At 39.9% G+C, this 53,760-nt stretch overlaps 1 protein-coding gene across 1 annotated transcript; it reads left to right on the top strand.

The window, feature by feature from the left end:
- The first annotated feature begins 7,636 nt into the window (after positions 1–7,636).
- MMP20 (matrix metallopeptidase 20) lies at positions 7,637–52,907 on the top strand. Its single transcript, XM_037151874.2, has 11 exons — positions 7,637–7,762; positions 8,937–9,062; positions 13,904–14,151; positions 18,595–18,743; positions 20,511–20,636; positions 21,451–21,612; positions 23,330–23,471; positions 34,577–34,713; positions 35,415–35,571; positions 51,330–51,433; positions 52,471–52,907. The coding sequence occupies exons 1-11, from the start codon at positions 7,637–7,639 to the stop codon at positions 52,569–52,571; spliced, it is 1,578 nt and encodes a 525-aa protein (XP_037007769.2). The 3' UTR covers positions 52,572–52,907.
- Positions 52,908–53,760: the final 853 nt, after the last annotated feature.

Genomic DNA, 53,760 nt, shown 5'->3' with positions numbered 1-53,760 from the left:
TGTAAGCTAACCCCTGCTGGGGGCTGCCCACCCCCAAGTTACCATCCCCATTTGGCCCTTCTTAATGCCTTTTTGAGAAGGAAGAAAGGAGGGGAGGGAGAAAGAGAGAGGAGGGAGGAAAGAAAAAACTCTACAGGAGAAAATGGAGATTCAAAAGAAACTTCTGGGCAAACTATCAACTTCCAGAAATTGCTGATTCATACACTGAAATAAGTCTGTAATTTAGTGAATTGACTCACTAAGCCCATTAAGCAAGTGGAATGTGATCTAATGAGACTTTTGACATCCTGCCCTTACACAGGCAGCTGTAAACACATTTACCGTCCAACCTCAAAAGCTCACATTGGTGATCACTGCATTACAGGCCTGAGATTTTACAAGAATAAACAAAATGCTAACTATATCGGCATTGTGCTTATCTTTTCACAGTTCGTCATCTAAGATAAACATAGCTGTTAGCCCTCTGGCCCGCACCTCCCACACCCCACCCCTTGGTGACCCTCTGGCCTCCATCCTCACTCTCCTCCAGTCTATGCAGCACACCTCTTTCAGGCAGTCTTTGCATAAATGCAAACCCAATCATGTCGTTCCTGGGAAAGAAACCTTGCAGTGGTTTCCCATCTCAAACTGTTAATGTCTAGATGCCTTAGCCTGACACACAAGGCTCCCATGACGTTGCCTAGTCCACTCCTCTCTGGGCCCTTTAAATAAACTCAGCAAGCCTCAGTAGCCCTTCCTGCATCTGTGGCTGCTCCAGACTTGTCCTGTACCATTCTGCTCACTTTCTGCCTTCTTATTTTTGCCAACTGCAGTCCAGCTCTGTGCCCCAGAATCTCATTTCAGTCCTGCCCATTGGATCTGCAACTTGGGTTAGAACTTTCTTATCTCCTGGCTTTCACCGTTGGCCATGGCTCACCCAGCGATGACTCCTGGCCGCTGCCTTCCTGTTCCGGTCGTCAGAACTGTGGGTGAGCAGTACCCTCCAACAGACAGGTCTATGCCCACCTTTTCTCTCCCATCTCCTAGAGCTGCCTCCAAGTCACCTTGTGCCTGAAAATACTTGCAATTTCCTAATAATAGATACTCTCTGACATTTTCCCATCCCATAATCTACTCAGCTTGGAATTCCTCCCTTCCCATTTCCCTTCACCATTCCCCCTTGTCGCCTCCCCCATCTTGCTGGTGAACTCGAACTCTCCCTTAGCAATCAACACTCTGCCGAAGCCCCGCCCCCTGGAAAGCCCACCCTTCTCACTGTCATTATCAGCAGCCCAGGCAGAAACAGGCTCTTCCTCCTCTGCCTTCATTTGGACCTTTAAGTACCTTTATTATCCACTCATTACACTGTGAGATATTTTTAGTTAACATTCAAGTGTCTCACTGGAGACTCTAAGACCCTAGGAGGCAGAAATGGGTTTTTATTTACCTTTCGTACCTAGAACATTAAGCCCAGTGGCAGCTTGTAGAATAAATGTAAATGATTTAGACTGAGTACACAGATGAACATGGGCCAACAAACGCACTCATAACGCAGGCCGCTGAGTCCATCCTGCAGATCTCCTGTTTTCTCAGACACAAACTAAACCGAAGGATACATTGATACAGTCTTTCAAAGTTTCACTTACTGTTTTTAAAAACATATGTTAGCATTAAAGAAAAATTTACAAGAAGTTTAGATATAAGGTCTTACCACCTTAACACTATTGTTTTCGGTTCTCTAAGTCTCCTTCCCAATTTTTTGCCTGTATGTACATACTTTACTTTCGCAGACACAAAACCTAATTTGTCTAACTTTGTATTTTGATTTTTTAAATTAAAACTGTTCTCTTAATGTTTGATGCATTGCTATTTTGTTTCTCATGACTAAATTATGTAACATGGAGTTGCTGTAACATATAACCACTTCCTGATTTTTAGACATTTAGGTTGTTTCCAAGCTTTTTGCTGTTTTAACTAAGCATAAAATAAACATTTTTGCTTTTATTCTTTTAAGTGATTTTTTAAAAATCATTCTTTAAAAAGTTTTAGGAAGTGAATGGGGCTCAAAAAGTAAGAACCCTTTTATGTTTCTTGGGATGTATTGTATAATTACTTTCCAGAATGTTTCTACCAATTTGCAATGTCAAGACACATTTTTTTTTTGTCACAAAATATCAGGTCCATTTTTATCAAAGATCTTACTCCAAGTTCTCATTCTTATTTCAGTAGTAAATTTTGAGCCCCTAGAGTGTAAAAACAGTGTCTCATATCTTTGTATTTCCAGTGTCTAAAAAATAATTGATGCTCAGTAAATACTTAATGAATATATGAATGTATATAGGTATATTCATATAGATGGGTGTGTTATATAGAGATGGGTAAATTTGAAAGAATCATCCAACCTAACTTCTCCACACACACCCTGACCCCAGGCAGAAGGCAGAACCCCACATAACTCAATCCCTTCTAAATGAAACGCATGGGCCTCTGTTCTAAGATCAGGCTTTCAGAGGTCGGTTTACAAACGTCTTTAATAGCTCATTTTAATGCTAACAGTTGCTAGATCAAGCAGTTATTTATTTTCTTCTCTCTAACAAAATTCATCTGGGATACAGGGTAAGTCTGTTCTCCTCTCTCCTCTCCTCTCCTCTCCTCTCCTCTCCTCTCCTCTCCTCTCCTCTCCTCTCTCTCCTTCTCTCTCTCTTTCTCCTCTCCTCTCCTCTCCTCTCCTCTCCTCCCTCCCTCCCCTCCCCTCCCCTCCCCTCCCCTCCCTCCCCCCTCCCCTCCCCTCCCCTCCCCTCTCCTCTCTCTTTTCCTGCTCTTGGTGAAGATAACAGGTAAGTCAGCTTCTAAATAAGAGCTTGCCAGACCCTCCCTGAGCTTCTAATTCTTGTTTTCTGCGTGAGATTCTGAGGGTAGTCTTTGCTTTAAAATATAATATTTCTTTCTTCCGTTTTTATCCCATCAGATTCTAGCATATGTTTACCTAGAAATTCAGAATATCAATTACTGTTATTCTCTAGTCTTAGAAATATCTAAACTTTCAAAAATAACACCCTTACAGAATAGAGTGTGGTATGGTTTACAAGTTACATAAATGAACACTTTCTAAAGGAGATTCGAAGTCAAGTGCACGTCCCGGAGGAATGAGAGAGAGAGAGAGAGAGAGAGAGAGAGAGAGAGAGAGAGAGACTGCGGTGGGCCCGATGTCAGCTGGCGGCTGACTGCTAGCAACCCACCTCACTGGAAGGCATTCTTCCAGGCTGTGAGTAAACTCCTTGTAAATCCAGAAATGTCATCATTTATGAAAGCTAAATTCACTGGAGATTGAAATATACAAAGCAGAATCACAACTGGATCGTTAGCGATAAGAAACATCATGATCAGTCAGGGAGCTGGGCAGCCTGGTTGGCGCCCCTTCATGGAAGACAAGACTCACAGGACTGCCCGAGAGCGGCTTGGCAGGTGAAGCCAGCCAGGTGGTCTCTGCCTGCCAGCCAACCAGAGCTCAGTGTCCCCGAGGCCACTGTTTGGCATAGGCACCAATGTGTCTATGTCTCCTATGACTGTCCAGAACACAGACTTTGAATTCTAACAGATCTGTGTTAAAATCTTGGAGCAACCACTTAATATCTATATGTATATCAATAAGTCTTTACTTCCCTAAGCTCAAGCTTCTTCACTTGGAAAAATGAGATGTTTTAAAGTTGTGTGAAAACTGTGCATGAGGTGCTTGGCTGAGTGGCTGGTGTCTAATAAGGGTTTAATAAGTTTGACACCTAAGGATAATGCTACACACCTTTGAATCATTATATGAGTTGATTTAACACTTATCCCTCTGATGGCAATCTTGTGCTCCTTATTCCTAGGTTTAATCACTCACTCATTTATGCATTTACATAGTCAACAACACTTTACCGAATACTTATTTTGTGCCAGACACTGTCTGTCCTATGTGCTAAGGATGCTGCTGTGAAGACAGAAGTCTTTATCCTTATGGAGCTTAGTGATGAAAGACAAACAACTAACACATAAATAATATATAGTATGTTCAATGTGTACAGTTACCAATGTAATGCTTTATTTTTTCCCGTAACTATTACTTTGATCAATGGTCAACTAATAAGCAATGATATCTTAGAAGAAAAGGCCATATATTTATTTTCATTATTCCATCACAATATTTTCTAGAAATAAATAATAAAAAAACAACTATGAAATCTCTTTCATTTGTTAACTGAACTGAGCATTAAGCAACCATTAGCCATTTTAATCCTCTCAACAGCCTTCTGAAATAGACTATCTCTTAAGATATCGTGAGATTATACCCTTGTGACCAAGCGGGAGATAGCTGAGGAGGTTCCACAGATTGTGGTGGACACTTTCTGGGTGTGTTTTTAGTTTGTTCATTGACTTCCCTGCAGCCAACTGTCTCCCAGAGAGGAAACTGGGGGTCTCTATGGAATGTATCCTGCCTCCTAGGATGGAGGCCAGGTTTGGAGGCCTTTCTGCTTTCTGCCTCTGGACATCCAGTGAGGGCACCTGACACAGACCCAACCAACAGACTTTCCCACTGAAGCCTGTGACAGCTGAGGGAGTGAAACAAACACAGCTAGAAACAACAACCTATTCGCAGTGGCCATGGACTGTCCGGCCACAATATTACCCAGTAGTAACATAACTGTGGCGAACTTGTAGCACACCCCATCATTCTTTCGACTTTGTTCCTGTAAACTCCTCATAGTCATTGACTTGCTTTGATATGATTTTTTTAGGTAGGAATGACTTGGATTTAAATTTCATACAAGAATAATAGAAAGAAAGCAGCCTTTGCTCCCCTGTGAAGAGAAAAGTATTAGGAAAAAGGAAACACGTAGTGAGAAATTAATGGCTTGAGTTTGTCACTGTTTTTGGAAAAGTTCCAGATGTCGGCTGGCACAGACCTTGAGCTAAAATTCATTCGTACTAATTTTAAGTGATTTGTGAACACAAATTGCTATTACTCTTTGGTTTTTGCATTTAACCACTGCGGTGGCATAGTTGGAATATTGGAGTTGATTACATTCACGCATTAGAAGAGTGGACACTAGAACCTGGTGGGAATATCTATACCACACATTTACCAGTAGGCAGTTATTTACCTCAGTCTGCTTCTAAAAGTGGGATTTAGCACACTCTTCAGAATTCCAGAGGTGAGGATGTCTTCTCTCTGTTGGTCCCAGTGTTTCTTACTGTCATTCCTTTCACTCAAATGCTACTTTCCCTGTTTGTTTTGCACTGTGGTTATTATCTTGAGTTGAAACAGTGGTTTGGGGAGAAAACAGAGGAACAAGATGACCAAGTAGAGAAAAGTTTCAAGGATTCAGTCCTTCTTCTTCAATTTTGGCATCTGCTATAAAGGTGTATTTAGCACTGCAGAAGACAGGAAGGCATATAAATGCAAACTTTGAAAGACCATTGTAACTTTCTTTCCTTATACCAGAAAGTGACCATGAGGATGTGTTTGTTCATTTATTCAGTCACTTATAAAACAAACTTGATTGTGACTTTTCTATCAGTTTTCAAAGTAGCCTACAATTTAGTGAATAGAATCAGACTACTAGATCTGTGGTTTTCTTTCCTTTTTCTCCTGAGAATCCTGTGTGGTGTATCTCAGAGTACGTGACAGAGATGATGTTCACATGTGCTACAAACTCTTGTTGAGAACTGGGGTTTTTCACTAGACCCTATACATCAGCTGTAACTCCACCATTTTCCCTTTCACACAGGAAAATATATCAGAATGCAACAATTAGAGCAAGAGAGAGACAGAGAAAATCACTGTGGGAATAACCTTGAATTTAATATAAATGTGAAGGTCATTCACATACTTTCAGCAATTTATCATTTTGCCCACTGCTAGTCCCCTGGGGCTCTTGACCCTGTTAACCTTCTGCACCTGGCCCATCAGTCCTGCTCTGCTCATGCCTATCTTACTGCCTACTACACTTGCATGGCTTAACAAGTATTAGTAATAAACTATTTGCAACAGACATCACAAATGACTTTTAAATACCAGGTATGTCACCACTAAAAATAACACTGCTCTGCATGGTAAGGGCATCTGTGACTGGAATGTTGTTGGCACTTTGAATACAATTTTTCATTCTGTCCCAGACCCCACAATCTGATTTAGTCAACTAATCCAGTGGTTTTCCAACTTTAGCAAAGCAGCAGAACTGCCTGCAGGGCTTGTTAACACATAGACGGCTCAGCTCGGCCCAATTCCCAAAGTGTCTGATTCATTAAGTCTGGGTGGGGACCGAGAATTTGCATTTCCAACAAGTTCCCAGAAAATAGTGATGCTGCTGGGCCAGGAGCCACAGTTTGAGAACCACTGATGGAGTCATCCATTCATCTATTAAAAAAAAATTTTTATTAAAAGCCTACCAGGTACCTGCACCAAAGTAAAAAGATAAAGTGAATATTATTTTATGAGAGCTAATATCTAATGAGCACTCTGCTAAGGGCTTTCCTATGACCTGATTTACTACTTTATGACAATTCTACACAGTAGGCCTTTTTCCCCTTTTTTACAGAAGAGAATACCACATCTGTAAGAGAATAAGTAACCAGTTCAAAGCCATCTGAACAGGGTTCTGAACTAGAATTTGAACACAGGCCTATTCAATGTCAAGTTGTGCCAACAGACACCATGCTATACACTGTGCTACCCCTGTAACACTAAGAAGCTTTCACACAGCATGATTGTCAGTGTTTTGCAGATTAAAAGAAACAAACAAAAAAAAACCTCTCATGTTCAGAGAGGTTAAATCACTTGCCCAAAGTTACACAGCCCAGAACTATCTTAAACAAAATGTACCATCAGTTCGTCTGATGCCAAAGTGCTTTTCCCAATGTAACACTCTAGATCACGATCAGTCTTAATCATAGCCAGGGAAAAGAACATGATCCCCAGTTAACCAGAGTGAGCAGAAAACGAGTAGTTCTGTCTAATGTCCTGATTAACTAAGATGTATCTGTTGTGTTAACTTTCTTTCTAACAGTTAATCAGTTCACTTCCCACCCTAAGTCAACACAGTACAAAGTAATCCTTCCCCGATGATTCAGGATCATAACACCCCACAACCATCATTATGGACAGCATTTGTTACTGAGAAATATCGAAGTGGGTGCAAAAGACACAGATGACTGGGCTGAGTGAGTCGGGAGCCCAGAATTACTGAGGACAAATTAAATTACATTCTTATCATTTACCTTTTTGATAATCAAAATAGAAAAAGGCCCTCAAACTGAGACTAATCAAATGATTCAGTTTAGATAGGTTTTACTTTTTATTTTCAGATAGGTTTTAATTAGTCAAGTTTACCCCAATTTGTGTACGTAGCTGACCAAATTCATTGAAAGTGACTGTGTATCTCCTTTTATGATTTGGTAAAGTGCAAAGAATGAAGCTTTGACTGACTCCCGTGCACTGTCGTGTTACCCCATCATCAGGGAGAGAAATGAGCTGTATAATTACCTTCTGAGACATGAATCATCCTTGCTCTGAGGGTCCAGACCTGTGTGACTCTATAAAAGCAGCTCGAGGTCGAAGTGCAAATGTGGACTGTCTGTCATCCCGAGGCTGCTATAATTACCAAGCTACCTTGAGGAGATGAAGGTGCTCCCTGCATCTGGTCTCGCTCTCCTCCTCATCACGGCTTTGAACTTTTCCACTGCAGCCCCCTCCCTATTTGCAGCCACCCCCAGGACCTCGAAGAACAGCTACCGCCTCGCACAGGTTTGTGAATCTTTGCAGAATCCCCTCTTCCTTCCCCTGCCCCAGAACACTAAAAGGGGGTAACGAGGAAATAAGAAAAAAAGTCTGTTGAGTTAAAATCATCTTATAAGTCCATTGAAGTCTAATAGATACTATCTCCTGTGCAACCAAGACTGATGTCTGGTGCACATTCGGTGTACAGATTGCATGACTAAATCAATAAGTGAATAATGGGTTACCTAGGTACTTTGCTCTGTGGAACCTGAGGTGGCTTGCAAAAAAATATATGCAATACAAAGAGATCAAAGAAGTATTTGAGGAATAATGTAAGAGGAAAATGAAGGCAGAAAAATAGAAATTGAGGTGGAAGATTCACACATAGTGCTGAGCTTCCTAGCAGCACACTTGTACTCTGGGAAAACTTGGTCAAAATCTAAAGTGAACCAAGTTTTTCCTGGGTGCCTATCTGCTTCTCATTTCAGAGTCTGCTTTCCTCTCTAAAGCATATACCTCAAGTAGCTTATTTACTTATACTTTCTGTATTTCTTTTTAAGAAGTCCTTCCCAACTGACTGTTAGAAGGGATCTAATACCAATCATTTATATTAGAATTTTTGCAAAGGCTACATGTGACTCAAACTGATTTAGTGTACATATATTCGCTTCTAAGGGTTCTTTGCATTTAATAGGAAGATGGCGATCTTAAACCTAGAGAAACAAATCTCTAGTGGTGGAACTTCCAACATTAGTGAAAGCTGGGTGGGTGAGATGTTTTTGCAGCAGAGCCTCTCGTTCAGGAGTCTGTCAAAGGATAGCACGTCTGCGATTGCCAACCCGCCTCCCAGATGCTTTCCTACCTGCCAGGCTACACCTGTGTACTGCTTCCATGGTTGCACTGCAGAGCTGATTTTCACCTATATAAACGTCAGCTTGGGCCCACTGTTTATCCCACTGGTCTATTCTAATTGGTCGGTCCCCCTGCCACACCAGTCATTAAACATTTTGAGTAATATCAGCCCTGCACATAAACAGTACAGTGAGTACCAAAGTACCGGCCTGTTGAATTAAACTTCCTTCAACTTGAGCCCACTTTGAAATGAATTAAATTCAAAATAGCATATCTCAAACACCAGGGTCTGTTTCAAATTGTCTGGCACTGGTGCACCTAGCTTTGGGTCCCTCTTCCCCGACTGCAGTTTTCCCTCACCCAGCCTCGAGCCTCTCTGATTCGGAAACTTCAGAGACTTCGTGACCTCCGGGAGGAGGATCACGCTGTGGCCAGAACTGATAGGAGGTGGGTGAAAGGTGTGATTCTGGTGCAGGTTCAGACAAACTGTGGTCATCAGCAATACCAGCCACACCTATCCCCTTACGTATCACCTATTTCTGCTTTTGTACCAAAATGGAGTATGCAGAACCAAAAATATTAACTTTAAGCCCTGTACAGAAAAAATTAGCTGAACCCTGAGCTGTCTACACAGGAATAAGGCTAGAAAGTTTTGGGAAAAGCTCTCCTTGCTAGGAGCTTTTGGAAAGAATTAGGCGGCCTTGGAATGTTGGGGATCTTTAGTGATCCCTTACTTCCTTTCCTCCAAAATAAGTCAGCTCTTGTCAATTTTCCTTATGACATACCCTCAGAAAGACCTTTATCTAAGGACCTAGAAAACTTGTCAATACCTTGCCACCTGGCAAACAGCACCTGCTCTGCCTTCAACGGCCCCAGTCATCAGCTCTGGATAAAAGCAGGTGCCACTCTTCAGGAGACTAGAATGATCTGGGCAAACCTCTAATGTGGATCCCGGTGACTAAAACAAAATTAATGTCCCACCTTAGAGTTTATTGAAGCATATAACAACTTTGGTAGTCTTGAAACACAACAAATAAAACAACATGAAAACAAGCACTTTAAGTTCATTTATTCAGCAATTATTTATTGACTGCTTATTTTGTGCTATGTGCCAGGGTTGGTTCTAAGTTTGGGATAAAAGTCAGTGAGCAAAACAAGTAATGTCCCTGTGCTTACAGTGCTTACTTGGGGATGACAGAGCAGGTGGGGAGGTGCTGGAAGGAGGTAAACAAGTAGCCAATCAACAAATGTCCAAGATTATTTCAGAAAGTAATAGGCGATGCTGAAAAAAAAAAACCAATCAGGTTGATAGAGAGTGGCTGGGGCAGGGTGGAACATTTTCACTGGGGGTGGTTCAGGAAGGCTTCTCTGAGGAAGTGATATTTGCGATGAACCTCAAATAGATGAACTACACAAAACAACCAGTCACGTGAAGCTCTGGAGACAGAGCAGTCAAGGCAGAGGAAGCAGCAAATGAAGCCGCTCAGAGGGAGTGGAGGCGGGGCGGAGGGAGTGACGGAGCAAGGGGCTAGTGTGGCAGGAGCTGAGAGACCACAGGAAGAGGGTGCAGGGCGAGTCCCAGAGACGGGCGAGTCCCAGAGACGGGCGAGTCCCAGAGACAGGCGAGGCCAGCGCGTCACCTGGGGCCTGGGAGCTCCTGTCAGGATAAGCAGCAACCACACTGTTCGTTTCTAGATCACTCACTACGAGAGAACCAATGGTTTCTCATGCCTGGAAATCTAAGACAAGCAACATTTCCAACCACCATACGCTTCTTCTCAAACCCACAAACACAATAATCTATCATTGAAAAGATGAACAGGTTTTTAGTTGATCTGTTTAATGTCCACTTATACCCTTTAAATTCTGATTTGCTGATGAACATGAAGGCTTCAAAAAGGATGGATGATAAGATGCTTACTTAGTCTTAAATCAGGGTGTTATTCTACTTTTTGTTTTGTTTTTTAAAAATTAGTGATATCAATACAACACTTAAAGCAGGTTGTTAAATTGTACTTGAAAATAATGTAAACTGTCCTGGCTAAGTGTCTCAGTTGGAGTATCATCATGTGCACCAAAAGGCTGTGGGTTTGATCACCAGTCAGGGCACTTACCTAGGTTGCAGGTTCAATCCCCACTTAGGGCGCATACAGGAAGCAACAGATAGGTGTCGCTCTCACACTGATGTTTCTGTTCCTCCCTCAATCCCGCACATACCTCCCACCCGGCGCCTCTCTGAGGCTTCCTTTCTCTCTAAAATCAATAAACAAATCCTCAGGTGAGGATTAAAGTAATAATAATAATAATAGTAATATAAATGTTTATTATCACATTATTATGAACTCATAATTAAAGAAAACAAAAAATAAAAACCTTCCAAATACAAATTGTTAAATTCAGGGTTTTCTTTTTAAGATCTTATCTATTTATAGAGAGAGAGAGGAAGGGAGAAAAAGAGGGAAAGAAACATCAATCTGTCATCTCTCAATATGCACCCTGACCAGGGACCAAACCTGCAACACAGGCATGTGCCCTGACTGGGAATGGAACCAGCCACCTTTTGTTTTGCAGGATGACACCCAGCCAACTGAGCCACATTGGTCAGGGCAAATTCGGTTGTCTTCACTACCATTTCAATTTCTGTGCATGAAAACTTCTTAAGATTATTAAAATATTTGGTTCCTACCTTTCTCAGTGATTACCATGCCACAAGAAAATGTCTATTTTTATACTATTTTCATGAACATCATTTTCAAGAGTTACAAATATTCTAGAATGTAAGTGAGTTTTAACTTAATGATTTCTTTTGTTGGACACATAATTTATTTCCACACGAATAATGTTTCTCTGAGCATTTTTGTACAGCAGCCTAATCAAAAGGATTATCTTTTTCAGAATAGATTTCCAAAAGTGGAATTAATGAATAAAAGAGTGTACATTTCAAACTGTATACTCTTTGATACATTTAAAAGCATTTTCACAGTGAGGATCCCATTGGATGCCCACACTGCTGTGGTCAGTGGGACAGATAACAACCCTATTTTACAGATGAGAGAGCTGAAATCAAAAGAATTTAAAGGAATTTCCCCAAACTTTTTAGACCTTGGGATCTATCACACAGCACCAAAAGTTCTCACAATTCCCTTTCTGTGACTTAGCCAAAATAGAAAGAAACGTTAAAGAAACCATATCTTGAACCTGATCTTGTGTTGAAGCACTCCTGACTCCTGAGTTCTGATCCCTTAATTCTCAGGAAGGACACCAGCAAAGTGCAGTGAAGGAGGAGTGAGGGGAGATCTGGGCCACGGGCGTGCTTGGACGGACCCAACAGGACTCTACTATTTCTGTCTATCGAATGTTGAAAGAGAAGTTGAGGGAGGATCGCCTGGGCCCCTAAAACCCTGTGATTTTAACATTGGGGGAGGGAGAAGGGAGGGGGCAAGTGGGGCAACTCTGAGGAGTCCTGAAACCTTTGACCCAATGTCACAATCAGGTGTTGAGCCAATAGCAGGCAAGTGTTGGAATTAACACAAACACAACTTTAACAGCACGGTTATTTGCCTAATTGAACGTTTGACCCTGAAAAGTATGCCAAAACCTTGTCAGTTACTTTTGCAAGAAAGTTCCCAGAATGATTTAGGCTCTCAGAACATCTGATAATTCTTCAAAGGACAACAGTACATTACCATACAGACCTACCTCAAAACACAAGAAAAATTCCAAATAAGCAATGCAACTTTACACCTAAAGGAATTAGAAAAAGAACAAACAAAACCTAAAGTAAACAGAAGGAAGGAAACAATTAAGGTCAGAGCAGAAATAGAAATTAAAAAAAAACAACAAACAGAAAAGATCAATGAAACCGGAGTGGTTTCTTTGAAAATACAAACAAAATTAACAAACCCTTAGCCAAACTCAACAAGAAAAAAAGAAAAAGAGCCCAAATAAATAAAATCCTAAATAAAAGAGAAGTAAAAACTGACATGACAGAAATACAAGAAATCATTAAAGAATACTATCATTATATGCCAACATTTCGACAATCTATAAAAAAAGATAAATTTCTAGAAACATATAACCTGCCAACACTGAACCAGAAAGATACAGAATATATAAACAGACCAATTACTAGCAATGAAATTGAATCAGTAATCACACTCCAAACAAATAAGAACCAGATGGCTTCAAAGGTGAATTTTACCAAACATTTAAAGAAGAATGAATACCTATCCGTCTTAAACTATTTCAGAACATCAAAGAGGAAAGAACACTTCCAAACTCATTCTACAAAGAAAACAGCAGTACCCTAAGTCTAGTATTACTTCACACGAATAGATTAAAATATATCTAACAAATTTCCTATTCTTAGACATTGAAATTGCTGCCAATGTTTTATTATTCACATATATATAATGTAAATAAAAATATGCATAATTTATGTAGAATACAAATGTATATGTGATATATAAATACTATTTATAGACAATAAAAATATATAATATATTGTCATATAGTATGTATAATAAAAATGCATATATAAACCTTTATCTGTTCCGTATTTGTCTGCAGTGAGTTGGGTGAGAGCAATTCCTGGGTCAGCAGCAGGCTCTGACTCCACATTCATGGCTCCGCTTCACTCATTTCACCTAAACAGCCATGAAAAAGGGTGTCAAACGATATATGAAAGGTCTAAGCCTTCATGTGCAAACGAAAATTTTAGAAGGCACGTTTAATTTCACTTGTCTCGAGGGACAAAGAACCTGTCCCAGGAAACCTGCTCCCTGGAAACAAGTCCAACTACAGGAACGGAACATACCTGAACTGAAGAAAAGCCTCAGTAGGAAAACAGATTCTCTGTTAAGATAAGAAGCTGAATATAAAGCCTCTGAGAGTTAAAAACACTGATGCACAAGGATAATGGGATCCTAATAACTGCTTATCAGAGAAATGGGATAGTCTGTTTTGCAAATTGGGTGCAGATGTCAAAGACAAATAAATGATTCATGGGGAAAAAATGTTCATTTCCCTTCCACTATCTTTCTCCCTTACAGTCCAATTGTTGTAGGAAAATTATAAAACACAGGTGAGCAAAAAGTAAATAAACTAAATTTGTCACTGCCAAAAGACTACCGTCGTTAATAATTTGGCAGACTGTATATCTTTCTAAGCTGTATCTATGCAAATATAGCTAAATTTTTTCAGAAATGGAAGTACACTCTACACAGTATTTTTCCTTACATCCGGAAGACACTGCCGGAACGTGATTGCTTCCCAGGGACTGTGCCGTTGGGGTGTCAGCCTGCCTTTCCCTTTCAGGCCTATCTCGACAAGTATTACACAAGGAAAGGAGGGCACCAGGTTGGTGAGATAGTTGCACGAGGAAGCAACTCCCTAGTTAAGAAGATTAAGGAGCTGCAAGCGTTCTTTGGCCTCCCAGTCACGGGGAAGTTGGACCGCTCCACAATGGATGTGATCAAGAAGCCTCGCTGTGGAGTTCCCGACGTGGCCAACTACCGCCTCTTCCCGGGCCAGCCCAAGTGGAAAAAAAATACTTTGACATACAGGTAATGAGATCTGAGTCTTTCCAAATTCATAGAGAAACACCCTCTCTCTTTTCTTTTAAAAACCCTTTTGATTTGTATAAATATCATGACTCATCATAACTACAAGAAACAATAAGAACTTTTAGGTCCAATCTTTACACAATGACAATGGAGATTCACCAGCAAATGTGATCGCAGGATTATTGGAACAGCTGGCTATCTCAGGTATTGCAATTTTAACAATTAGAGACAAAACCTCTATTTTTAAAGAAAAAAAATTTAGTCTGGGGTTAAGAAACTGGCAGTATCAACCAACATTCTTAAAACAACCTGTTCTCTCAGAAGGGTATGATAAAACTCACTTATCAATAAATTGTTTTCCAGGATTTAAAAAGTCATTTATTGATGACTTATTAAGTATCTGCTACAGGCATTCAATTTTGGAGGTAATTTGTCCTTTATCTGTCCACTCTTAGCCCCAGGCTCCTCCCGTTGCTCCTCTTTACCACCCCCTCCACCTCCAGACTTCCTGGTCATCTTGCCTCCTGCCCATGAGCAAGGATCCTGTGTAGTCCGAGGGGACATGCCCAGTCATAACCTCACCCTCTCTGTGCTCTAGGTCATCACACAGGAATTCTTTCCCAGCAACCCGGTCCCCTTTCTGGGGCCAGCACAAGCTTCCTCGCAGGTCTGCCTGAGTTGGACCATCCCCGCTGCCCATCCTTCTGCCTGAGGGTGGGTTTGGAAGCAGGCAGAGAGCGCTTGGATCTGTAGGCCTCATGCATGCTAGACGGACATTGGAAACAGGAGAGCAGCTCCCATTTCTATTTGTTTGCCCCAGGCTTCGCAAACGTAGGAATTTTCTTTCCAAGTAGAAAAGCAAACCAAGCAGAGCCACAGGGTGTGGAATGTGGGCGGCAGGGCCTCAGACAGAGCGGTGGTGGAGAGCAGCCCCAAGGGCAGCTTGAATTTGAGGCAGAGCAGTTTGGAATTTAACCCCCGGGCAAGGAGAACAGACCAGGGTCAGGATCAGATTTCACAGTCTGGATGAGCGCATCAGGTCGAGATCTGGGCATGGAGAAAGAATGGGCTGTTCCATAGTCCCAGCAAGTGGTGTGCTGGAGCTGGCTACTGATAGCTCACAAGAACCAATCCCTAAATTTTCTGCGATTTTGCAGCCAGTTAGTTGATAAGTTTCCAAGAATTTTGTGAGCTGGTTAGTAAACAAAGCCATTATTAAAAATGAAATGACATAAAAAATAAATTATATGAAAAACAATGGTAAGCAAAACATTGCTTTTTTAATTTTTAATAAATTTTATTTAGTTATTTTTCAAGTACATTTTTTTAATCTATTTCTCCCATCCCACCCCCCCCTGCCCCGTCTCGTCCCTCCCTCCCATTCCCACCACCCCCCCCCCCCCCCACCCCCCCCACCCCCCCCACCCCCGCCGTCCTCATCCCTGTGTCTTTCATACTTGTTCCTCAAAATCCCTCCCCCTTTTTCCCCTTAAATTCCCTTCCCTCTCCCCTCTGGTCGCTGCCCACTTGTTCTCTATTTCAGTGTCTTTGTTTTTATTCTGTTTGCTTGCAAAACATTGCTTTTTAATTATTCTGCTACATTTATCTGGGTCCCCAAAGTCATTTACTTATATTTTATTTGGTATCACGAAAATGATGTGCCCTTGCTCAATTCTTCCCAACTTTGTGTTCCGCGTGGCAAGTTGGCAGCTTGAAATGAACTATAATGAGAGTGTTTACAGTATGAAAATCTGCAAACCCTACAAATCAAGAATTTTCATCATACAGCCGATTGTTAAACTGTACTAGTACAACCGTTAGTCCCGGAGATCAATTAAGGCCCAAACTAGGCCACTTGTTAGCTGCTATGAGCTTATGAGTCCTGGAGGTGGCGCTCTGAACACGATTATAGGTCGGCTTCAGTTTAAGAAACACAAAAAGTATTTGTTCCCCCCTGGAAAAACAATGTATACAGACTTGAACACGCAGTGATTATGAGATGATTAAGGGTAAGACAGAAAAAAATTATATAAACCCATGGAATCTTTTTCATCACTTTATTAAAATAAGCTGTGTCATAGAATTTTAGTCCATGAATATGCGCAGCAAAAACAGGTCTAGATCAGGATAACGTGGGACGTGGAGAAGTGTAATACATTCTTGTGATAAGTTGGCAGCCCCCAAACCCCCTCTACACCCTCCCACTGCCCATCCAGTCTTGCTCTGCCCCGTCACGAGAGACTTAGTACTCTGTCTATATGGCTGCTGGATTCCAGAACAACTTGTTATAACAGAGGGTTTAAAGACAAAAATATCATAGTGCTTATGTGCATAGCCTTTGGACTCAGACAGAACTGGGCTCAAATACTGACAACTCATAAAGTGTAGATTATTATTATTATTAACTTCTAAGGTGTGAGAATTAGATGGGATATCACGTTAAAAAGTGCTTAGAACAGTGTCTAGCCCTTAGTCTGTGTTCACAGAATATTAATTATTATCACCATTGCCTTACTGATCTCTTGACCTTGGGTCAGGACTCCTCTGTGTCATCTTCTGGGGCCCTTCCTGTCCCTGCCTTCTCCAGCCCAGCACACAGTCTGCTCAAAGGTGTGGCTGCCTTGTCAATAAAGTGAGACAAATTCAAGGTACTGATTGCACAGAATTGTGATAAATCAGATTCTAGTTATGCCCTGGGCTTGGCATATTTTGAAAGCATTAAATGGTCCCCATAGGGGTCCTTCTGGTTTCCCCCCTTCAACCTGTAGTGTTGAGCCCCAACCCCTGGAGTTAAAGATCTAGTTTCTCCTCTCCCCAGTGCTGAGTTGCTGAGTTGAGCTTTTTACTATCTTCTCTGTGAGACCTGGTCCCTTTGGGGGAGAGGGGCACAGGGTTACCTCTATTGGTTTCTGGTTGCAGGTGTATCATCTGCATCAGATAACCTAGGATACTTGCAAAAATGCAGATTTCTGGATCACACCTGGACATTCAAAAATCTTTCTAGGTAGTTATCATGGGTCCTAAAATTTGAAAACCACTGAGGAGGCCCTAATAACTACTAGTTTTTGTCCATGAATGCATCTATTCATCAGGTATATTTGCTAAATACTCACTACATGCAAAGTACTGGACTAGGAGCTGGAGAAAGAGAAAGAAACTAGGCTCCGTCCTGCTCTCCAGGCTGGCTCTCGCAGACCTGGCTTCTCATTCTTTTTTTTTTTCTTTTTTTAAAATAATGTATGTTATCGATGATGCCATTACAGTTGTCCCCTTCCCCCCTTTATTCCCCTCCACCTTGCACACCCCCTCCCACCCACATCCCCCCACTTTAGTTCATGTCAGTGTGTCAGAGATTCTTTAGATTCTACATTTCCCACATTACTCTTGCCCTTCCCCTGTCTATTTTCTCCCCACTGTCTATGCTGCTTATTCTCTGTAACTTCTCCCCCCTTCTCCTCCTCCCACTCCCCTGTTGCTAACCCTCCATGTGATCTTCATTTCTATGGTTCTGCTCCTGATCTAGCTGTCCTCTTAGTTTGCTTTTGTTTTAGGTGTGGTTCTTAATAACTGTGAGTTTGCTGTCCTTTCACTGTTCATCTTTTTAATCTTCTTTTTCTTAGATAAGTCCCTTTAACATTTCATGTAATAAGGGCTCGGTGATGATGAACTCCTTGAACTAATCATTCTTTACCCACTATTCTATCCCTGCCCAGGTCCCAGGGAGAAGTGCCTGCCTCCAGCCCCTCTGTGCACGCCGCCCAGAACCCATCCCCCACCCCACCGCATCCCACCCTGGGTGCCAGAGCAGCAGGTGTTAGGGCACCACCTACTGTCTCTCTCTACAACCCTTTGTCCCCCCCCCCCCAAAAAAAAATCTTTATAGTTTTCTGCCTGCAGATGTCATTATCACACCAGGGTCTGACAAAAGACTCAAGCTTTTTTCAGTTCAGGTGAACACTTCCTCTTCTAAAATGCATTATTTTAAGACAACAAATATTCCCTCATGGCCCTGGGGAAGTCCTGATGGCCTTTGAGTAAGAGTTTGCTCAAACTCCAAACTCCACATTTTTATTTTTTTTAATTGAAAAATTTCAGTCCCTTATGTGGAAAAAAAATCTCTTCTCAATTAAAACCACATTAGGGAAAATGCACTTCTTGGTACTTGTAAAGTTCTACAGGTATTAATTATTCTTCGAAATTAGTTATAGTAACAATGAAAGACAGTTTCAGCACCAGATTATCTTAACTCTTTCTTCACCTTATTTTTCTTATTAACATGGTTCAGTAATTTAACAAATATGAAAGCAAAATAAGAATGTTTTGAAGGAAAAATTTAAATTGTAGATTTATGTTTAATATTTAAATTTTTAGTGAAAACTATAATTCTTGGCTTCTTCACTTACCGTTTACTAAAAGAAAAATGTGTTCCTTCTATTTTCACAGAATAGCCAAATACACGTCTTCCATGACTTCTGCGGATGTAGACAAGGCAGTAGAGATGGCCTTGCAGGCCTGGAGTAGCGCTGTTCCTCTGAACTTTGTGAGAATACATTCAGGAGAAGCAGACATTATGATATCTTTTGAAACAGGAGGTACTGTGGTGCTTCTTGGATTTTGTCTACTAATCCAGAGGAGAAATGTTCTAATATTATTCCTTCTACAATACTTAATCCAAGTGATCAGCACAACCCTTCTGCACAAAGTAGTGTGATGGGCAGAGGTCAAGATCATGGCAACATCATGATCGTCATCAAGACAGAAAGTAGAACTGGAGGCATTCTCAGCTTTTTTTGCCATCATTAGGCTGAGCTGTAGAACGGACTCAGTATCATCAGTTTTCACTGTGGTTTTGCCTCATTAGCAATAGATTCTGTCTGATTTAGCTTTCCCATTGGTTGGGGGGCCATATGATTTCATGCTAGTCCCATAATGATGTTCGTTGCTTCATAATCCCTTCCATGTTAGCCAAGAATCTTCCATCTTGAATCCTCACTGAAGGAAACAAATTTTACTGTGGCCCTGACAGCTTTGCCCTGCAGCAGTGGGCAGGAGTGTGGCGTTGCTGTCTTGCGCCCACTTGCAGCCTACTTTGAGAATCACCAGGCCTGTCTCCAATTGGCCCCCTTTCTCACTCCCCATTCACCCTGGTAAGGAGTAGAGGCATAGCTTTGCACGGAGATCAGTAGAGCTCTTTTCAGAGAAATCTTGTCTAGCTAGTAGACAAAGAAAAGGCTATGAAATTACCTTCTCTTCTTAGCTTCTAATAGGCCAGCTAAGCGAGTGCCACTGCCTCTTACCGCTTGGAAAGCATTTCCAAATGTCCCTCTGATTTCAAGTCTCGATCTTCATTTTAGTTCAATGTCACTGGGGAGAACCATGCTTAGAAGCTGAGAGAGAGAAGATCAAGCAAATCTGAATATAAACCCTGCAGAGATGGCCACCCCCAGTAAAGTGGCAGGACCGTGTGGCCCAGGGCAGCTTTGGGGGCCATGGAGTGAACACATTCCAAGCCTGTGCCCTGTCCCCTAAGTTGAAATACATGCTGACTAGGACTCTGCTGCATTTCACTAGGTGCCTCAGCACATGCAACCCGGCTAAAGTGCACTGCTTCTAAACCTGGGAAATGACACACCAGAACTTTGTTCTGTTGGTTTTTAACAAGTGTACTGTCACGGAAATCCTGAAAACCTATGACATGTAGCTTCAACACCATCCCTTAATTCATTCTTCCTCCTTTTCGATTAACTTTGTCATGAAGTGTTAATTAAATATAGATAATAAAACAAAAATATATGACGCTTTAAAAGTTAGGAATTTTTAAACACCTTTATTACTTTCATAAGTTTAACACATGCCAGTATATCACAATGGCAGAGAAATTTTTGACACTTCTTTAAATTGTATTGAATTACATTGTGCTGTACAAACAGAAAGCACACGTGTTCAGTTTGCGAGCACTGCCTTAGCTCTATCTCACGTTGGAAGCTGCTCTCCACCGGTGCATTTGCAGTCCTATTGGTGGAGAAGGTGGCTAGCGAATGGCTGGCTGTGCCGTCTCCTTTCGTAATCTATGGCATGGCGAAATTCACAGTGTGCCACACACTAATTGACATATACCACAATAAAAAACAATAACAGAACATTTTTTATGGTTAATGCTTACTATTTTTGAAATATAAAATAGCCTTTTAATTTTTCAGTTGACATTGAACTTCTTATTATCAAAAATGAATACTGAAGATCTATCTATATGAGAAGTATCAGTGCTATTCAGAAAGTTGTCCATTCCCTGTGATATTGTATACCCCTCCAACTGCTAGAAGGACTAAGTGCTGTTGGCATTTCTCCCACTTGTTTAGATCATGGGGATTCCTACCCATTCGATGGGCCCCGAGGGACTCTAGCCCATGCGTTTGCACCTGGAGAAGGCCTGGGAGGAGATACACATTTCGACAATGCTGAGAAGTGGACTATGGGAACGAATGGTATATATGCACAATTCACCATAACCTGGAAAATAGTGTACCTTCTTCTGGGCTCCATCATGAAACCCTGAGGTTCAACGTCCCGAGCCACCCTTTAACTAGGGGGGCTGGCTAGGAAAAACAAGTAAGCCAAAAATCCAAAAGGGAACACCGTAAGGGAAAGATCCCCCCCCTGCTGTGCTCTAGACTTGTCTGATCTCTGGTTCATGGCATATAGTCTGAAGAAGCAGCAATCTCCCCCCTCAATACACAGCTCTGTTGCTTCACCTCCAGAGAATGTACCATTTCTTACTGGTACTTGGAAATAGGCTGCATTCGGAAATAACTTGAGGGAATCAGTGCTCTCCTGAGAAGCATGGTGGGGATGGGTATAAAAGTTCCAGAACATCTTACATGCCACCTGGAAACCTTCAGTGTGAAACGTGTGTGGATAAAGAGGAGTAGGCTGTAATAGCAGGGAACTAGTGAAGCATTTGTGACCTAAATCTACATATTATTACCACGATTATCATTTTGCCACTATTAGCTCTAATTAGACCCTTTTTTATCAACCTAATGAGCATAACTGACAATGAACAAAATTGATTGATTTATGTTTCCCACTTCCTCCACCCCCAAGCCTCTCCTAGCCAATGGGGAAAGAACTAAAGTAAGCAAAACTAAGTGCGAGGCTAACCTACCAACCTTTGAATAATTCAGTTATGAAAAAAAATTGAGTGAACTGTGTTTTGGGTGTAAAGTCTCCTGTAAGACAGAAGATACTGAAAATAAAACCCTGCATTGATGCTGTCTTCTCTTCTCTCATATTGTCTAGGTTTCAATTTATTCACAGTTGCTGCGCACGAATTTGGCCATGCACTGGGCCTGGCCCACTCCACAGACCCCTCGGCACTGATGTACCCAACTTATAAGTACCAGCAACCCTACGGATTTCACCTCCCCAAGGATGACGTGAAGGGGATCCAGGCATTGTACGGTACAATCACTACACTTCTTTGACAACTAACCCTGAGTGTAGTCTCCAGCTTAGAGAAAGTGGACTTTGCCAGGAGTTAGTTACCTGCAGAGGTAAAGATTAAGTTAAAGAACACAGCCCCAACTGTGCCCTCCTGTGAATAGCTTCATATCTGGTATGAATATGTCTTTATTTGAAGATGTGCAATTACATTTTATATTTTTTTCTCTAGAGCATATTGCTCCAACAGTGACTATAGAAAATACAAGCACTCGTGGGTGTTTTTGTCTGTCTGTTTGTTTGTCTGTTTGTTTGTTTTTTGAGTGTAGATCAGGATTTAGACTTCGGGAAAAGATAGACATAGTTTAGCATTCATAAATATGGTGCTTAACCAATTTCAGATACGTGGCCTTATCTTTCTAAAAACAGCAACTATGACAATAATAAGTACATCACTCAGTTGCATAGACAATCCGCAGTTTACAAAAAGAAAAAACACGTCCTGAGTCATCCTGCACCATCCTCATGACCAGCCTGTGGGGTGTGGAGTGTTTTCCTCATTTTATAGCTGAGAAAGCTGAGGCTCAGTGACAGTAAGTATCCAAGACACTCAGAATTATCTCAAGTGTTAAATTCTTTCAACCGTAATAAAGGATTAGTAGAAACTCTATATCCACTTCCTTCGCAGAAAGACAAACCATTACTCCATGAGAAGGAATCTTGATACACTATTAGAACTTAACCCTTTTTCTTTCCTGGATAAAAGGCAGAAAAATCTAGAAACTGATTTTCCCTTAAGACTTGAAGTCCTTGCTCTACAAGAGGACTCACCAGAAAATGCCTCCCCCCTCACCACCCCCCCAACTGTTTATTCTATTATGTATAAGCCAGGGGATGCAGGGAAGGTGAAGTAGTAAGAATAATACACCTTGGCTGCTAAAATAAACATCACCAGGATCTCAGTGGTTTAGCATAATGCACAGTAAAATTGATCTCCTGCTCATGCAAAGACCAATTCAGATTCATGACTGTTGGACAGTCCTGTTCCGCACAGTGACACAAAGCCACTGGCCCCTTCCAGTTTCCGCGTCCTTCACCTCGTAGTGCTCCGCTTCTGTCCTCAGCGGTTCAAAAGCCTGGGGAAGTCATCTTCATTAAAAGTTTCTTGGACTGCAAGTTACTCATACCACAGATGACGCCTTTAAATAGCAAACACCTTCAGTGCACTTCAGCGCCACAGAGTTCTCAGTCTTCCCTGCGTGCCTCATGAAGCGCTGTGCACAGTGCAGGGCACCCAGGAGTGGATGAAAACACACATGGAAGTTATCATCTTATTGAGAACAAAGTACTTAATTACAAAGAAACAATCAGTGACAACCTTTAAAATCCATCTCTCACCTGGAACACCGGTAGCTATCAAAGAAGTCATTGTCTACTAATAAAATAATAGCTACCATTCTTTGAACATTTACTGTGTGCCAATAATCTACCAGGTCCTTTCAGGCACCATAGAATTCTCTCAAAAACCTGAGGTAGGTACTGCTATTGCTCTCTCCCATTTTACAGATGAGGGGACTGAGGCTTTGAGAGATTAAATTATTTGTCCTTTATCACACAACTCAGTACCTAGCGAAGCTGTACCTGTTACCTTCTCAAACACAGTGAAAGTGGGTCTCTGGGGCAGAAGCGTCCAGACCCGACTCCTGGTGCCATTTGACCAAGTCACTTTGAATCCTAGGACCTCGGAAAACGTTCCCAGGAAAGCCCACTGCACCAGATGTCCCGCCTCATAATCCGTCCATCCCTGACGTCTGTGACTCCAGCTCATCCTTTGACGCGGTGACAATGCTGGGCAAGGAACTCCTACTCTTCAGGGACCGGTAAGCCCAAGACTTACTTCAGACTATGAGGTGGTCCTAGAAGTGTGAAGGAGAATAATGTATAAACTTTCCCACACAACAGCATCTCATTCTTCCATGTCAATGAATTTTTATTTTCACCTTTATTTTATGTATGTTTACAGGGTGGGGCAAAAGCAGCTTTACAGTTATGAATATGTGAAACAGTTTATTCTTATGTTATTATGTATTCATTATTGCATTCTTTTCCATAGAAACAACTGGAAACTTACGTTTGCCCCATACTGTATATTACTCCAGTGAATAGATATAATATTACTTCATAAGTGGATCCATACTCATGAACATCTAGATTATTCCTCATTTTTAAAAATTATAAACAGTTTAAACTAGATCTTTAAAAATGGATGGGCATCCACTTTTCAAAGGCAAATTAGAGGAAGAGCTCAAGAATCCAGGCTTTGGCCTCAGGCTAAGTTGGTTTAAATTCTGACCCTGCTTCTTACTGATCAGGTGACCCTGAGCAAGTAATGCACCACACACAGTGATGACTCAATAAATATCAACTAGTGAGAATCAGAAATTATGTACAAGGGATTGAGGCTTGGAAACTTGAGGTATTTTTATTACCATTAGTTTTATTGATTTTTTAATTAAGGCATTGATTATTGACTTTTGTATTGACTATTAATGAAAGTAAACCTGAACAGAACTGGTAGGCATTGATTCGGGAGTGACTGACATGAGACCCAGCAGAAGGAGCCTGAACATCCTAAGTGACGTTGGCTGGTCTAAGGGATAACACTGTCACATTTTATATCCTATTGCCCACAGAGGTGCATGCAGCATTTGTTCAGTGATAAAGAAATGAGATGCTAGCCATGGTGTAGCACATAGCTTATTCTTTTGACAAATATCAGTGGCTGAGGTAGAAACAAAGGCAACTGTAAAGTTAAAGATATTATGCCTTTCCATGCAATTATAATTGTTTTCTTAAAAAGCAAACAAAAATTTTAACCCTCTATCAAACTATGAACATTTAGCGATTGCCAATGACTCTTTGAAGTAGATACATCTCTTGACAGTCTTGCCTATACATACTGAGAGAGGTGACAGAATAGAAAGAGATGCATGGATGAGAGACACTTAGAAATGAGTGGTCAGGGAGGGATTATGAGTGGTCCCCCTTGTAGCACTGGGTTTCCCAAGGTCCATGGGACCTTGAAAGATTGGTCAAGTCCATTTTAAAATGAGGTGTTGTCTGATATTAATAGTGACTTGAGTGTGTTCAGTACTTACTTTCTAAACACTTGTCATCAAATTCTTACAACGGCCCTGTAAGGAGGTGTGAATCATTCTCTTCTTATAAGACATAGAAAGGGTAAGCAACTTTCTCAAGAACACATTGCTGGTGAGGGGTAGAACAGGGACCCACATCTACACTCTCCTACGGCAGGGCCTGTGCTCCTAACCACCCTGCTATACTGCTTCCTACTTTGTCATCCAGAGAAAGAATCTCATGATTGTAGCTCTGACCCTCTATCGGCTGTCACCAAAAGTCCCAAAATGCAGACTAAGCCTGGACAAAGAACAAAGAATTCATTCAAGTCACAGCTACAGTGGCAACCTGGGGCCATTATGAAAGAGCTCCCAGTCTGTTCTCTCCCACCCACAAGCCTGGAATTCCCCACCACCAACACTAATCTGTTGATGAGAATTTCAAACTGTGGATGTAATAACCACATTGTTTGTTTCCAAAGCAAGATGGAATGCAGTGCCTTTTGAAGTCCCTGTGAGACCGTTACATATTGTCCATAGTGTGTAAAGGTACACGGGTACATTCCAATGTTCTGTTTGAAAAGAAATAAACTTCAGGTATAATAAGTGGAAAGCCATACATATTTAATTTACATATGTTTATTCTTGATAATAGATGACAAAAGTACTGAGACTTCCCAGATTTCCTCAGGCACTTTGGGATAAGTAGAGGTAAATGACCCAATTACAGCCATACCAAAATTATATTTGCATCTCTCAGGTTATTTTGAGTTTTATACAACATCATTTTAAGAATAAAATTAAGCATATCACAATCAACTATAGATCTTAGAAAATAATAGCATTTTTAAAATGAAATAAATATAAAGGTCGGGCATGTCCAAATTCTTTGTTTTAGAGATGAGAAAGCTAGACAGACCAGCGCCCCAGCTGAGCAGACCCTCCATTGCCACCCTGGTCTTCTGACTCCCAGTCTTGAGTCAGTCCTATCACTTGCATAGAAAACCTTCTGATTATGCAGTGGAGCCACCAATAGAAGCACCAAGCAACTTGGTTGCACTTTTGCCCCTTGACTGTGTCCATGTGAGTTAGTAGGAAAGCACTTGGGGCTGCTCCTGGCCTGTGGCCTGCCTGTCAGCCAAACAGCCACAGGAGGGGGATGTTCTTAACTGGGTTTCCCAAATGTGACTGATAGGCTTCTCCTCATTCTCTTTTATTCTCGGAGTAGGATTCTTTATTTAAAAACATCTGATCTTACATTAGAATGCAAAGAAAGACATTTCTAAGGGTATGCAAGTGTCCAAGGGAATTGACAAAAAGGGTCAATGAAAAAGGTGCTCAGAGGAAGGCACCAGCAGGTCTCGGACAGTCCTTCACTGAGGAGAGTGATGGGACGAATTCTCAAAAGTAGCAGCATAATTCCCACAAATAGGAAACTCAAGATTTGTGGGGCACATGAGGAAAAGCCCAGTGTTAGATGTGTTGAATTTCAGGTTTTGATGATTCTAGTGGGATTTTATAGAAAATAGCTGGTGCTCAGAGGGAAGTCAAAGGCTTCACAGGTAATGGAATCTCCCACATGAAGGAGATGGTTAAAGGTGTGAAAATCAACTCCACTAATGATAATGATAACGACAATGGACATTTTATGATCATTTGCAGTGTGCTGATCATTTTACAGACATTTACCTGTTTAATCCACACTGTTATTATCTCCAGCAGGAATTTCAACCTACATCTACTTGACATCGGAGACAGAATTCCTATAGTGGTGCCCCAAACAGATCAGATAAAAGAGACTTTTTTTAGTGGATACCAGTGGAAATGCCTCCCAAGGTCACCAGATTGAGAACTGAAGACAAGGGAGGGCTGGCCAGTATAATGGAGGAGTGTCATTTCCGTGGAGCAGGGAGGGAGGAAACCAGATGATGTGGAGGGAGAGAACATTGATGGGGAGCTAACAGAGGTCATTTGTTTGAGAATCCTGATAACAAGGGAAGGTAAGTTCAGAGCAGGAAAAGGTAGCAGGGTCAAATGAGCATTTTTCAAGATAAGAAATACCTGGACATGTTTGAAGATGTGAAAAGGAACCAGTAGAAAAAAGAAATGCATAGCACTGTGCAAAGGAAGGGCAATAAACTCAGTAACCACTGCTGTTAGATAGTATGTTGGGAATCTAGCATTTCCCAGGGTTCCATGGGCTTGAGGAAAGTCAGCACCACTGAAGAGGAAGTGTTCCTTCCTCCCAGCCTCCCTGGAGGAGTGTCTGTTCTACAAGGTTGCATCACTGAAAGTCAATGAACAGCATTGTATTGACTTAGACTGATTCTCTTTTATGTATTAAAAATTCAGAGGCAGAAGGCCTACTAAGATTCCAGGTTCATTATTTCTTCTGACCTCCCTCCTTCTGGCTAAGAAGGGGATTCTTTACATCTTCACAGGTTATGGTTGATAAATACAGTGCCCCATCATCGTTATACAATGGTTATAAAATGGTTATAAACAGTTAATTTAAGGGAACTAAGCTTCTCAGATGGTTATAAACAGTTAACTCAAGGGAACTGAGCACAGCTTTACCCCATACCACTCTCTCAGCATGGGTTTTCATTCATAAGCTGTATTTTGCTTGGGCTCAGTGAGATGGGTGGTGCAAGGTTGATTTCTTGTCCTCTAAAATACTCTGATAAAGCAAACTGGCTAGGGAACCCCTCAAAACGAATGGTTTCTCAGCCAGCAGTTGTGACAGTTTGTACTTCAAAGTTTCCAGTGACAGAAACATTTCATAGCAGGGAGATAAGTTTAGAAAGAAACATGGCTCTATTGATAAACTCTAAATTGAAGTTTTATATATCACCAATTAATAAATTTGTAGAGTGAAAACCTGCCTTTTTAAAGTGTCTACAGATAATTGTAAGTATAGTCCAGAGTTTATAAAATGCCTTCATACACATGGTCTCAATTGATCCTTTAGAGTACTAGCACTGTATTAGTATTGTTTCCACTCTTATTTGACAGAATGTACTTGAGTCTCAGAAACAGTAAGTGACTCACATGAGGTCACATATCCGAGGATAAAACAAAGTTTCAAGCATCCCTGGCTTCTATCACAGCAGCACCATCTCAGGGCAGAGGAGCAGCAGTCCAGAAAGATAGAAAGAAGAAAGGCACCTCTTCCCCCTGAAACTAGGGAAAAGGATGACAGAGAAAACAGAGTCAGGGAGAGTAAAGAGTTGAAGAGGATGGAAAATCAAGGTGCCCATTCAGCTCGTGCTGGATTACCTCGACAGTCCAGCAAACAGGAGAGGAAGGCATCTCCTGAAAATGAAAGACAGATGAGATCATCTTAGAAAGATGGGAGTGAGGATGGTTGGGTAGAATAAAAAAAGAACAGAGGTTTGACAAACATGAATCAGTTCCCCAGGTGTGGCAGGCACTCTGCTAAACTGAGGTTTAAAGGATGACTAACACATGACCCTGCCCCCCAGGAGCTCACAGGGCCAGCCAAGAGCTGCAATGAGCCAGGGGAAGTTCACCAGTGACCTAATCTCAAACCCGATGAACTAGTTACTAATCTTTAGTAAAAGGGAGTGAAAACTGCAGAGAATATGAAAATCGATGATCAAATAAGTTCTGTTCAACCCTCTGGCACCCATTTATTTCACCAACAAATATTTATTGAGCCCTGAGTATGTGCCAGGCACAGCACTGGCTCCCAGGCAGATAAAAATAACAGTACAGCTAAATATCTAATCTGCAGGTCCACTATATCAATAAGTTCCATTGTTTTGGATTCTTTATCAAAAATAAGATTACAGATTATTGATATGATCTCTTTATCTGTTTTTATTATCAGTTTTTTTAATATATTTTATTGATTATGACATTACAGTTGTCCCATTCCTCCCCTTCATTCTCCTCCACCCTGCACATTCCCTCCCCCACATTCCCCCCCTTTAGGTCAAGTCCATGTGTCACAAGTTCTTTAGCTTCTACATTTCCCATACTATTCTTGCCCTTCCCCTGTCTATTTTCTACCTACCGTCTATGCTACTTATTCTCTGTACCTTCTCCCCCACTCCTCCCACTTCTCTGTTGCTAACCCTCCATGTGATCTATGGTTCACTTCTGATCTAGTTGTCCACTTAGTTTGCTTATGTTTTAGGTGTGGCTGTTAATAATTGTGAGTTTGCTGCCCTTTTACTGTTCATATTTTTAATCTTCTTTTTCTTAGATAAGTCCCTTTAACATTTCACATAATAAGGGCTTGGTGATGATGAACTCCTTGAACTTGACCCTTATCTGAGAAGCACTTTATCTGCCCTTCCATCTAAATGATAGCTTTGCTGGATAGAGCAATGTTGGATGTAGGTCTTTGGATTTCATGACTTGGAATACTTCTTTCCAGCCTCTTCTTGCCTGTAAGGTCTCTTTTGAGAAATCCACTGACAGTCTGATGGGAACTCCTTGGTAGGTGACTGTCCCCTTATCTCTTGCTGCTTCTAGGATTCTCTCCTTCATTTTCATCTTGGCTATTGTAATGATGATGTGCCTTGGTGTGTTCCTTCTTGGGTCCACCTTCTTTGGGACTCTCTGAGCTTCCTGGACTTCCTGGAAGTCTATTTCCTTTGCCAGATTGGGGACATTCTCCTTTATTATTTGTTCAAATAAATTTTCCACTTGTTGGTCTTCCTCTTCCTCTTCTGGTACCCCTATAATTTGGATGTTGGAACATTTAAAGATGTCCTGGAGGTTCCTAAGCCTCTCCTCATTTTTTTGAATTCTTGCTTCTTCATCCTTTTCTGTTTGGTTGTTTCTTCTTTCCTTCTGGTCTACTCCATTGATTTTAGTTCCACTTTTGTTTTCATCACTATTAGTTCCCTGTGCATTTCCATTCATTTCAATTAGTTTAGTCTTCATTTTTTCATCGAATTTGCAACCAAAATCAACCAGTTCTGTGAGCATCTTGATCACCAATGTTTTGAACTGTGCATCTGATTGGTTGGCTATCTCTTTGTTGCTTATAGGTATTGGCTCTGGGGCTTTGAGCTGTTTTTCTTCTTGAGCCATAATGTTTTGGTCTGTTTGCACCTGTTACATGTGAGGTGTGGAGCCTTAGATGTTCACACCTAACAGGGCAGGGCAACCCAGGTCACTGGGTTGTGACGCTGTATGTGGAGGTGGGGTCAGAGAGGGGCAATGGTGTGTTTTTCTGCTCTCTCTTGGATTTTGGTCCCCTCTGCTGCTTCCCACAAGCAAATTGGGCCCTTCTGGTGCAGGTTCCCGGATGTGTAGGCTTGTGCACCCTCCAGAACCCTGTGGGTCTCCCCAACGAACTCTCCTATGAGACTGGGCACCTCTCCTGGCACCTCAACCCCCGAAAGTTTTTTCAGTTGGTGTTTTTAGGCTTTATTTCCCATTGCTGGGGCCCTGGGTTGTACGGTTTGTCTCACTGACCATTTTTAAACCTGCCTGGTTTATCTGTGCTCGAATGTGTGTCCACGGTCAGCCAGATGCCTGTGAACCTCACTGGGTTTGCTCGTTTAGTCTCTGCGCCTGTCTCTGCCAACCACCACCTCTTCCTGCCCAGGACTCCTCTCTGCCCGCTGCCAACTCTGTCCCTCTTACCCACCTGGATGAATGGTTCATTTTTGTCAGACTTTGGTACGGTTCAATTTTCTGTCTGTTTTGGTTGTGTTTTTGATTCTAAACCTTTGCTGTCCTTAAATTTGGTTGTACGAGGAGGTACAGTATTCCCACCTACGCCTCCATCTTGGTGGGAAGTCCCCGTCATTACCGGTTTTAATGGGCCTCTGCAGCAGTTCTTTTCCAACAAGTTTGTGGATTTGGGGGCAGAGGAGTAGTTTATATTTTAAGTTCATTTATGGGTGTATTAGGAGGTTACTATACTCTCTTTTGTCAATTTTAATTATTTATTATTGTAATCTATAGTTCTGAGATTGTGAATCCTCTGAATATGTGTTCTGCTGCTTTATTACCAACCAGATATAATTTTTTTCATTGACATAATGAAATTTTTCATGATTGTAGATTACTTTTGGAATGTGTGATACTTAACGGCTAGAGTTTGTTTCTATCTTATGCATACAGTGTATGCATTATATGTCATAACGGTGTTTAAACCATGGTGTCTCCACTTTGACACTACTGATATTTTGTGCCAGACAGGTTTTTGTTGTACTGGGCTGTCCCGTGCACTTTAGGATGTTTAGTGGCCACCATTAGACTCTAGTAGCTCTGGCCAGGCCCAGCTGTAACACCAAAATGGTCACCAGACATTGCCAATGTCCCTCCCCCAGGGCACAGAACCGCACTTGGCTTAGAAGAACTACTCTGTCTCAATTCAGTTCTCACAATACCTAAATCCAGGCTTATGTAGTAAGGAATTTAAGATTCTACCACTGGTAAAAAGTTCTAAAAGTACCTTTTTAGTTTGCCTGCACTTAATCACTACATTTTACTACCTCTCACATTGAGTTACTTGGGAGTTCAGTGTCCCATAACTTCAAATAAAAGACAGGGTTCAATTTTGCTTAGAGTCCCTTACTGATTTTAAAATGAGAAATGAAAGGAAATGCATCCCAGCTTCAAGGTGCCCAGGGGGAAAGTCCGCTGTTCCTCATCAGAGACAAAATTCAGATTGAGCCTATTTATCAAAGGGTGCATCTATCCCCTCCCTCCCTGCTTTCCCCCTTCCTCACTCCCCCCATTATAATCCCTGAAATGCACATGCCGCACCTAGTAAGTACCTAGCATGGTGACTTCAACAGAATCAGCACTTCAGGATGGTGGGTAAATTGAATTAATTAGAAAACACTTGCTTTTCAGATCCCTGATCAATTTCTCAAAATTTTTTTATTTTTACCAGGGTGTTTATTTTTTAATTTTTTAAAAATATATTTTATTGATTATGCCATTACAGTTCTATTCCCCCCTTCATTCCCCTCCACCCTGCACACCCCTCCCCCACCATTCCCCCCTTTAGTTTATGACCATGTGTCTCAAGTTCTTTAGATTCTATATTTCCCATACTGTTCTTGCCCTCCCCCCTATCTATTTTCTACCTACCATCTATGCTACTTATTTTCTGTACCTTCTCCCCCCTTCTCCTTCTCCCACTCCCTTGTTGCTAACCCTTCATGTGATCTTCATTTCTGTGGTTCTGCTCCTGATCTAGCTGTCCTCTTAATTTGTTTTTGTTTTAGGTGTGGTTGTTAATAACTGTGAGTTTGCTGTCCTTTCACTGTTCATCTTTTTTATCTTCTTTTTCTTAGATAAGTCCCTTTAACATTTCATATAATGAGGGCTTGGTGATGATGAACTCCTTGAATTTGATCTCATCTGAGAAGCACTTTATCTGTCCTTCCATTCTAAATGAAAGCTTTGCTGGATAGATCAATCTTGGATGTAGGTCTTTAGCTTTCATGACTTGGAATACTTCTTTCCAGCCCCTTCTTGCCTGTAAGGTCTCTTTTGAGAAATCCACTGACAGTCTGATGGGAACTCCTTGGTAGGTGACTGTCCCCTTATCTCTTGCTGCTTCTAGGATTCTCTCCTTCATTTTAATCTTGGCTAATGTAATGATGATGTGCCTTGGTGTGTTTCTTCTCGGGTCCAACTTCTTTGGGACTCTCTGAGCTTCTTGGATTTCCTGGAAGACTGTGGTCAGCCCTCAGTGGGTCCACTGCCTTGCGCTCTCAGTGGGTTCGCTCACTACTCCACACCTGGGATCTGCCTACAGCTGCCAGCGTGCCTGGGTTGCGCGCCCCAGTCGGTCTGGTGGATCTTTCCTGCCCAACCCTGCTGTGCTACTGGCTCTGCCCCTCTTACCGGTTTGGCTGAAGGGTTCGTTGTTGTCAGACTTCCGTGTAGTTCAATTTTCTGTGGTTTGGCTGCGTTTTTGTTGCTAAAACTTTGTTGTTTTTAAACTTGGTTGTGTGAGAAGGTGCAGTGCTTCCACCTACACCTCCATCTTGGCAGAAGTCCTCAATTTCTCAATTAATCCATGGTTTTGGCCTCCTTATCAAAGATCAGATTATGGACTATTGACAGGATCTGTTTATCAGTTTGTACTACCCAATCCTCTGGATACCCAAATCTGTGCTCATTTTGTGATGGCGAAGGAAAGAAAGAGAAAGGAATCCCTCTTGCTGTCAGAAAAAGCTAGGCCTGATTGGACAAGGGGCCAAGTTATAAACAAAACCAAACCAAGGATCACAGGCTGGGAATGAGCAAGTAGATGAGACAGGGTATGTGATGAAAATCAGGACAGCTGCAGTCCAATTCGGATTTGTCTCCCCCTAACCGCCAGATGAACTTGGGGCCCATCAGCCACTCTGGGTCTCAGTTTTTCATCTGGTAATACTATATTCCAGGTGAGGCTGTAATGTGTTGGGCCTAAGCCAAGGCAGTATACCCTAAATGGACTCCTGCCACTTGTGTATGGTTTATGGTGGGTTTCCAATTAGTGGGTGGTTAAGGCCTAAGCAAATCATAATTTTTATAATTATAATATATAATATGTTTATAATGCATTTTCAGAGGCATAATCTCATTTTATCCTCGTAATAACCTTAGGAGTTAGGACAGGTGTTATCCACATTTGAGAGATGATGAAACTGAGGCTTGGAGACACTGGTCAGTCGGAATTCCAGCCTACATCCTCTAAAACATAATGTGCTTTCCCTTCTGCCCCATGATGCCACTTAGGAAACACAAAGAAATATTTTTCCCAGCACAGCTCTCTTTTAGATTTCATCATCAGCTTAAAGTGCCTCATCTGGGGTGCTTTCACCAACCCCTAAATGATGAGGTGTCCCTTCTGTGCGTTCCCAGAGCATCCAGGACTTACCCCTTAATTCTGACCCCTCTGAATTAGAATGCCCCAATTACTTACCTGTCTCTACTACTAGAATGACTACAAGCTGCTTGAGGGCAGGGCCTAGGTCTTGTTCAATGTTTCATCCTTGATGTCCCATAAATATTTGTTAAATTAATTGAATAGGAAACTCAACAGGAGATTTGAGGAGTTCCTTAAGTCACTACATGGAAAGTTAAATGTCAAAATTTTATGACAGTTTCCTTGTCCACAAATAGTTTTCTGTATTGACTCTAGCTTCTGTGGAGTCAACTATTTGTAATTTACAAAAATAATTTTTGTCTGAAAAATCATAATGGACCACATTTACATTGCAAGTTTCAACCAACAACATTCACATGTCCTGCCATAGTTTTATGGAAATAATATTGGGTAAGTGGATCCTGCTAAACCTAAACTTAATCTGTGTGCTACCGTATTTTCTGTTAATAAGCAGTCAGGTTCAAGGTTGCAAACACTTTCAATAGATAAGTACAGAAGCAACCCAAAACCTATAATTAACATGTTTGCTGTTTTTACTAGGAATAATTGGCACCTTCTGACCACACAATTTGGGTTCATTTATGTAATGTTTACAATGCTCACCTGGATAATATTTATCTTTGTGAGATTTTAATTTTTAAAAGATCAGGATAGGCAAATAAAATTTATATCAAATGATACTTTCAATAGGAAGGTGCATGGCTTACATGTGTAAACCTTTGAAGTCATTTCTTCACTATATCTTTCAGTATTTTGACCATCCTTGAAAAAAGGGGAATTGTAGAGATGCTAAGAGAATGAAATAAGAGAAGAAACTGTTTACTAAGATAAAAAATGTATGTTCTTAAAAACAAGACAAGGGCAAGAGGCATTTAGCAGTGGTCTCGGAAGTGTGGTGTGCAGTACATTTCGGTTCAGTTTAAGATCTAAATCAACCCTTGATCTTTATTTCTTTTGGATGGCCCAATAGGATTTTCTGGCGTCGGCAGGTTCACCTGATGGCAGGGATCCGGCCCAGCACCATTACCAGCTCCTTTCCCCAGCTTATGTCCAATGTGGATGCAGCTTACGAAGTGGCTGAGAGGGGCACTGCCTACTTCTTTAAAGGTATCCTACTGCAGGGGTCCCTAACCTCTTGGGCACCAGGGACCAGTTTCCTGGAAGACAATTTTTCCGCAGACAGGGGTGTGGAATGGTTTCAGGATGATTCAAGCACACTACACTGGAGCTCACCTCCTGCTGTGCCGCCTGGTTCCTAACAGACCCAGACCTGTACCAGTCTGCGGCCCTGAGGTTGGAGACCCCCGCCCTACACGGCAGAGGGCGGTGCCCAGTGTGTTTGAAATATGTAGCACTGTCTGCGTTTGGTCAGTGGTCATGGAACATATTTTGGTCGCTCCTCCTCAGGTGGAGTATGAAATGACACCTCCTTGTCCTGTGACAATAACAGAATTGATTGTGATGATCAAACTGTTCTCAGAGCAAAGCCTTTACCCTAATGAGGTTTTATGCTAAGGGACAGTGACCAGGGAGGTAGGAACTTGATTCCTGTCCCCATGACCTCTGCTCAGAGTGGCACTGTATACCCTCCTGATAGCCTCTCATTAACGGAAGCCAACATAGATCTCAATGTGAGAACAATACCAATGCCAAGGTATTGTATTTTGCCTTTGTTTATTTGTGGTTGGGAGATGCCTCCAGGGCCAATTTTAACCAGCCCCATTTATGATTCCTGCATGCAAGTCCTCATGAGTGAGGTACACCACTAAGTGGTATAGGTTTTTGTAAACTTTAATTTCTGTTTTCAGGCCCCCACTACTGGATAACAAGAGGATTCCAAATGCAGGGTCCTCCTCGGACTATTTATGACTATGGGTTTCCAAGGTATGTGCAGCGAATAGATGCTGCCGTCTATCTCAAGGATTCACAGAAGACCCTTTTTTTTGTGGGAGATGAATACTACAGGTATGACTTTTCTTCTTTTGATTGTCCAGCTGTATTTAATGGGAAGAAAGAAAGACCTTGAGCAGAAATGAATGCAGGGCAAGTTTGCAATAGGCCCATTGACGCTTCTTGGCCACTGGGGTGCCATTTACTGATAGTTGACGCGGCTTCATGATATGGAGCCATCCAAATGATAAGTGAAACATTAATTCAATAATACCATTCTTTGGTCTCTAGGACACCAAACATCCTGATCTTTCAGTGCATTCATTAACTGGACCCCCCAGTGACCTAAAAGTGTGGATGCAGCACCCCTAAATACATAACCACCCACTGGGAATGTCTGAGGGGAGAACTGGTTCCCTGTTATGTGAGTACCAGTGCATTTCAGAATGCCCTGTGATTTTGTGCAAAATGGGCATGACCATGACTGTGGGGCTCTTTGAAGAAAAGTTCTGTTAAAAGGAAAAGACCTTCTTTCTAATTCCTTTTATCCAACCTAGAACAGGAAGATTCTTTTTGTCCAAAACAAATTATTAGTCATTTCCACATTGGTCCCTGAGGAGGTTTTTATAAGTAGATCCGAATATGTCATCCACTTACAGCACACAGGGTCAGACCTTATTTCTCCTGCTGCGTTCCTCTCCTTCATTGATTCATGTTAAAGGATGGGAGCAGCTCTTTGCCGAGTGCTGCCTCTGCACATGACCCCTCTATTCCCAGTTCAGTTCTCACTTGGGCATTGCTTTTTCTCTCAGCTTCAAAAGAGAAAAGCAAAAATATATTCTAAGTGGGTGACTACACTAAACATTTTTAGGGTTGGTTGGAAATAGGAGGGCACACTTTGGTCCAAGCATTTTAGTTTTTATCAGCTACTTTATTTTTTTAAAGATTTTATTTATTTATTTTTAGAGGGGAAGGGAAGGAGAAAAGGAGAGAAATATCAATGTATGGTTGCCTCTCATGCATCCCCCGCTGGGAACTGGCCTGCAACCCAGGCACGTGCCCTGACTGGGAATCTAACCATGACCCTTTTGTTTGCAGGCCTGCGCTCAATGCACTGAGCTACACCAGCCAGGGCTATCACCTACTTTTTAAAATTATTGTTGTTATTCTATTACAGTTGTCCCAATTTTCCCCTCCTTGCCCTCCTCTGCCCAGGCCACATTCCACTCCCACAGTCAATCCCCACACCATCGTCAATGTCTGTGAGTCATTCATACATGTTTTTTGACTGATTCCTTCCCCTTCTTTCTGCAATTACCCCCCTACCCCCATGCCTCTGGCAGCTGTCAGTCTGTTTCACGTTTCCATGTCTCTGGTTCTACTTTGTGTTAATTTATTCTGTTCATTAGATTCCTCTTTTGAGTGAGATCATATGGCATTTGTATTTTACCAACCAGCTTACTTCACTTAGCATAATAGTCTCTGGTTCCAACTATGTTGTTACAAGAGGTAGGAATTTCTTCTGTTTTCTGCTGCATAGTATTCCTTTGTGTAAATGTACCACAGTCTTGTGATCCACTCATCTACAGGTGGCATTTAGGCTGTTTCCAGCACTTGGCTATTGTAAATTGTGCTGCTATGAACATAGGGCTTCATAACTTCTTTTGAATTGATGTGTCAGGATTCTTAGGGTATGTTCCCAGCAGTGGGATCACTGGGTCCAAAGGCAGTTCCATTTTTAGTTTTTTGAGGAAGTTCTACACAGTTTTCTGCAATGGCTGCAGCAGTCTGCATTCCCACCAACAGTGCACAACGGTTCCCTTTTCTCCACATCCTCCCCAACACTTGTTGTTTGTTGATTTATTAATGATGGCCACCCTGACTGAAGTGAGGTGATAGCTCATTGTGGTTTTAATTTGCATCTCTCTGATGGCTAGTGATGCTGAGCATTTTTTCATATGCCTATGAGCCCTCTGTATGTCCTCCTTGGGGAAGTGTCTATTCAGGTCCCTTGCCCTTTTTAAATTGTATTGTTTGTCTTCTTGGTGTTGAGTTTTATGAGTTCTTTGTATATTTTGGAGAGTAAACCCTTGTTTGATGTATCATTGGCAAAATATGTTCTCCTATACAGTCAGTTCCCTTTTCATTTTCACGATGGTTTCTTTAGCCATGCACAAGCTTTTTAATTTGATACAGCTCTATTTCTTTATTTTTTTCTTTGCCTGAGGAGCTTTATCAGCAAAAATATTGCTATGTAGGATATCTGAAAATTTACTGCTTATGTTTTTCTTTAGGATTTTTATGGTACTACGACTTACATTTAAGTCTTTTATCCATTTTGAGTTTATTCTGGTGTATGGTATAGGTTGGTGGTCTAGTTTCATTTTTTGCAGATACCAGTTCAATTCTTCCAACACCATCTATTGAAGAGACTATTTTTACTCTATTCTATGTTTGTGCCTCCTTTGTCAAATATTAATTCACCATAGAAACATAGGTTTATTTACAGGCTCTCTATTCTGTTCCATTGATGTATGTGTCTGCTCTTATGACAGTATCAAACTATTTTGATTACAGTGGCTTGTAATACAGTTTTATGTCAGATATTATGATCCCTTCTACTTTGTTCTTTTTTCTTAAAATTGCCAAGGTTATTCAGGGTCATTTTTGTTTCCATATAAATGTTTGGAATATTTGTTCTAGATCTATAAAATATGCCATTGGTATTTTAATAGGAATTGCTTTGAATCCATAGGTTGCTTTGGGTAAAAAGGACATTTGATAAAACCTAGCACCCATTTATGATAAAAACATTCAGCAAAGTGGGAATAGAGGGAACATACCTTAATATAATACAGATCACATATGAGAAATCTACTGCCAACATTATATTCAATGGACAAAAACAAAAAAGTTTCCCCTTAAGATCAGGAACAAGACAAGGATATCTGCTTTCACCACTTTTATTCAACATCATACTAGAAGTCCTAGCCACAGTGATCAAACAAGAAAAGAAATTAAAAGCATTCAAATTGGAAAGGAGGAAGTAAAGCTGTCATTATTTGTAGAGGACATGGTAGTGTACATAGAAAACCCTATAAGTCTCCACAAAAAAATTACTTGACCTAATAAGTGACTTTGGCAAAATAGTGGGATAGAAAGTTGATAATCAGAAATTGATGGCATTGAACACCAGCAATGAACTACCAGAAAGAGAAACTAGCAAAAAAATCCAATTTACCATAGCAACAAGAAAAATAAAGTACCTAGGAATAAATTTAACGAGGGAGGTAAAAGACCTATACTCAGGAAACTATAGAACACTGAAGAAAGAAATGAGGAAGATGCAAATAAATGGAAACATATACCGTGTTCATAGATTGAAGGAATTGACATCATTAACATATATCACCTACTTCTAGTAACCATTTCTGTGGCATTAAAGAAATTTACAAATAAATATTTCCACCTGACTGATATCATCTTCCCCAATTTTAAGCTGAGTAAATACTATAACTGGAACACAGATATATTTGATGAAAAGGAAAATTTATCTTACAAAAATGAATGCCAAACAAATGTGGACCCTGTGGACTCTTCTGGGTCCCTGAGAGCACTGGTAGCACTGCTCAAAGCATCATGTGGTGTCAGGAGTTGCCGCTTTCAGTCCAATGTTTAAACCCCTAAGCCAGCTACTTTTATCTCATATTTTCCTTTCTGAAAGTGATAGTAATTCATTTATTAAGCCCCAAATATCTGCTGGGCAGATTCTCCAAAGTCTTTCTTTAAGACAAGGTGTCTGTAATCATAGTGCTAGCATACAAGAAAATAGGTATTAAGAAACTTAATTCCCACTGTGGATTTTTAGAGAATGAGATTGACAGATACATGGATAAGCATGCATGTGGAAATGTGAGGGCATTTATGTTCTGATTATTCAGTTAATATGTCAAAGCTTGTTCACAGCCTGTTACTCATTAGGGGGGATTATCCATTCTCCCATTATATCTCTTCTCCATTAACCACCTAGTCTTTAGAGTGATCCACCCCCCACCAGAACCCACAGTAAAGCATGAACCTCCAGCCAGGCAGGACTGAGGCTTACCAGCCAACACAAGAGCTGCATGAAAGATTTAAAATTCCTGTAAATTTAAGGCTGTGGAGGGAGGGGGTCTCTGAGTTTAATGATGCCTGATAACCCCCAATGATACAATACTGAACCTTTCCAACTGGACTTCTGCAAGTGTCTATTAAGAAAAAATCTTTAGTAATAGAACAAATTCATTAAAAAGTCAGTCTATGGCATTAACTCAAATGTTAAAGAGCACGTTTTGCTGTAAGGGAAGGAAATAACAGTAGACACTTTAACATCAACCTTCCTAGATTACTGAGACTATGAAGTGATATAATGCACACAGGCACCAAGCACATTGCCTGGCACATAGTAGATGCGCAAACTATTCAATAATAGTAGGAGCTTATATGGTAATTACAAATAATTGCTTTAAAAGTTGTGATAATTAACCAATGATTATTTAAAACTCAGTATTTCTCTGAGGGGCAATGCAGTCAAAGAGGTTATCAAAAGGGGTTTTCTTTTTAAAGGGTGAAGGGCCCTGACATTGCACTGAAATTACTGAAATAGCAAAGCATAGACACCCCTTTCAACAAGGAAAGTCTTCCACTTTACACACTCCAACACACACTGGTTTATGCACTAAGAAATAAGATAAACACCCCTGACTTACAGCTCGAAAGTTCAGAAAAAGCTGTTGTATCAGCTTTATTCAAACCCCATTGCCTGAATTCCACACATTGTGTTTAGTTAGGTCCTTACATATATGACTTTGTATTGTCATGGAAAGTTCTGTATCACTTAGAAACTTCATTCAGCTCCTAGTAACAGAGACCCCAAAACATTGTGACTTAAACATTAAGGGTTTTGTTTTTTCTCATATATGTAACGTATTTAAAGTTTTAGGGCTGATAAGGTATATTCATGGTCATTAGGAGCCCAAGTCTTTTCTAACATTTTATTCTGCTTTTCTTTTTTTTTTAATTAAAGATTTTGTTTATTTATCTTTTTTATTTTTTTTAAATTAATTTTATTTAGTTATTTTTCAAGTACAGTTTTTTGCCTATTTTTCCCATCCCAACCTCCCCTGCCCCTTGCTCCCCACCTCCCTCCCATTTCCACCCCCCTTAGTTCTCGTCCCTGTGTCCTTCCTATTTGTTCCTCCAAATCCCTCTCCCTTTTTCCCCTTAACTTCCCTTCCTTCTCCCCTCTGGTCACTATCCCCTTGTTCTCTATTTCAGTGTCTTTTTTTTTTCTGCTTGCTTGTTTGTTTTGTTGTTTAGCTTCCTGTTAAAGGTGAGATCATATGGTATTTGTCTTTCAGCACCTGGCCTATTTCACTCAGCATAATGCTTTCCAGTTCCATCCATGTTGTTGCAAAAGGTAGTAGCTCCTTCTTTCTCTCTGCAGCATAGAATTCCATTGTGTATATGTACCACAATTTTTTGATCCATTCATTTACTGATGGGCACCTAGGTTGCTTCCAACTCTTGGCTATTGTAAATTGTGCTGCTATGAACATTGTGGTGCATAGGTTCTTATTCTGCTTTTCTTAACACATGGCTTGCACTCTCATGGTTGCCATGAGATTCGAGGTGGCCAGTGGCACTTCAGTCATTACACCTCTTGTCTAAGCAAGAAGAGGGAAGCCGGGAGGGTGAGGGGAAGACAAAAGAGAAAAATGAGACAATAGGTAAAGCACATGGCCACACTCAAAAATACAGAAGGCCACAGCCTCAAGTTATAGACCAAGAGTCTACTGTAGCGACATCCACTGACAGTGAGTTAGGACTTATCTCCTTTAGTCATTCTTTAGGTTTTTCTTTGGTCCTCATGCTAGTTCAGTCTGTGGCACAGATAGTGTACCAAGGAAAGAAAAGTCTCTGGGTATGCTTGTTGTCAGGGAAATTCTGCATGAACTTCCAAGGCTTGGGGCCAGTTTTAGTGAATGAAGTGCCATGAGAAAGCCATTGAAGAACTTCCTCCATTGAGGACTAAGGGTTGGCTTGGGGCCAGGCTGGTTTAAACTCTTAAGAGTGAGAACCCACATATCAGCATACTAGTAACTTACAAGAAAGCAGCCTCCAGAAAATTACAAAGTGAAATCCAAAAGGGGCCTCCACCATGCTGATGCCGTTACATGCTACATCATGCAATGATATACTGGTTCAACTTTACCAACTAGGGCCACTTCCCCACAAGTTCATTACTTTTATTCCTTCCTTTCCTCCTTCTAGCAGGCCTCAATGATCCAGGCAATTTTTTGTCTTTACACTACTTCAACCACCTATGGCTAATTTCTCCTGTAGATGTTCTCCCTTGCCTGCCAGTAGCAGAGCAGAGGCCACACCAAGGAGTGTCTGGGGGTGTATCCGTTCCATCATTCTTTGAGATGGTCCCTGTAAAGTACAATTGATTCAATGTAGGACACGGTCCTCCACATTCTCTCCCTGTGAATGCCCCTAGAAGACTGAAAATGGATCTGTTTCTTTAAGGACTTACTGTTAGTCACTATAGAGAAATAAATAACAAAAATAAGAAACATGGGTAGTGGTCAAAAATCTTGTCTTTCAGTCATCAATTTTTTTAAATGCATCACAAAATAACCACATTCAACCTACATATATTGGGCATAAGTACATGTCAGGCTTTGTACCAGCAACTGACACCAGAAAAGGCACAGAGTTTGCTGTTTAAGGATGGGGTGGGGGGGTAAGAGAGGCTTAATCTCAGTGCTAACAGCAATCATCTGGCAACCTGCCTCACGTGTGTCTCTGTTTCATCATCTTCAAAATGGAGATAGGAACAGTATCTATTTCATAGAATTGTGGGAATGAATTTTAAAAATATGAAATGTCTGTCACATAATAAGTTCTGAATTCATGCTGGCAGCTATTAATGCCCTCATCAAGTCTTACAGCTGAGAGTAAATATATGGATAAATAATTAACTGCAATTCATAGAAGCCCTGACAGAAGACTGCACAGGGATCAGTGGGGCAAAACAAAGAGGAAATAGCCATGAAAGAATTCTTAGAGGAAGCAATGACTGAGTTTCGTCTTGAGACTTGAGTAGGAGTTTCCCAGTCAGGAGGCGGGAGGGGTGGGGTGGCTTCCAGGCAGAGAAGCAGTTAAAGCAAAGGCGCCGAAGCATGAAATAGCCCGTGTTTGTGGGAAAGGCCTGAAGAAGTTCACTATGACTAAAACATGGGCTAGAATGAGAGGTGTGGCCTGGGGATAAGCCGGGTATAGATCATGGTGGGCCTGTGCTCTTAAAGGGAGATCATAGGTCTTATGCTCTAAAGATGAGGATATCATTAAATATTTTAAATAAAGGAAGGAGCCAATAAGATTTGTTATAAAAATATCATTCCAGCAGCAGTGTGACTATATTTGAGGGGACAAGATTAAAAACCAGTTAGGCCAGAAGTTAGTGGAAAACAAATTCAAAGTTTAAAGAAAAACTATTTCTCAAAAGTGAAGGCAAAATAAAGACATTCCCACATAAACAAAACTGAAAGAATTTATTGCTAGTACACGTGTCTTACAAGAAATAGTACAGGAAGTTCTTCAGGCTGGACATAAATGTCAGCAGGCAGTAATTTAAATCCACATTAAAAAAAATACCAGTAAATGTATTACATAATTATAGATAGTATAAATGTATGTATCTTCTTCTATCTTCTCTTAGCTGATCTAAGATTAGCTGTATAAAATGATATGTATATAATTATATTGTTAGGCCTATCAGATACAGAAATACATTTGCCAATAACAGCACAAAGAAGTTGGGTGGGAGAAAAACTGTACTAGGGCTAAGGAAATGGCACAAGAGGTAACTCAGATTCACACAAATAAAAGAGAAGAACTAGAAATGATAAGTAAGAGTTTAATATAACAAAAGCTATAAGTATATATTTGCTCTTCTTTCTTCTCTCAGCTTATTTAGAAGACATTAAAGTATATAAAATAGTAATTATAACAGTATATTTTGAGGTTTGTAACACACGCAGATGTAATATGTATAACAACAATACTACAAAGAGAGGGGTAGAAAATAGAATTACATAGGAGTTATGTTTCATATCCCACTGGAATTAAGTTAATAGAAGTAGATTATGGTAAATTTGGGGTAGATTATGGAAATATGGTATACAGTTTTCCCTATAGTAACCACTGAGAAAATAACTTTTAAAAATGTAGTGAAAAAATATTTTAAAAATTAAAATGGTACATTAAAGTTTTTTTCACTAATGCAAAATAAGCACTAAGGAGCAATAGAGGAACCAAAAAAACATGAGACATGCAGAAAATAAAAAGTAAAATGGCAAATATAAGTCCAATTAATGATATTAAACATGAATGGATCAAACCATCTAATCAAATGGCAGAGATTATCACACTAGATAAAAAAAATCCAACTATAGCCTATCCACAAGAGACACACTTTAGATTTAAAAATAAAATAGATTGAAAATAAAGGGATAGAATTATTTTATTCCATTAATTTCAAAAATCAATACCAGAAGAAAAACTGGAAATTTTACAAATATGTGGAAATTAAATAATATACTCTTAAACAACCAATAGGTCAAAGAAGAAATCACAAGGGAAATTAAAAAATGCAAATGAATGAAAATGGAAATACAACATATTAAGAATTTGTAGATGCAGTGAAGGCAGTGCTCAAAGAGAAATTCATAGTTATAAAAATACTTATATTAAAAAAGAAAAAAGATCTCAAGTTAATAACTTAAATTTCCACCTTCAGACCAGAAGAGAAAAGAACAAATTAAACCTAAAGCAAGTAGAAAAAAGGAAACAATAAAAATTGCAGTGGAAGTAAATGAAATAGGTAATATATAAGCAATTTAAGGAAATCATCAAAAGAAAAAAGTTGGTTCTTTGAAATCACCAAAATTAACAACCTTCTCAGTAAATTAACCTTTTGAAACAGAGAAAACTCAAATTATTAGAATGAGAAATGAAAGAGGGGACATTAGTTTCAATCTTATAATGAAATACTACCAACAATTGTATGCCAATAAGTTAGATAACATGAAATGGACAAATTTTTAGAAAGATACAAAATGATGAAACTTAGTCAAGAAGAAATAGTCTGAATAGACCTATAACATGTAAGGACATTAAATTCATAATAAAAAAGGTACCCACAAAGAAAGGCCCAGACCTAGAGGGTTTCACTGATAAATTCTACCAAAAACATTTAAAGGACAAGTAATACCAATTTTTTGCACAAGCTTCAAAAAATAGAAGAGAATGAAACAGTTCCCGACTCATTGTGTAAGGCCAGCATTACCCTGATACCAAAGCCAGACTGAGGCATCACAAGAAAATAAAACTTCAGACCAAAATCTATTATGAATATGGGTACAAAAATCCTCCAAAAATACTTTTTAACCAAATCTCGCAACATAGCTAGAGAATTACATAACATGTGCAAATGGGATTTTCCCTGCAAATGCAAGGTGGGTTTAATGTCTGAAAATAATATAATATCCCATATCAATAGATTTAAAAAATAATTATCTCAGTAGATGCAGAAAAAGTATTTTAAAAGATCTAACAGTGCTGTGTGGTAAAAACAGCAAACTAGGAATAGAAGAAAACTTTCTCCACCTGATAAAATACAGTTAATGAAATGCCCACAGTTGGTACCATATTCAGTTATGAAATCCCGTATGCTTTCTCCCCAAATCAAGAAAAGACAAAAATTTCCACTCTCACCACTTCCAGTCAGATTATACTGGGGATTGTATGTAGGGCCATTAAGCAACAATTAATGAAGTAAAGGCATCCAGATTGAAAAGGAAGTAAAATCATATTTATTTTCATGTCAGATGATTTTTTATATAGAAAAGCCTGAATAATTATTTTAAAATAACTATTAAAATTAGTAAATGATTTCAGTGAGTTTGCAGAATATGAGTTCAATATACAAAAATCAATTCTATTTCTATCCACTTCAGTGAAGAATATGAAAAGTGAATTAAAAAACAATTCCACTTATGATAGCATCAAAAAGAAATTACTTGGATATAAATTTAACAAAAGAAGTTGAAAACATAATCTGAAAATCACAAAACATGTCTAAAGAAGTCAAACAAGATCTAAGTGGGAAAATATCTCCTGTTTATGGATTGAAAGCCTTAATATTTTTAAAATGGACATACTCCCCAAATTATTTTACAAATTTAGCACAATCCCTATAAAAATACCACTGACTTCTTTGTAAGAATTGTCAAGCTGACCTTAAAATTCATGTGGAAATTCATAGGACCCAGAAAAGCCAGAATATCTTGACAAAGAACAAAGTTGGAGGATTCAGACTTTCCATTTTCAAAACTTGCTACAAAGCAACATAATGAAGACAATGTGATACTAACATAAGGATAGACTTATAGATCAATGGAATGAAATTGACAGTCCAGAAACAAACCCATATATCTATGGTTGATTTTTGATAAGGATGCTATGGCTATTCAATGGGGAAAGAATAAAATAAAATTAAGAATTAAAGCAGAATTAAAGGAATAAATGGGCGCTGGAGTTGGATGTGCTGGTGGGACCCAAGAGTGGAAATGTCCAGCAGAGAGCTGAACATACAGGTCTTAAACTCAGAGACCTCAGGCCGGAGAGATAAACTTGGATTCATCATACACTCAGGAGGTAATTGAGGGCATCACTATTTTTCCACATTTTACAAATTCTCTGTTCCAAATCTTCTCCCTTCATGAGGTCCTGGTTCCTGGACTCTCTCCTAGGATAGTGCATGGCAGCTTCTCACTCCTCTCCCCTCCCTTCACTCCGGCCACTCCCCGCTCTGCCCTTCCTTGGTGTGGACTGCAGAGGCTCTTTCCTCCAGGAAAGCAGTGTGATTCCTGGCGAAAAGTGGATGATTAACTTCAAAGGAGATTTCAGTTTTCCATTTCACTGGGAAAATCTCCTTGAAGAAACCTTCTGAAAACCTATATCTTAGGTACCTTATTAAAAATTCCCCTTCTTGCCTTCCTCACATTCGTTTAAAGCATCTGTTAACAGACACAGCTCCTCATTTAGTGCTTTCAAGGAGGTAGAAGGGAGTCAGTTTTGCCATTGTCATGTGATAGAGATTACCACAATCAAAACTCTAACAAATCTGACTTCTGAGTATTAAGTTAAACAACATGCAGGCACTTTACCAAAATAATCCCAAATCCTTGTGTTGCAAAGATTGAGAACAAGATACTATATCTCAAAAAACCATATCATATACCTATGGCACCATGACATTGCTAGTGAAGTTTAGCTGACAGTAATGATTTATTTAATATCCATACCCATTAATCAATATAAATGATAAAACAAGTGCCCATAAAGGAAATAAACTTCATTATAGGTCAATTAATTCTACCTTGAATTTAGGTATTTTAGTTGATATTTCTCAAGACAAGACCTCAGTGATAAGAAAATTATATACAATTGATTTCAGCAGGTAACTTGTATATAGTAAATTCACAATAAAAATTTTGTTTCTTTTTTAATGAATTTAAAATTAAAATTAAGCTAGTATTTTATTTATCTTTTTTATTATGTTAGGAATCTAACACAGATTCAATGTTGATTCAATGCTAACACATAAACAATGCTTAGTATTTTCTCAATTATCTCATTTTCCCATCAGCTTCCTAAACAATCTTGAGAAATAGGTATTGCAATTGCCATTCAACAGTTAAAATCATCACATCAGAGAGACTAAGTGATTAGATCAAGGTCACACAGTTAAATATGGTCCACCTTAGGCTCTATTTCATGTCCTCTGAGTCCAAATTCAAAGGTCCTTCCCACTCACCACATATAGTCATTCTTCATTCACTTCACCATTTATTTATTTACTATCGATTAAAATACTCACATCCATGACTCTTACTCCATTATATAATTTCCTTTTTTTTTAACCCTCAAGAAAACCCTCAACGTACCCGGCAGAACCAGTTGTTTGGTTAGCTGAGTTCTGCCAGATACACAATATTTTTCAACAATTCTGAGGGGAAATCATGCACAGAACTAGAGATAAGAGACTCAGCATTTGTTCCAACTCTCCTGGCCATGGGCAGGCCTACATCAATGTTTTTAAGCTTTAGAAACAGCCAATTAAAATCACTCTCATTATACACATGTATCTCCTGTCCTGTGCACCGGAGTTACATGTATATTTAAATAGAGGTCTCATGTGCCTTTCACTAACAGAGATGACATGTCTCTGTGAGTAGTGACTGTCAATGATGGCACTCTAATCCTAAAACAAAGTTAAATAAATAAGAAATGTGTGTGTGTATGTGTGTGCATCTTGATTGTTTTTTAAGCACATGCAACTTCTTAGATGGTTCTTAGCCAACTTAAGGCTGCCTCCAAAATTCAGGATTCAGATGTGCCATTTATATTAAGACGGTTGACATATGGGAGCTGACTGTTTGAAACACACTTCTCAATCTTAATACCTTCTTTGCTAAATTTTCTGGACTCCCCCCAACATTCTCCAGCCCTTCTTTCTCCACCTCTTTGCAACTTTGCCTACCACTGCAAAATGCTATCCTGATGAAGTGTGTTTAAAGATTAGGTCAAGATTAAACTCACCAATGACTTAAAATCCCAGATTGAATCTCCAAGTTCACTTAACCTCATACTAGTCAGTCAGAGTGAATGGTTCTTGGTGACAAATAAACTATAAAGCCTTATGGTTTGAACCTGCCCTGAGTGTTTCCGTGTGTGTGTGTGTGTGTGTGTGTGTGTGTGTATAAATTGTCTCTCCTCCTTGTGGCCCAGAGGAGGAAGCCAGAGTTCACAGCCCGGAGCACTCTCCCCCAGTTAGAGAGCCAGCAAATAACAGAGTTGGAGTTCAAACACAGAGCCATCTGACTGTACATGTTGTGCTCTTTGCTCTGTAATAGAAATCCTCAAATATTTGTCCACAAACCAAGGGCTAGCTCATCACGAAGTTTTTATAAGTCCACAGCACAACAAGAACAGCATGACGTTATACTCATCTGAGATGTGCGTCAGTATAGAAACACATTATTGGCAAGAACCATCTTTTATTTTGTGATTATGTTCTTTCTGCCTTTTGGGCGCTAATATTACTTTTCTGTGTGAAATTGTAATGAAAATAGGTGGCAATTTTTTTGATGATGTGATGGTAATGTTCTTACTTGGTAAAATGAAAAGTAGGTAACATTCTGTTGGTTTTGCAGACCCTGTCTACATAAAAGTTTCAAATGAAATATTAATATGTTACCATTTAATCTCAAAGTGGTGGTTTTTGTGTCAGGCTGATAGTCTTAACTAGAGTTTGTTGAGAATAATACTCTTTGAAAGCAGTGATAGGCCAGGAGGCAAGAGGGCAGAAAGGAGGAGAGACTGTTAAGTACACAGGTGGAGGAGGACATGGAGGAAAGAAAAAGTAACTTCACAATTTTGCCAAGGACTTTGCCTGGGGTTTTATAAATATGACTGACGATTAAAATTTGCAATTGGACATTGCTTCTCTAAAATGTCTTCTGAGACTTTATCTACATATTTATTTATTTATTTATTACCTGTAGTTGGAAATACAGAAGATTCTCGTTTTTAGCACCACTCATTACAGGGCACTAAGCAGACAGATAAAAAGAGAAAATTTTCTTTTTCAGATATTTCTATTGAATCAGTAGTCATTATATTCTCTTTAAACTGTGTTTCTGTATTATTTCAACTGTGTCTCTGTTCTCAAGAAAAATTTTTGTTCTGTCCTTTCCTACTTTCCAGACTTCTCCATCCAATTTAAATAATCATACACGTAGATCCCAACTTGTAATATTCTCTAGTCAGTCACTTGTTTGGAACTCGGAATACATTTTGCCATAAAACAATAGAAGTGGTAATTAAGTTGTCAGAATCTCTCATAAATGGCTGATAAATATACACAAAGGCAAGGGGCTATAATTATAATAGTTCAGTTTTGAATCCTCTATTCAGAGCAAACAAAAGAGGATACAGATATGAAGGGCATTCCACCATTTTTCCTGAGCATAGTTCAATAATAGGCAAAGAATTCAAAATAAGGTATATTCTCTGTTATCCTCCCATTGTGATTATCCCTCTGTCTATACAGACCTGCTAAATGCATCTCAGTGACTTTGTTTTCTTTTGCATCCCACGCCCCAAATATTTTAAGCTTAACAATTATCTTCCTCACTGCCCCCCAGTCAAAGCTTTCATTGCCTCAATACAACTGTCTCAGGGAAGCAAGACAAGAAAAACAACCTATTGAACAAAGATTAACATGTGAACAACCTGACTTCTATTTCTAGTAAAGAACTCAATTTCAGATTCTAGAACAAAGTGAACAAAAACCGTCTAGGTTCTCAGGGAAACAAAGTGCCTGGGCTGTTTCTTTTCTGTTTTTTTCCCTCCATTTTTTTCTCTGACTCCACTCCTTATACCTTGCAATCATTTCTTCTAATAGTGCCCAGGTGCCCTGTCCCCATGCAGTGTGTTGGCACATCTGAAGATGGTAAAATACAGTAAATGGTTTCCATTTTCATTTGTGCCACAGTAAAAGTCCTACTGGCTCTCCTGGAAAGGGAGTTAGGGAAGGTTAGCTTCCACTCCTGTCCTCAAAGTGCCACAGAGCAGCTCAATCCGGCTCATTTCAGCTTGACTACTTTCCCAAAGTTTGAGGTCTGCTCAGTATCCTAAGAGATCTGTCCCCAGGCTGGTATTCACAGACACATGACAGTACATTTTGGGAGAAGGTGGGTATAATTTTTGTTGCCACAGGAAACTGTCCAGTGGCTCAGACACCAGGAGAAATTATCTAACCTTTTGGTGGGAAAAAAGTTGGGTGTCTGCCCCGGGAATGTCATCATTGGAAGCTGTGTGCTGAAAAAGAAGTGACTTTCTTTTACTTTAAATGAAGTCTTCTTAAAGAGGTGAGAGACTCTGTCTACATGGTGAACTCATGAGTCATGATGATTCATAGATGCCAGTCTGTTTTACAAGGCGGGTAGTTTTGATCACAAAGAGATGTATTAACCAAGCTTCAGAGTTATTGCTGAATGGTGGTTGCTGATCCAGAAAAGGATGCCTGATTTATTCAGTCAGTCATTTAATCTTTCCAGCCAAAAGCAATTTAGTTCAATTAAATTGATTTAAAAGGCAAAAGCTCAGACATTCCAGGTTTTCTTCTTTCTTATCTTTGCCTATTGATCTTTCAAACATTTGTTCATTCATTGTACATTATTTATTCAATGTCACCTCTACAGGTGCATAAGAAGAAGCCCTTGAATAAAAGCCCCTTTGAAGGACTCTCACCTGTTTTGTGAGCCAAGAAATTCATACATGAAGTGGGGGCAGGGAGAGAGAGAGAAAGAGAGAGAATAATTAAAACAGTAAATAAAAGTGTGAAAAATATAGAGAGTTTTTGAAAGGCAATATTTTTTAAAATTAGGGGAACATGTTGCTATGATATATGGAATAACTAATTCTAAGAATTATATCTGACAATTTTTTAAAGAAACTCTTTAAAGAAGGTAATGGTCCCAGTATCTCAGGAACCTGGGAGAATAGTGACAGAATGTGTGTGTGTGTGTGTGTGTGTGAGTGAGAGAGAGAGAGAGATTTAAAGTAAGTTGTAAGAAGCTCTGGCTAAATGTGCTGGGCCAGCACAATGTCATCTACAATCAATAAAAACCTCTTTTATGAAATAATACTTCTTCTAGCTATGATGAACGAAAAATGAGAATGGAAAAAGACTATCCAAAGAACACAGAAGAGGAATTTTCAGGAGTAAATGGACAAATAGATGCCGCTGTGGAATTAAATGGTGAGTGTTTACACCCAAAACTTTGTTGAAATGGTAACAAGAAATCTGGGCTCTGCTTTAACATAACAGAAAATGGGTTTCCCAATGGGAGTGCTTCATTCTTACCTTGGGCCCTGAGTCCCTTATAAATTTAGCTAACCAGATTAACCACTAGAAAGAATAACTATACAAGGTCTGCCATCATGCTTCTCTCTTGAGAAAGGAAAGTTTTAAAAGCATAACTTCAATTCAGTAGTCAGCTGCATTATAAAGTTTACCTGATCAAAATTATTGTTTTTATCTTTAAATGCACATCCTCTCAACTTTCCCAAAGCCCTTTCCCACCCCAACACTCAACTCTTGAACTTTAACACATAGTTGGGAAAGGTGAATTGAGTTGAACCAAGTTGAAGGAATTTAACTGAATCTTCTGAACCAGCCAGTCAACATGTTCTTTTTGAGAATCTAGCACAGACTGAACACTTCAGAAATGTAAAGACAGTTCCAGGTATGGTCTCTGCCCTTGCAGAATGGTTAATGTCTTTTGGCAATGCCCCTTCATTGCTCACAGATGAAATTACTAAAAAAACAATACGATCTCTAATTTGGCATTGAATTGTGCCATACCCTTCCCAGTAAGAGCTAGAGATGATCAAAGAAAGAAAAGATCAGGACCAGCATTTGTATTGGAGATTTCATGGTGGGACTTTGGCTGGGTCTTCAAGAATGGCTAAAGGTTTGACTAGGGAAAGGAAAGGTCAGGGGACTTCCTGGAGGGGAACAGCCAGAGCAGAAGCATCAAGCACAACTGAGCTTGACTCATTGGAGAAGGCTGCAGCTTGGCTAAAAGAGAGACAAAGATGAGAGGTGACTGAGAAGTTAGAGGTGTCAGGTTCTAGGGCTCTGTGACAACTGCACAGAGGATTTGGGAACTGCCACCTGACACATTCCCGATTCCCTTTTGATACCACCTCAAGAAAATTACGATTACAAATCCTCCCATTTAGAACTTTGCTAGTCATTTTCAGTAACCACAATTTCAACTTTGTCTCTTTTAGGCTACATTTACTTCTTTTCAGGACCAAAAACATACAAGTATGATATAGAGAAGGAAGATGTGGTTAGTGTGCTGAAATCTGGTTCCTGGATTGGTTGCTAAATATTATAGAAAGGTCTAGTCTTTCCTAAGGAATGAAGATGACTGCAAGTGGCTGGTACCTGGATCTGAGGACTGAAGCAGAAATTAGGGTAGGGATTCTTCCTATGGCCTTCAATTCCAAAGACAATTTAGAGTTTACTGAAAATAATTGTGCTTCTAAATTTTTCCATAGTTGTGGATTCATCATTTTAATCCAAATGAGAAATTCCTCCTATGTGGTCAACTTCACATAAAGTCAGAATCAACAAAGGGTACTTACTCCTCAGTTAGACACCCATTATTTTTTTCTTACCTAATATCTTGAAGCAAATTGATAACTTTTGGATTTTTTTTCCAAGAAGGACCTACTTGTGGATTCCCTAACATGTACTATAATTTTTAATAGGACATGTAATTACCATACAATTATAATTATTATACGCAAGTAGTGGCTTTTGTGGCCTTAACATTTATTATGATAAATATAAATTTATCTGTCTGTACTTTAAACATATCACAAACAAAATACTGTATAAGTTTTGTTTTTCATTATTTGTTTGTTTAACTATGTATACTCACTGGTCTTTGAAGTAGGTTGTGGCAGGAAAACCTATTCAAGTGAATTTCCATACTAGGCAAGAAGCTCTTTGCAAGAAAAACTTTTAACAAAAGCCAATTAAAACGTTGTACAAGAACATTAGTCATTTCTCTTTTCAGTTAATATTTATTAGCTTCTATCACATTTTATTTGGCAACAAATTCTGTATCCCTATAAAAAACTCAAACCTTGAGATAGTATTTCAGGATGCAGACCCAGAATAAATAATAGTAATTCACTCCATTTCCTGCTTCCTGACAATAAAATACCCTCTGTGAAACCCATTAAATGAGGTTCTTATGAACACTTTATTTAAGGGAGTTCATCTTTTGTTTCAGTTTTTCTCACTTCAAACTAAACCTTCTTTTTCCTCTACCTACTCACTGATACATATAAAATATAGCTGTCTGTCATTCTGATGATATTTTAAAAATTTTACCCTCTAGAATGTAAGGATTCTAAGACATGGTAGTAGTTCTAAAATTAGATCATAAAATACATTTAACATCTGCAGTGTTCCACAGATGTTAGCCATTATTGTTATCATTATTTATTAAATTTATTTCAAATACTCACTAAAACACTTAGTATTCTTAGTATTAAGAAGGTATG

Source organism: Artibeus jamaicensis, unplaced genomic scaffold (genome assembly GCF_021234435.1).
Source record: "Artibeus jamaicensis isolate MK-2021 breed Jamaican fruit bat unplaced genomic scaffold, CSHL_Jam_final contig_585, whole genome shotgun sequence".
NCBI lineage: Eukaryota > Metazoa > Chordata > Mammalia > Chiroptera > Phyllostomidae > Artibeus > Artibeus jamaicensis.
This window is presented reverse-complemented; position numbering and strand designations above follow the sequence as displayed.

Bases quoted from the DNA above. Each gene is read 5' to 3' on its own strand.
- MMP20 (XM_037151874.2), top strand. From the start codon at position 7,637: ATGAAGGTGCTCCCTGCATCTGGTCTCGCTCTCCTCCTCATCACGGCT. The intron at 21,613-23,329 runs GTACAATCACTA...TTTGAATCCTAG, and splicing joins GGGGATCCAGGCATTGTACG to GACCTCGGAAAACGTTCCCA. The intron at 23,472-34,576 runs GTAAGCCCAAGA...ATGGCCCAATAG, and splicing joins CTCCTACTCTTCAGGGACCG to GATTTTCTGGCGTCGGCAGG.